This window comes from Ostrinia furnacalis, unplaced genomic scaffold, assembly GCF_004193835.3.
Source record: "Ostrinia furnacalis isolate ACB-3 unplaced genomic scaffold, ASM419383v2 OfSCF1306, whole genome shotgun sequence".
NCBI lineage: Eukaryota > Metazoa > Arthropoda > Insecta > Lepidoptera > Crambidae > Ostrinia > Ostrinia furnacalis.
The window spans coordinates 2,147-74,235 of NW_021131545.1; the positions used below are offsets into that span (position 1 = coordinate 2,147).

At 39.4% G+C, this 72,089-nt stretch overlaps 1 protein-coding gene across 1 annotated transcript; it reads left to right on the top strand.

Moving 5' to 3' along the window:
• The first annotated feature begins 19,350 nt into the window (after positions 1-19,350).
• On the top strand, positions 19,351-50,527 carry LOC114352296 (neuroligin-1). Its single transcript, XM_028303837.1, has 14 exons — positions 19,351-19,450; positions 23,066-23,258; positions 24,988-25,106; positions 26,796-26,948; positions 27,677-27,874; positions 29,476-29,611; positions 30,002-30,250; positions 30,573-30,834; positions 33,849-34,083; positions 35,410-35,547; positions 42,563-42,761; positions 47,548-47,678; positions 48,215-48,297; positions 49,106-50,527. The coding sequence occupies exons 1-14, from the start codon at positions 19,351-19,353 to the stop codon at positions 49,193-49,195; spliced, it is 2,286 nt and encodes a 761-aa protein (XP_028159638.1). The 3' UTR covers positions 49,196-50,527.
• The last annotated feature ends 21,562 nt before the right edge of the window (positions 50,528-72,089 follow it).

The following is a 72,089-nucleotide window of genomic DNA, read 5'->3' on the forward strand; positions in this document are numbered from 1 at the left end:
AACTTATGAAATTTCTATGCTTGTTTGGCAAAATCCCTAAAAAGGGCGCCTCTTGGAAGATTTAGTATCTCGTTCTCTTATTGCACGTCGTGACTGTCCGTATTTCACAATTGTGCTCAAATATGACCATAAATAATGAAGGAAGATTTATTCTTTAGACCCAAAGCTAAGTTATGAGACTAAAAAATCGTATCACACAATAAATTATAATACATGAACATTCACAAAAATGGAGAGACTTTATCCAGTTGTGTGATTGACACATTTATAGCTTTGCGTTTAATTTAAATTCCCAAAGTGATGTGGAAATAAGTGTTTGAACAACTTGGTAGTCTTTCAGAAAGTTGGTTAAATTCAAGTAAGCCTTGGCGCAGACCACCAACTTTTAGTTGGCCGATAGTTGGGCCCGATTTTAATCTGTATAAAGAATCGGCCGATACCAAATCTGTGTAATGTGCGCATTTTCATAATTCTCCATACGGAATAACAGCTAGACCAACTATTGGCCAACTAAAAGTTGGGGGTCTGCGCCCCCAGGCTAACTAATTTGTGTTATTAAATACTGTCAACAAACTTATTTATGAATAGAAAGGTAGTATCAGTTAAAAATGACGTACCTACAAATAACACAAAAAAGAAGTTCATGCTCGTTGTTTAGTGCTTATATGGACTGTGTATAAATTCCCGCGGATAAAATCGTAAGCACTAAGCCACAAACTCGTATGTAAAAGTAATTTATATCTGTAATAAATATATTCTAAATTATTCAACTTTCAAAATAGAATTTCATGAAACAATTTATTGTAGCTTTGTTTCGGAAACAGGTAAATAACCTGTAACGTTTCGATATTTATGTGTTTTGTGTGGCACATTCAATTAGCAGCTTTGTTCTGAAATAGTATTATTGTGTCACAAAGGTCCTGATTACCCCCGCGGCGCTCTGGTCCCTTTCTCTTCACAAATTAACTCCAGTCAGTGAACCCACTGTGTTATAATGTATTAAATCACGCCAATACAGACCACCTTTTACAGATTAATGCAGATGTAAATGTAACTGGGTCCGGACAATGACATTTCATTTAGTAACTCAGAGCGTACAGAAATTCTCATTGTGTGCATTGAAATCTTTGCAACGCTTGTAATTCAACCTTCTTTAGTTTGTTTACGGGAAAAACTCCTTATAATACGGGTAATTTTAACCCGGCGTCGGCACAGTGAAAATATGTAACAACGGGTGTAGGGTTGGGTCAGTATGACCCGTGTTGAATTCGCCATAGTAATAAATATTGTAATATTTGAGTAGAAAGACTATCTTTTAAGAGATTTTAGGTAAATTAAAGCAACCTGATAGGTAAGTATGAAAACTTTTTAAGGTGCGTTAAAATGTAAGCGCATAATGACATAAACACCGAGATTGCACTACAATTTAACGCACCCATTGATCCACGCCTAATTGGCGGCCATGCTGACCGCGGGCGAAGCACCCGGTGAACGAGCCCTTATTAAGCGGACAAAATGTCCTCTAGCATATTTCCGGTGACAGTAATTCTGTTTAATTCCATTTATCGTCATTTAATATTTTTAAAAGCCGCCGGCGGTATCAAGTTTCGAAGAAATTACCTGTTTCTTAACCATTTTTGATAATGCAATAATCTCAAGCCTTAAAGTGTAATTCATTACTTAATGCACAACGGATTTATGATTTTGCAAGAGACAATAAATAGCATGACTAATAATTTCTAACGTGAATATTTTTTCATACTTTTTTATAATAGCGATCGCTTTTTTATAAAAAGTAATACCTAAGTTAGGCAGGATATCTTGTGAAAAAAAAAGCTTTCTATTTGGGTATACAAACATTCCAAATGCTTAATTCGTTTCTATTGTGTGGTCTGCTTCTTTTAAGAAGTACTTAATTCAAATAGGTATAAGAATATTACATTTCAACAACCTCACGCTTTAGAAATATTTCTTTTGAATATAATCTCTCTTGAACGTCTTGGCTTTCGCTAGCATTCGCATAATGTAGAAAACGTCGGGCAGAGTGCGTGCGTACTAATAACAGAGTTTATGCCCAAATAAATATCAAAGGGACCGGGATCAAATTCCCGAGAGGGAAAAATGTCTTTCATGCTAAAATGGTGTCATATTAAGATTTATTTATAACACAGTATTTTATTATCCAAAGGGAGAATATTCGGTTTTTGATGTTTGACATTTTTTTGAGATTTTGTGGTGAGTGGTGTCTTATACGATCCTTAAAGTAAATTACATAATGTGGACAGAAAAAAATGTTCTACATGTCATCATCCACTAATAATTATTTTAAAAAATTAACGTAAAATTTAAAAGGATTCTTCTTGTGGGTTGACAGGTGTTATTGAAGAGTCAGAACTGCTGAAAACTTGGCTGAAAGGTTAAACCCATCGTGTTGTAGGTACCGAGGGTATCTTTCGAGAACATTCCGAAGCATCCGAAAACTTCGTCCAAGTACAATTTATCAAAATCCTCTCAAGTGTTTTTCAACTGAAGCCTTGTCGCGAGCATCTGTCCCTGAAATTTAATAACGCCGCGTATCCATTTTGAAGCTTATGTGTAAAATAAATTTGCCTAATTTCGTTAGAAAAGTTAGCAGGGAAGTTTCGCATAAATTACCACCGCGGCGCCGGGTAAAATATGCGGGTAATGGGAGAATGTCTCGCGGATGCTTGTGGCGACGGGACGGGGTGACGCTTTTGACTTAGTTTTAAAAAAAAGTAAAAAAAAAGATGAAGACATTATCCTAAAAGTAAGCCTAATTACAAAAAATAAATATGAATATGATGCCACTATGAGTGAGGCGCAATAAAAAGTGTATGCGTACAGATAGATGCATGTCATCTTTAATGTATGGACTTTACCTACATACGAGTAGATGTTTAAATAGATTATTTTGCGACTTGTTACTTTATGAGGATACTTAATGATGTTATAGAGGTAGCTTTTATTCAATATCTTATTTATTTACAGTTATGTTATTTACAATGTATGTTATAGAGTAAAATACAATATAAGTAAGTAGGTAGGTAGGTAGGTATTATAAACCAGATTTCAGTCCAGAGCGGGGTTTGGTTTTCACAGATACCGTGACATGCTTTTTGCTATATTTGCGATTACGAAAGCCAATTAATATTTAATTGAGTGTTTTGTTTGATATCAATAATTTATGGTAATCGGAAATAACTGTTGATTATGCAGAATTTATTGCGTTTTGCGTGCGCCAGCATCCGGCACCAATAAATGAGGATTATGTTGTTTTATTCATAAAATTATTACTGAAGTAGTTAAGCACTATTTAAATATTATTATACTTTAATGTATTTCATTGTAAAATAACATTGAATTGAGTGGTCACTTAAAGATATTTTGTTGGCAGACCTAACGTATTAAGCTCTCTTAGAGTCACTTTCTTTAATACTAAAATTCTCAATTTGTCCTATCCAAAGTGCAATTATTTAAAAACAATGTAAGTATATTTTCTGTTTTGTCTCTTGGGGTTCTGATTTAGCTTAAAACTCCCAACTCAGTTTGTAATCGCCAACAATATTTATATAAAAAACCCGTTCAAAGTGTTGTAAAGGTTTAAAAAGGCATTTCTTGTGAACCCTCGAACGGAGCCCCGAGGGACCCCACTGCTCGCAATTAATAAACACGGGTCGGGAAGTAACTGAGCATCTTAACGGGTTATCGTTGGAAACTTGAAACTTACGAAAAATACACAATGTTTAAGATTTTTAGCTAGCTTGTAGATTGAAAAGTAAACTAAATTAAAAAAAAAGAAGTTAGTCTGAAAATATAGCAAGCTAGTGACAGTGGACAGGGCATATCTGTCATAGGACCGTTGAAAGGTCAGTTAACCGGTTCTCGAGGGTAGAAATCCTCAGCTTTATGCAGCAGCAGTTTTCTGCTGCAGGAAATCGTATTATTTGAGGCTCTTTTTAGTACTAGCGGCCGCCCGCGACTTACGGGACTATTCCCACCTCTCGTTCCCACCACTGCAACTCCTGTGTAGCCAGGATCTACAGCTTGACCGCCACAAAAACCCAACCAATGAAGGCCAAGTTTGTCCCGGGGGAAAGTTAAACTGTCATTGGACCCGCAACGAAATTAATCAGAAGAACATAGGAGGAGTTTAAAATTAAGGTTCGACTTCCCTCCATTGCAAAGCGGATGACAGGTGACAAACAAAGGTTTAAAACCTTTAAGAAAAGATTATGCACCACGGACAATAAATTAAATTAAGGGGGCCTATCTTATGAGCAATTAGCAACTACCTGCCAATAATATTTTTCACAAAATCGCTTAAAAGCACGGAAATGTTTCCTTGTCGCGACAAGACTCGCGCCGCCCGCGACTTAGTGCGCATGGACCCCGTTATACCCCCTTAGGGGTTGAATTTTACAAACAAAACCCCGTCTTAGTGAGCACCTACGTCCTAAAAGAAACCCCCATTCAAAAGGATGATGGGCACAAATGTATGGAGAGTGGTACCCGCTCCAATAGCCATAACCAATATATATTTTAAAAGGCCTTTAGATGTAGGAAAATGTCTGCTATGGGGCCAGTTCTAATTCACGTTTTGAAAGCAGTAATTCCACTAAGTATTATAATGAAAGTATAACACAATCATCCATGTATACGAGTATGTATTATGACTACAATCTATTAATATATCTAAAAGAAGCATTGAAAAGGAAAGGATTATACCTACGATGAACTACCCAAGCTATTAGCCCTTTATTCGCTTTCATCATCATCATCATGATCATTTTAGCCATAGGACGTCCAGTTGAACATAGGCCTCCCCCAATGATTTCCACAAAATGGCCGGTTGGTGGCGGCCTGCATCCAGCGCCTTCCCGCTACCTTTATGAGGTCGTCGGTCCATCTTGTGGGTGAACTTATTGGGTCTTGTGGGTTTATTCNAACCTAAGTACCTACCATACGATGGACACGTATGATACTTCTTCTTCTTCTTCCTCGGTCCCTCACTGATGAGGATCGCGACCACAGATAGTGTTCCTCCACAGACTGCGGTCATAAGCTGTGTGGACCGCACGATGCAAACTCCCGCCCACCGTCTTCCTCACCGCGTCCGACCATCTAGTCGGTGCCCTGCCCCGAGCGCGTCCCCCTTCATACTGTATGATACTTAGGTTACACAAAAAGTATCTTTATCTTCGAACGCAACCAGATCTGAGGCTGGTGGCCATAGTAAATGTTGTTTGTCTTGGTAAGACCTTTCAAATGACACTACAAACATAACTATTGGAGCCGGGTACCATTCTGCAAAAAAGTATGTATATCTTCGTACACAACCAGATCTGGGGCTGGTGGTCATAGTAAAAGTTATTTATCTTGGTAAGACCTTTCAAACAATACTAGACACATATCTATTGGAGCCGGGTACCATTTTGCCCATTGTCCTTTGAAACTCCTAGCACTTATAGTTTTTGAGATTTCGTGATGAGTGAGTCAGTCGATGAGTGACCTTTCGCTTTTATAGATTTAAGATAGGTGTAGGTACTATTTATACCTAGTGGTCTGCATGAATTTTCAAGAAATTCATTTCCCGGAAAGCATTTTTCATTAAAATACTGACTTGGAAGAAAGAATGTCACAATTATTTAGAATCCAGTCAAGTTTTGGGTCAACTCTAATTGCATTTTACAATCTGTAACTATCGGTGTTGGAATGTTCAAAATCCTTTTGTGACCTTTAAAGGTCTTTATTGGAGGCCTCTAAAGGAATATCCGCATTTTCCTGTGAAATCCTGAATTTGATTCCTTTCGTTTTTAATGAACACCAAACCCGTGAACTAAGTGAGCATCTTTAAACGGGTTATCGTTTTTGAAACTTCAGGAAGGATTCTGTTGCTGGAGATTAAAAGTGCAATTTGTAGATCATTGGATTTATTAAACGACTGAATAATATGAGGTTGTGGTAGCGCTTTAAATTGTATGTAAACTAAAACTTTTTTTAGATTTAAATAAATAAATATCACAGCCAATTAAGTAATAGTGTATTTAAAGGCATAACGTTAATATTATGTTAAATTATTATCATAAAAACAATTTTAACCTTGATATGCCATCGTCCGTACTTTATCTTGCGTACTCTTATTTTTCATTTGTCGCTACATAGGTGTCAGTTATTATTTATCTGTCAATAACAATGTATACAATATTTTTATCAACTTTTAGTCACATAACTCCGCTTAACGATGATGCGAACAATGTGCGACCTAATTATAGAGTCCATTAATATGGATCGAACGGAATAGCTCGCCGTTATCCGACTACTTGCCCCTCATTATAATCTCCATTCCCGATACAGCCAAGCGGAGCGCAAAAAGATGCAAATTCATAGCAGCAGTTTTTCCGAATAGGTTGTACCCGCTCTAATATAGGTAGATGGATTTTCATAGACATCACAAGTAACCTATATTGCAAAAACCGCAATTATAGCCTGACCAGGAACATAAAAACCCTGGCATAGAGGCGCTTCAATTGCATTTGATAGTGCAACACTGAGTACAGTCGTACATGTGTTGAATTAATAGGCTAAATTTATGTATCAGGATTCAGGATTACGGGCTAATTTGATATTTTCATAAATTAACGAAAAATATTATTAAAGGTAACCTGGTTTAAATAAATTAAATGAAACCATCAATCGAGCTAGTAGGATTTATTTTATTATTCATCAATAATCAAATTCAGAACTTGAATATTCAACTGCAATGTCTGCTCATGAACGCTTCAAACTCGGTACTTCTTTCCCAATTCCATAAAATTCAAAACTTAGAAAGTGACAAAAAACTTTAAAATAGGTAGTTGAAACAGACTACAGCTAATTTTCATAGTGGACTGTACTATACGATAAACATGTCAGTCAATTTGACAACCTTTGTCGGAAACATTATTCAATGAAAATATTGTCCGAACCCTTAGTATTTCTCTTCGACAAATACATTAACACATCGTGAACCACTTTTCTTTCACGACTATAAAAATATTTTAGCAATTTAATTCACAAAATCAATTGCAAACATTTAAAATAAAGTTTGTTTACACTTTGACAACAATAGACTGACATGCAAGGTGACATGTCAATGAAGTTTTCAGTTACTGTTGCCATTAAAAGAAATTAGTACCATTAGTTTTCCGCAACATGGCGAGGGTTTTTATGTTCCTGGTCAGGCTATAGTTGAAATATCATTCAAGCTAATTTTATGTCATTCTTGTTGAATTTCAAATCAGATTTGTAGTAAAAAGGAAGCTGTAATTAAATGTAATCACGAATCGTCGTAAATTCAAGTCTCACAAAAGTTATCTGATTTTTCATGTGAAAAATCACACTCTTTCCAGTTTGGACTCAAAATTTAGCTTTTGTAATTTCCATTCATCGTGGACCAGTGCAAACGGAATGTAGGGCAGCGCCGCAAAAGCCGCAAGTTGATAATGGCAGTTTTCGAGCTCGCAGCTTATCTAGCTAATTGCTGGAACTATGAGTCCAAGACGGTTTTAGGAGCCGTGGAAAAACTGCACTTTGTGTATTTTACCGGGAGTTTGTAAGTAAGATTAATTATTGCAAGCTTTCCGAGTAAACTTTATTACATGACTTTACACTTGAAAAAATCGACTGCCTCACGAGACCTTTCTTGGAAGCGCACAAATATGCAGCGGCACTGCAAATTTCTGAATTTATTTTGAAAACAAAACATCCAACATCTTACCGAAATGTATTTAGGTACCTGTAGAGACATACCGAAGAAATTTACGCATCGTAAAATTATATACCTAGCTTAAAATATGACGCATAAACTGTTCTCGTCGTAAACTTTCCAAGGCGCTTATTTTTTGTATTTTTACCTTGATGTTTATACAGCAAGTAATTTCATTAAATTTACCTCCCACGTTCTGTAAAACGAGCTTTTCATTCTACCCACAAAACGTTCGTTAAACCCGTGATGGCTAACAAACATAAACAAACGAATAACCGAGAGCATATTCATTCGGAACTCGCCCGCTCGTACATCATTCACTCATTCAAAGTACGAATGGTGGCGATGAATCATTCGCTCTTATCAATCAACGCAGTGATAACATCGATCATCGCCGTCGAAATGAAAGTACAACCGGGTTGAAATGTACTTCATGAGATTATGATGGACAAACGGTTACCGAAAATGTTTAGCTTCTGCTCGTGGCTTTGTCCGCATATAACAATAGGTACTAGCTTTCGGCCGGCGGCTTCGCCCGCGTGGAATTTTGTCTGTCACAGAAAATTTTTATCGCGCGCGTCCCTGTTTCAAAAACCGGGATAAAAACTATCCTATGTCCTTTCCCGGGACTCAAACTATATCTGTGCCAAATTTCATCAAAATCGGTTCTGTGGCTTAGGCGCGAAAGCGAGACAGACAGACAGAGTTACTTTCGCATCTACAATATTAACATAGACTAGTATAGTAATATCCCTGGCAAGAAATTCAATATTACACCATACAAATACTAAAAAATATTATTACATTATCAGAATGTAAGTTTAGACTACGAGTAGGCTACAAATGAAAAATGCCATTTTTCTTATCTTTTACTCCACTAAAATATTCCTAGGTAACTTTGGGATTCGAACCACGAACCGATAGCTTTCAGTCACGAGCGCTGACAACTTATAGTCAATTCATAACTACATAAGTATCACTTACAACTGGAACTAAGTAGAATACGGAAGTTCGTTCTGGTTGAACTATTTTAATAATGTCCTCCATTTAAATATCTTTGTGAAATTGGAATAGTATCTGTGATAGTTTAGTAATAACTACGAGTATGTAATGACTGCCAACTATGATTACTAAAATATTTATTTTTATTGTGTTTATGTAAAGCATCCTTTTCGACCAAAAGTCCTAAAAACCTGATGAATAAATAAACTTTGGACTCATTTGAGAATAAAATTTAACTTACAATAGAAACCTTATCTTTGAAAAGTGAGCAAAAAATGCGAAAGACTATAAAAAGGTTAAAAAATCTTAATTGTTTAATTTAATTAAAAGAGTTTTAACGATACCCTTTTCAGCGAACTGGCAACTTAGACGAAAAAATAAAGAAATAATGTAAAACAATAGACGATCATGACCCTGCTAAGTTTGAGATGAGGTCATTAACTTGTAAAACGTCAAGTGGAAATTTTTACTAGAAAATAAGATGGTACCTAAGTCATTATTTTTTGCATGATAGTGCATGTAATTTTCTTTGTTTTTAGAAAATGTACATTATTTTACTTGAGAACTAGATATTTTTGGGTTTAACAAATTGAAAGACAAGACCAGACGAAATACTCTTAATTAGTTTCGAATTAATTAACCTTTGCTCGCTAGTGCATAACACGTTTTTCATTAAAATTTAAAATTGAATTGCTTGTATGTAGGTAGGCCTTGTACTTATTTCGTATATAATTGAGTATAAAAATAACTATAGGTCTACCAGAATCTCATGGCAAACAAAAATATTGGAAAAGTGTGTTTTTCATATGGCAATTGTCTATGGTTTAATTGTCACCTGTCAAAGAAAATTATGAAATCTGTCAGCCGCTGCAAAAATTTTGTAATCTCTTCTTGACTATTTGTTATTTTTGTGAAAAAGTCGAAAAAGCTCAAGCAAGTCATATTGTTTTCAATGTGAATTGTAAAATAAGGCATAATTCAAAGTCAATATTTGATTCTAAAGCTCGTCGTCGAGTTGACAGTAAGTTGGACTGAAATGTTTTGATACTTAGTTTATTACCCAACTACGTCACAAGGAGGGTTATGTTTTTTATATTATTCTTGATAGCTGCTTTATCGGGGTTTTCAGGTATATCTCACAAATAGGGTGCAGAGGAATGGTCAAAATGTTATGACCATGTAAAGAAAATTGAAAAAGATTTTATCTCTTTATCTTGATCATCTATTGAAGAACAAGAAATTGCAAGTGGAGTTCTTAGAATCGTTTTCTAGTTCTGAATGAAGTGATAAGTTAAAAGTATGATGCATAATAAAATTAGTTACTTAAAGTAATAATACGATTTATTTATTTTTCAAGACATTTTCCTATGTTAAAAACCCGATGTATAACAACATTCTTCATACACATACCTACCTAAAATGTATATTCGTACTTCATGTTCATTAATACTAAAGTCATAAAAGTAAAAAATTAAACAGTATCAAGATCGTTTATTCCAATTTCCCCAGTATTGCTCTCAACAAAGTTTATTTTCCCTATTTGCCATGAGATTCTGGTACACCTATAGTTAGTCGATTGTTTTTCAGTAATTACGAGAATTTTTGCTAATTATAAATTGATAGACACAGTTTCGACAGTTAACATTATAAATTGTAGGCTAAATGCTATTGTGATGTATTAAAAAATAATACCGTAGAGTTTCATTAAATTCTGTCCAATAGTTTTCGCGTGAACGAGTAAAAAACAAACTATAAAAAATTATAAACGAAAATGTAATGTTTACAATAAAATTAGTTATTCCGTGCTTACGTGTGACATGACGGTAAATCGCGCTAATCCGTCGCGCGTGTGTGTTCAGGCGCACACGTTACAGCCGACTTTTGTGATGTATCATCGGAGCGCTTTGTAATGTCCCGGTGACATTACGGGATCAGCGATTTGATAACTAGAGTTTTAACATTTGGTTAATCTTCCTCTAATTTCAAATCAGGTGAATCATAAAATAATAATACAATTATGGATTAGAGTTTCTAACTAACATTAAGAATTTATGGAATTGATTACATTGCTTACGTAAAACTCTTTTGATATGATATGAAATCTGTTACTGTTGAACGGTATTGAATTTCATATTATGTACCACCATCATCAGCAACATGTAGTACTTAGTCACTTTTGGACATAGGCTTCTAATTGACGCTATTTTCTCCTATTTTCGAAAAATCAAATTCATCTTGCGTCAGCGATCTATCACAAGTCGTCACTCCAGCTTGATGAAGAACGTTCTATGCCACCATTTAAAAAGTCTTCCGAAAATAGAACTGTATTGAACACTACAAGTGATTTCTTATTCCTAATTCCGTACATAATTGAGAATAACAAACACAATCACAACGCAAACACAAACCTTGTAAACAATGTATTCGTTCCGAAGGCGCAAGTTTCTAATTAAGCCCCCATCCGAGTCCGCGATAACTCCGGGCGACGTGTCACAGCGATGGTGCAGGGATAAGCTTATTCTTACGAAAATAAAAATGTTAGTGAACCCTAAAAACAAACCTGTTAGTGAGAAAAACATACACAATCAGAACGCAAACACAACACTAGGTACCTTGTAAACAATGTCTTCGTTCCGAAGGCACAAGTTTCTAATTAAGCCCCCATCCGAGTCCGCGATAACTCCGGGCGACGTGTCGCAGCGATGCCGGGATTGGCTTCGGTTCTCCGCAAAACGATTCCCGTATTTTCGAGGTCCGTTCGCAATCGTCGCCGTGGTATAGTGGCAGGAGAAGTTGCCTATCTAAGTACGCCGAGCTCCTGATTTAAATTCCAAAGAGCAAGACACAAACTGTTAGTATAGAAGTGCTAAGTTTATTAGGGATAGTATTATTACAGAAGAACCGATTGTAAAGTATATTATTATCCCTTGAATGTGAACTTACGTGATAATATTTAACTTAGATCTATGTTCGTAATAATTCTGCTAGTGTATTCAAAAGGTTGATCGATAAGTAGCATAATATAATAATAAAAATTAATAGTTACCATTTTCAAAATAACATAGATTATCATCAAATTTTTCTATCAATAAAAAGTGTTCAGGAGATTACTAAAAAATTTCAAATACCATCAGGTAGTAGATATACCATTCCTTCTTGAATGCATACCTTTTACCAAAAACGTGTTAAATCCAAATTCGGCACTTGACACCGTACCCTATACCCTACTGTTACACAAGTCGACATCGGGTCCCGCCCGTGTTGGTCCTTCGGGCCCGCTTCGTCGCCTGCGCGTGACATAAGCACGCGATTTGTCTTACGCCCACCGAGGCTCACCGCCTTCGCTTAGGATGCGGACACAACACTTACAGCTTCTGGAATACAAAGTATTTTATTCATAAGATAGTTATGTCTGCACGTGATATATACACGTCCTGTGATATGTGTTGTTGTGATATTTTGTACGCCATTTAAATTGTCGACTAAGGCCCGATTCGACCAAACTTTTATTCGAAAATAACTCCTGATATAACAGGCACATTTACAGTTTCAGTATGGGAAATATGTCAAAAACACAAAAACTGATAATTTATTCTTGTTTGGTCGAATCCACTCTTAATAGTCTAAACTAAACATGCTCATTTAAAGTTGATCATCTTTTTACAAAAAAAAAATACATTACTGGTGTGCCTACCCAATTTATAGAAATAAATGAATAAAAAATATTGTAGAAAATAAAAGCCCATACATTCTTATTGAATTAGGTATAAGTACATTACCTATATTAATTAACAAAATGTGTTCAATGTGATAACAGAAATCATAATATAACCGCACAATGGCTTATACAGCCCGAAGGATAGAAAGGGAATGAAAATCAAATAAAGGCATTCCTGGTAGACGCACTATTCATATTAATAGTCACAATGTTTGCCCGCAAACGACTTATTAATATTGAGCGCGCAGCCTAAGGGCGGCGGAAATGGCCTGTATTTCCGAAATATGACGGGCGTTGGTAAATATTTTGAATACCTCTATAATACATTAGTGCGGTAAGGTTGGTTCGTGGTCCTTCATAAATCAATAGCATGACCGAACTGTCACAACCTAAACAGAATATCATAGTAGTTAGGTGTTGTTTTCAAAATAGTTCAGTTTAAGTTTCCAAAAAGAAAATTACTCCAAAGGAAACCAGGTTTACCCAAGAACTGTTCTGTACGGTTCACCGTAAAGGTAGGTAAATATTATGTAGTCTCTTGGTTGTTAAAGTTTTAAACAAAAGAAATGAGTATTCCAAGTACTACTCCACATAATGAGTCGTGCAGCGTTGAAAGGACAAGTTTCCACACCGTCCCACAAAACATAACTTGCACATATCGCCGCCGCCCTCTTTGTGAAACTTGTGGGCAAATGCATGGCGCCCAGATACCGTACTCGGACATAAATTAAACTATAATAATGGAATATGGAGGCAGTTACAAATTCTTGGAATAAAGCTTCGAAGGATGTATTAAAGTGGTTAACAACTTTGAAGCGGAACGGTTAAGGCTATACTTAACAGACGTGGGTAGTTTGTAAAATTGTAGCTTACGGCTCCAAGTGTATCGTGTTACAAGAGTTCGGAACAAAGTGTTCCGTTGTTTTAAATTTAATTTGTAAGCACGAAACCGTTTTAACGTCGGCGATAAAGACAAACAGTTTTCACGTTGTTTTGTACGAGTAATTGAAAATGAACACGGGTGTTTTCATAATTAGGTACCTATTATGTTTTCAAAGGTTTTTGTGTTACAGAAGATTTATTACCGTGTAAAAGAGTTTTCTAAAAAAATAAATGACTTCGAATGCCGACACTTAACTGCCAGACAAAAATAGCATTTAAAGTATGTTTATATCCTTTGTCTAGTACCCATTGTACAAGCTTTGCTTAGTTTGGGACTAGAGGTACAGTGTAAAATGTCCAAGGATATTAATTTATTTAGTTATTAAAACATTTCAGTTTGTTACACGAACGTTAATCTACTACCGATTGATTTATCGATGCCAGTTCTGCTGATACCCGAAGGCCGATCAAACGGCGATCAGCTCGCATGCAGATGAAGGCCCTCGGCCTGACGGGGGTCGCCTGCTCGTGACGTCACTGAGTGGCTCCATCTATTACTTGACGCTTCAGCATTGAGCGTGCAATTTGCTGATCTCAACCTGTTTTGATTAAATGTCGAGAATTGCCAATTTACCTAACCTGTGTGTACACTGTGCGCATACTTGTGTGAGACTTTATAGAGTAAGTAATTTACTAGTGTAGTATTTGACTCTCACACCTATGTCGTAGCAAATATAACCAAACGAAACGTCTTATGCAGCGATTCCTTTCAAGTGCACTCTGCGGAGTGTATCGGGCTTCTTATACATTTGCTGTATATAGCCGGCAAAAGCGGCGTATGTTTACGAAAACAACTTCACCGCAACCAACTTTGCCTCTGTGAAAACGCAGCTTTGATCACGTCACAATCTTAGTTTCTTCTTATTTCTAGGAATTAATTTATTCCCCTCCAGAAACTGTTTCAAAGTAATCTCCTCGGCAAACACGATCCACCTTAACTGAAAAAGAAAAAACAATCGTCAGAAACATCTCGATCGCAAAGCTCCGCGGGCAAAATGAATATTTAAAAAAACTTCAGGATTGGCTCGATACGAACTTTGTGATCCATTTCGAAATCAAGGCTAAGGCCGAGAGGCTTTCATGAAATCGCCATTTGCGAAATTTCGTTATTTTAACATCGTTATACTCGTATTTGTTTAGTGGGCGCTCCGCGACTTTGAGCACGATTTTAATTAATCTGATTATCTGTCATTTACCAGTGAAATTTACATTTTATTGATTTTGAATTTACGCTGAGTGGCTGAGTATTAAATAAACAAGATAACTTCTCATGATGTGAATATCAGACACATTGAATCAGGTGCTGTTTAACGGTTGATGAAACAATGATTTTGAAAGCCATATTCCAGGAAAAATATTGCTAAGCGCTTACAAAATGTTGGCAGCATTGTTAAATTGTATTGTATCAGGAAATATGAGGCACAATGCGATCGTTGGAAGCAAAAAATGTAAATGTTCGCGTTAAGCCGCTCATTGTGGCGGAGCTTCCTGACGCCACCGAATTTAGGAGCCACGAGCCTTTGACTGCTGATCGCAGAAGAATATTCAAATTCTTTATAATGCAAATGCTTTTTTATATCAGAACGAGCTAACAGGTTTGTAGATCTGACCTCACTTTTGACTTGGAGTCACTTTATTATTTTGACTTATCAACATTATTTGTTAAAATATTGTGTAGACCCATTATTTATTATGCTTAAGTATAAACTATCTATAAATTATGTATTAAAGGCTTGCATTTGACTGCAATTACACCTGATGTTAAGTGAGATACAGTCTAGGATGTTACAACTGCCCTATAAGTGCCTATTCCCTCTCGCTTTGATAATTTATAGTATTATAATCAAACAACATAACTCGTAACTCCTTTAAATTAATGCCACTTTTCAACGAAGCTTATGATCTGTGACAGAAAATTCCCTATTCCGATGACAAAGCCTCATTCCCAAGGACTCCTTAACCTCCGCTCGTGTTACGTCACACGTACGGAACCGCCTTTGTCGGGAGGAGGCGGAGGCATCGGGTTCCAGGCGGATGCGAGCGCGTCCTAATTGAGCCAAATTGTAATGGATCCGCGGCTTCAAATTGATACTTTAGGGCACGGCGAAATTATTTTGCGTTATTTAGCGCAAATATTGAAGGTGAATGGGTTTGCTTTTCACGAGTGTTACATGTCAATGTTTATTTAATAAGTGACGCCTACATTGTATTGTTAAATGTGTCACAATTTATTTTGTACATTGATGATTTAATTGAATGATTTGAGTTGGACTCTCTACTATTAAAATTCTAAGTACATAGTCATTTAGTGCGTTAGTTCAAGCTAGTTAGGTATAGCCATTTAAATCTTATTGAGTTTTTAAACAACAATATTATTTCAATTTTTGGAGAGCGTTCTAAGGACTAAACGAAAATATGTCACTCATAATCTCTGACAACTTACAATTTCTAATTTATAAGAATTCCATAGAACTGCCTGGGGCAAGAACTAATCTTATTTGAAGATATGACTTCAAGGCTGAGTTGCACCACCTTATTTTAACCGTGACTATAACGGTAACCGCTGCTTTTTTATGGCATTTGACAGACTTTTGACGTTTGTCAAAGTTAAAGTAAGATGGTGCAACCCAGCCTAACTCTCAGTGTATAACTTTGACAAAGATTAAAAAATCACTATTTACTTTTAACTTTGTGTTGGTAACAACCTACAAATTAATGAAGTAATTAGCCATATTCCACTTACTAGCACATAATGTAATCAGAGCTCGTTTATGAAATTCATGAAAACTGTTCGCAACGTAGGTCAGGCAAGGGCGCGAGGGTGGAAAGTTACGAGTCCGTACATATTTAAACAGCCGTGTAATTTGGGGAACGGAGCAAACGCATGACTATTGTCAGCGATATTAAGAAGGTTGACTTTTATTTTAAGAAGCCATGCGAAAGCAAGGATAGAAGAAATTCGTTTTAGTTTGTCATACCTGCCTTTTATACTTTAATAGCTATCCGCCCGCGGCTTCGCCCGCGTGGAATTTTGTGTTTCATAGAAAAACTTTATCGCGCGCGTCCCTGTTTCAAAAACTGGGAAAACTATCCTATGTCTTTTCCCGAGACTCAAACTATCTCTATGCATAATTTCATCGAAATCGGTTCAGTGGTTTAGGCGTCAAAGCAAGACAGACAGACAGAGTTACTTTCGCATGTATAGATGGAAACAATGAAGCTTTTATCGACGATTAAAAACATTTCTTGACATTGTATTGTTATCTTGTAGCTCTTCAAGAACTAGCTTGTATTGTATTTTTATGCGATGTTTTTTCTATTTATGTACAAAATATTTATTAGTACTCCCTATTCGTAGCGTTGCGTCGTCGTCGTTCGTAGTCCGTAATCACTCCCTATTCGTAGCAGCTACGGCAAATGGCTACGAATTACATGTCGTAGCACTTAGATGAACTACGACGCTACGGCGAACTGTCGTAGACACTAGACGCCGCACGCTAATGACACTACGGCGTGAATATTATGACAATGACATACAATATGTCTGCGGCACTAATAACAATGTCATTACGAAGAGTAACGACCGCCACTATGATTTTAGTACTCGGGTCTTATCGCAGATGTAAAAGCGTGATTAAAATTTATATTGAGAACAAGATACTTGGCACAAAATGTTTAAATGTTTTACCTGACCCAAGAAAAGCTGTAGTATTTTTAACACTTATTACGCCATGTGACGTAGCAAGATAATTTCACATACCTATACCAATATGCTTACTTCATGAGCCGCCCGAATAAGAAACGAGCACAGACAATATTTTTGATTAGTGCAATCTGCAATACGGATTTTTTAAAATTAATATTTGATGAATAAAATCTTTAAAAGATTTTATCAATTACAATAGCCGAACTAAAAATTTAAGCCTCGCACTCAACGTGTGTTTGTGTCGTTATTAGGTTCCAAAGCAGTTCCCTAAATGGTTTCATTTAAGGCCGCCACCATTAGGGCCTCTCGAAATAGGTTCGCAGAACTGTACTGTTGGCTTCAGAAATTAATTTGATTACTAATTAGGACGCAAACATTGGCTAACGAGCGTGTTTGGAAAGTAAACTAATACAAAGTTTAGGTTGTGATATTTAAACACCTTTTATAATAAACATTTTTCAAATAGGTACTCATAAATGTACGTTACAGTTGTGAACACAAATTAATTTGAAATGACCTCTATCACATATTTTCTTTTAAAAATTCATCACGTTAAAAAATATTGAATCAACAAAGTTCAATTTACGCGTGGAAAACGTGGTGCCATTTGGTTGGACGAGATTGCGTTCCAAATATAATGAAGAATGTTCACTAATTTTGTTTTTTAGCTTTCTGTATTCTCTGTTAAAAATAAAAAATACACGTGAAAGAATTATTTCGATACGTCAATTAGTTTCCAAGATATTGAATTTTAAAAGTGCGGGCGGCGGCCGGCCCGCCATTTTATGCGCGTGACGTCATATTACAACGACTGGCTCATATTTGTATGGGTGGAATCTTGCAAACTGAATTAAGACCCACTTCCAGGCAACCGATTAAGCTGAAATTTCGCAAACACATGTGATTTGGATGACCATGCAATATTATGATGACATGGAGCTGATCTGATGATGGAGCTGGAAGGTGGCCATAGGAACTCTATAATAAAACGACTTAAATGCATCGAGTTTGGGCTCGTTCGTTTTGTATTGATGAGTATTTTAATTCTATATAGTAATCGGGGTCTAATGATGGAGCTGGAAGGTAATTCGCAATAAAACGACACAATCGCATCAAGTTTGGATTTGGTTCAATTTTAATTTCTGTGATGGGTCTGGGTGTTAATATGTATAATAAGTTTGTATTTACAAAAAAAAAATTATTGAAGTATGTTTATATCCGTTTTCTAGTGAGCGGACGCTGTGAATGTACGTCACACGGGGTCACGTGACCGTCGGCGGGACTCAATATTTAAGCGAACTTTGAATGCCTATAAAATCATAACTACTGGGTATTTTTGAATGAAATAAAAACTAATGTATTTGTAAATGTAAAAGCTTAACTGTAACATAGGTTTCAAGTGATTTTGCATACCTAGTAACATTCTCAATTATTTCACTTCTTAGAAATTTTTATTGTTATATTTCATACGAATATGTATGTATACCTACATGAAAATGGAATTCATCAGTACATAGGTACATGGATAAAAAAAAATATCCTGCGCTCTCTGAATTACTGTGAACTAATCAAATTGGTTCGTGAATTTCATGAGCATTAACAGCAGCAGCTAATCAGGCATAATAACATCCATCACGAATTCACGACTACATAAAAACAAATATTTGTAATTTTTCGACTTGAAAAAGCTCGAGCGAAAGCGGGGCGACGCGACGGCGAAAAGGAGTAGTAGTATTGCGATCGCCCCGGTCCGCCGCCCGTTTTGTGCTCGCCACCTTATACTGTCCATGTTGTTGTGTATCGCCGTCACTCCGCCGTCGCGTCACTCGGCCGTCACCAGTTTTGTGCCCGCAGACTTAGGGTGGGTTGCACCATCTTACTTTAACTGTGACAAACGTCAAAAATCTGTCAAACTCCATACAAAATACACTGGTAATCGTTATGATGACTGAGTTTGTTGCGGCGCTTCTTCTCAGCACTTGCCAAAAATATGTTGGTCTCGAAGCGCTGGTAGGGTAAAAAGATTATGAGACATGTAGAGGCTCCTTAAGAGCAAAATGACGATTTGTAAGAACTATTTATTAGTCTAAACAAATAAAGAAATTTTGACTTTTTTTTTTGAATAGTTACCGTTAAAGTTAGGTGGTGCAACTCAGCCTTAGTGTTTTCTTTACGAATTACCTCTTTTGTCGGCAGGCAAGCACCGCGTGATGGCGCATGGAGATCGCGCGGACGGCGTGGTGCGCGGCGCTGGTGCTCGCGGCGCTGGCGGCCGCCGGCCCGCGCTACAGCTCACGCATCGTGCACACACACGCCGGTGAGTCCCGCGCTACAGCTCACGCATCGTGCACACACACGCCGGTGAGTCCCGCGCTACAGCTCACGCATCGTGCACACACACGCCGGTGAGTCCCGCGCTACAGCTCACGCATCGTGCACACACACGCCGGTGAGTCCCGCGCTACAGCTCACGCATCGTGCACACACACGCCGGTGAGTCCCGCGCTACAGCTCACGCATCGTGCACACACACGCCGGTGAGTCCCGCGCTACAGCTCACGCATCGTGCACACACACGCCGGTGAGTCCCGCGCTATAGGTCCGACAGGCGAGCACACACACGCCGGTGAGTCCCGCGCTACAGCTCACGCATCGTGCACACACACACACACGCCGGTGAGTCCCGCGCTACAGCTCACGCATCGTGCACACACACGCCGGTGAGTCGATGGCTCATGGAACGCGCGTGATGGCGTATGGAATGCGTGTGATGGCGCATGGAGCGCGCGTGATATCGCATGGAGCGCGCGTGATATCGCATGGAGCGCGGATGATAGCGCATCGAGCGCGCGTGATATCGCATGGAGCGAGCGTGATAGCGCATGGAGCGCGCGTGATAGCGCATGGAGCGCGCGTGATAGCGCATGGAACGCGCGTAATATCGCATGGAGCACGCGTGATATCGCATGGAGCGCGGATGATAGCGCATCGAGCGCGCGTGATAGCGCATGAAGCGCGCGGATGGCGTGGTGCGCGGCGCTACTCACATATCATTACTGTCACACACGTGGTTGTAGTATTACTGTTACGTGTTTCTTCATGCCTCATAATGCGTAGGAAGTATTTATCGGGTTGGGCTACAGTTAACAAAACACTCTGGTGAGTAAGGAATGTCATTTCCACACAGAGTACAGACACAAGTTTGAAGCATCATTACAGTTACGAGTTAGTCACTTGCCTACTGCTTCGTGCGACAAGTTACGGGTACTCTGAACTCATAATATTATAAGTTCACTGAGCTAGTGAATGGAGTGTTTCCCATACATGACTATTGACTATGTATGCATTGCAAGAGCTTGCAGTTGAAGCATCATTACCAATGCCAGCGGTAATTAAAACAAATACTATCTGCATTTATTCCCAAGTCTCTGATCTCCGACATAGGCACCATCGTACCCGTATACGATTTAGAGTTGGTACGTGCCCTGGAATACAGACGAATACAAGAATCGAAAGCTTCTTCCAATTAAGTGAAACAACCCCCGAAGGAATGATATTGAGTTAAAAACTAATCAGCTGAACTCTTAAACTTAATTACACCTTGTTGTTACAATTGCATTCCTTCTCGTAATTACTAACTGAACCAGCAGTAACACTATAAAATTTCTACTTTATCTGACGAAAATGACTTTTATGTTGAAAAGAAAATGACTTTTATGTTTTTATTGTAACACTAGCTTTTGCCTGCGGCTTCGCCCGCGTGGAATTGTGTCTGTCACAGAAAAACTTTATCGCGCGCGTCCCTGTTTCAAAAATCGGGATAAAAACTATCCTATGTCCTTTTCCGGGACTCAAACTATATCTATGCCAAATTTCATCAAATCAGTTCAGTGGTTTAGGGATGAAAACAAGACAGACAGACAGAGTTACTTTCGCATTTATAATATTAAGTATATGTAGTATAGATATAGATTGGTCTCTAGCTCTGGCATAGAAACAACAATACTCCTCGCGATCTGTACCTGCCTTTATTGTGGTATTGGTCCCAACTAAATCTTTTCCAATTACTTCTGTCTGTATTGGCTCCGACGGACCCCAGACAGGGGTCTGACAAAACGATGATATGTTACAAAAGGCATGTCGAAGTCGGGAACTTGAACAATGAGTATTTTCTTTTAACATTATAAATGGCTCTAACGTTTATTTGAAATGTTTACCTCCAAATACAAGAGTAGTTTTTATCCTAATTGGACTTAATCTTAACTTAAACAATCATTTATTAAGTCATGAGTAGACCAAATAAGTAGGTACAAAATTTTTTGGTTAAGAAAGATTTAGATATTTTTGGTGATTAGAAAAATACGCACATAAAACCTCTTTTGTAGGTAACTGTATATTTCACTTTTTCCATGAAGAGAGCCATATAATAGGTGCTAGGTATCATCCATCTTAAAGGTGTAATATCGAGAAACGAAACGATATATCGTACTCAAAACTAGAACAGCCTATCTCAAGAACCACGGTGATTTGAAATTGTCCCACGTTATAATCTGAGGATATAATATCTCACCAACAATTCAAACTAAGACCCAGTTTTAATTGTACGCAACACCCACAAATACTAGCGGGCATAATCCGGACAGAGCCGGGCATGTTTTGGGTCGAGTTTAATTCCCGGGCCCAATCAGCGGCCGTCCGGGCCTGTCCGGGTTGTCCTGGGGCAGTTTGTAAACCAAATGTCGATCGGGCGGGCCAAATTAATTGTTGGGCCCGAATAGCGCCGGAGTGACCTCGGTGAAACGGATTTGGGTTGGACGCTTACGCGGGCCGATGGGCCAGCTGGGAAAAATGCCACTCATTCGTCAATTCTCGACTTGTGCCTACAGGATTATGTTAAATCCTTATGAAAATACTGAAAAAATAGAACTGTCCGATTTATTTTTAACTAAAGAAATGTAAGTACGTCTGGAAAATTACTTATTTGTAAGATAAACTAAGATGTGTTTTTAATCTTAATCAGCACTGGAACGCTAAACTTTACTGGTTACTAATCCTTGTAATTTCTTGTAAGTCCTAACGTGGAATGCCAGTTTGTCAAGTCGTTAGTAGTAGGTACATCAATAACTTAGTTGACGCATAATAACAGTTTGATTAATGGCGACAATAATGAGGCAGATGCAGAATGATAGCTAATTATTGACATGATGGCATTTGTGATTCTGGTTTATTCATAGATTTTAATTAAAATAACGGACGCAAAAGAGTTCGCTATGGTACTATTATAGTATACAATATCGAATAACCTATCTATCAAATTAACGTTTTCTGAATAATTTTGTTATGGTCTCAACACTCTCAACTACCCTGGAAGATGCCTAAGGCAAAACAGTTATCGATAGCCACCTACGGTTTAAAGGCCTGTTCAGACCTAAGCGGTATTCGCTACCGTCTGCGGCAGAGAAAACCCAGTGGGTATGCGGTAATAATACTGTTCAGACCTAAGCGGTATTGCCGCGGTACTTGATACTAAATACCTGAACGAAACCCGCGTGGTATGTTTGTACATCTACCCACAGCGGCAGCGAATATCGCTCAGGTGGCTCTAGCCGCGATACTTGATACTAAATACCTGAGCGAAACCCGCGCGGTATGTAGCTCTACCCACAGCGGCAGCGAATATCGCTCAGGTTTGAATAGGCCTTAACACAGCCGGTAGTGACCGGTAAAGTGTGTTTTATAAGGTCAAGTCTCCTTTCTCCCGAGGTCTACTTGTTCCTTAAAGGAACTATTGGAATGGAACCGCAACAAAATCAATCCAAAGATAGGTAATAGGAAAAGTTCGGAGCTGAGGATTGATTGCGACGTGAAGACGGCATCAGAAGAGTATTTTCAACGCACAAGCCTCAAGACTAACCTATCTTCTCCTCCCCAGGAGCAATCCGCGGGATCATAGTGGAGCCGGCGTCGCGGCGGCTGGAGCCGGTGGAGGCGTTCTGGGGGGTGCCGTACGCGGGGCGCCCCCCGCGGCTTGGGGCCCCCCCGCCCCCGCCCGCCTGGTCCGGCACGCGGCTGGCAGATGCGTACGCGCCGGTCTGCCCGCAGCGCTACCCGGACATATCCAACAAGTAAGTGGAAGATCGAATCAGAATTGAGAAGATCCGTAAATGAACTAAAGTCGCTGACATAGCCAGACGGATTAGCAAGCTAAAGTGGCAATGGATGGGTTCTGGAGTGGAGGTCACGTACCGGAAAACGCAGCGTGGGACGTCCACCCACAAGGTGGACCGACGACCTGATAGAGGTAGCAGGAAGGCGCGGATGCAGGATGCAGGAGAATGGAAGTCATTGGGGGGGCCTATGTTCAGCAGTGTGGACGTCCTGTGGCTGAAATTATGATGAAGTAGAACTACAAAACTCTTGGGCAAAATTAATGTAAGGTACAAGTTGTATGACTGGTATTTTAGCAACTGCTTAAACAGCAAATGTCGCCTAGCAAGTGAAAGGTTACAGACTCGCACTTGAAGGCAAGAGTTCGTGGCCTACTGCAGGCACCAACAACCAGTGGCCGCGACTCACTGGTTTCTATTCTATGAAATATCTTCAGAAATTAAAATGGAGTTCGCCGGAAGTACCTGGGTACGGGTATCGCAGGACTGGTCGTTATAGAAATCCTTGGAAAAGGCCTTTTTATAGGAGTTGACGTCGTTTGGCGGAAACAGAACCTTCAGACAATTCAAAGAAATACATAGAAACCAGTAGTGTCGCAACGATACGCCATCTGCTGCATGACTCACATAATATGAAATCGCATCTATAAAGTATCACCTGAGTTAGTCAATTTTTTCCTGTAAAAAGACCTCAGTTTGCTACCAATTATAAACTTAAATCTGTTACGCAAAAACCTAATTTTTAAACTGAAACAGCCACAGCCCAAGTTGGATATTGTTGCGATCCCAATTTAGCAAAGCAGAGCCCCCTAAACAGAAGCATTTCAAACTAAACTCTAACTACGTCCCCAATTATAAAGTTATCTCACACGAGATTGACATTTGTTTTGGAATTGCGTCTTAAGTGTACCCAGATGTGGTGTAACCCTTTGAAGTGTAACTCCATTACAGGCTTGATTCATCCGAAACCGTCCAGATGTTTGCCCGCTCCGGCCGGGCTGGTAATCTATTGATGATTCTGTAATTCAATTACATAACCCTTAACTATGAGATACGGACAACAATCTGGAGTCACGTATTGGGTACGATCCGAAAAGATTAATTTGATCTGCTTGAAATTAGCCTAAGCTGAAATTGAGAATCTATGTATTTACATAAACTCTTGATTTAAATATCTATAGATTGAACGATCCTTTACGCGTAATATTAGCGATAAAAAGTCTGGAATATCTTAGTACAGTCAGCGTCAAATAGACTGTCACACCTAAGTAGTCAAAAATTCGGAACGCAATATTGTGCAGATTGATCTATCAACTTTTTGGTCACATTAATAAATAATAATAAATAATAAATATCCCTGAACATTTTACACTGCGCTTCTAGTCCCAAACTAATCTAAGCTTGTACTATGGGTACTATACAACGGATATAAACAAACTTAAATATTTTTTTTTGTAAATACATACTTATTATACATAGAAAACATCCAGTCCAATACAAACAAATATGTTCATGCACACAAATGTTTGTACTGTGCGGGAATCGAACCCGCTACCTCCGGAATAGTAGTCCGTTTCGAACCACTACACCAAACGGCCGACCAAGGCGTTCGGTGTTACGAACTATTTGATACTGACTGTACCTTACTATGATATTTTATGATGTTAATAGCATGAGCGTTTTCCAGGAGTGCAGCGCTATCGAAGATGCCCCTAGGACTGTACAACGAGCTCAAAGCCACTGTCCCCTTCCTGGCCAACCAGAGCGAAGACTGCCTGTACCTCAACATCTATGTGCCCGGTAGCGGTAAGTACACAATAACAGCACTTATTACAAACTACATAAAGAAAGAAAGAAAAAGAAAAGAAAGGAAAATTATATATTTGACAACTAATAAAAAAAAAGTACAAAAACAATGAAGAGAAAAGAGAAAAAAAATGTTGCCAAAGAGACCACCCACTCAGTATCATCTTGACAGTTGACATTTTACTGCCAAGTGCCAAGACACTGGTTTTCAGAGGACATAAGATACCAGAGTAACTTGTGTGCCGTTGTGCGTACATTTTTGTTTTGAGCGTCCCTCTCTCGAAATGGAAGCTTCTCCTGCTTTACAATAATTGACGGGCATGAGTCTCCTTGCTAATTTTATTTGAATAACATTTGAATTATGAGACATTGAAGCTTAATTTCCCATCTTTTGTTTATGCTTTGCTTTGAAAGAAAATAAATATTGTATTTCGTTTTCTAAGGCACTTATGGTAATTTAAGAGATGAACATCATTCACAAATTCTGAGAAAACCTTATAAGTAGAGAGGAGCATTAAATATTACCGGGAAGTTATCAATTATTGGAAAAGTACTTTCTTATTTGCTGTCGGAAAGGTGAAATAATGGTTTTCATAATAATTTATTACCATTGGCAAAAATAAAATAACATTATTTACGTCTCTATTCAATGTTTTTTAACGAAAATTAATTATACCAAACATTTTATAAATAATTTCCTATTTAGAAAGTAATTTCGAACAACTTCGTAAATAATATAATGGCTGGTGTTAACTTTCAGTAAATTAAATTTTCCTATTTAAGAATTTTTCCTCACGTTGAGTTTTCCTCATTATAATTATTCCGACTGTTGTGCGCGTCGTATGTTAGAAATATAATTACTGCCAAATTACGAAAAACAAAAGATTAAATTGTTTACATAAGTTAATTCATGTCCATTCAAAATTTTACGTCAAATTAATGACAACATTATTTTCCATTAGTAGGTATTGTTCTACTCGTTCAGATGTTTCTACTTCCTTATTTATTAGAAAACTAGCTTTCCGCCCGCGGCTTCGCCCGCGTGGAATTTTGTCTGTCACAGAAAAACTTTATCGCGCGCGTCCCTGTTTCAAAAACCGGGATAAAAACTATCCTATGTTCTTTCCCGGGACTCAAACTATCTCTATGCCAAATTTCATCAAAATCGGTTGCGAGGTTTAAGCGGGAAAGCGTAACAGACAGACAGACAGACAGACAGACAGACAGACAGACAGACAGGCAGACAGAGTTACTTTCGCATTTATAATATTAGTTGGGATAATGCTCAAAGCTCGATTTGATCTCTGTCTTAGCATAAGTGACGGTACTACCAAAGTTCAGTCCTGTAGAGTGGCTGCCACGAGTGGTAGTGGCCATCTCTAGTGGTCGGTGGCTTGTGCAATGTGTAATAGATTTTTATCGAGTGCCATTCACGAAGACGCGCCTTACCAATTTTTAGTCGTGGGAAACGCGGGAATTTGATCCGAGCAATCCGAGCGTCATCATTGTAGTCTGCGTGTGCCATCATGGATAATTTAGCGTGTACCGATAACACTCAAACATTAGCGGAAGAATGGTGGGCGCGTCTTTGTGGATGGCACTATCTATAAGCTTGAAATTTAATGGAGTTGTGAGCTTCGTTTTCTAATACGCACCTAAAAGCCTTATTTAAAAAAAATGTATACTTAGGCGCGCGCGGCGTGGAGGCGCCCTACGCGGTGGTGGTGTGGGCGGGCGGCGCGTCGCACGAGTGGGGCTCCGGCAACGCGCTGGACGGCGCCGTGCTGGCCGCGCGCGCGCACCTGCTCGTCGTCACCCTCAACCATAGGCTAGGACTGTTAGGTACGCCCTACTGCACGACCAGGCGGCTGGGGGCGCCCTACGCGTGGTGCGAGCACGAGTGGGGCTCCGGCAACGCGCTGGACGGCGCCGTGCTGGCCGCGCGCGCGCACCTGCTCGTCGTCACCCTCAACCATAGGCTAGGATTATTAGGTATGGATTAGTATTGTGTACCCTTTTAACACCAGCAGATGTTGACAAGGTAAGCGCATGCTTTACTCAGGTTTGTCATTTATTCTGTTGTGTAGGTTGCAAGAACTGAGGTCATAACTCAGATTTATTTCAGAAAATTTTATGATCCAGGCATATTTCTGTTTTATTTTATTGACTTAGCATCCTTCTGAAGCACGAAATCGCAATTTTCTTCAACAATTCAAACTTGTGATATCTTCATCAGCTGAAAAAGTAGGAATTGAACCCAAAAGGGATAGATTGGCTGACAATAGTGACTGAGTTTCTTGCGCTGCTTCTTCTCAGCACTGGCCCATTTATTGTCCTGAAGCAGTGGTAGGGTTAATACTGGGACGTGTAAAAGTGCTTTTTTAAGCCTATTTACAGAAATAAATGAGTTTTAATGAGTTTTTTAATTACAACACGCTATTTCAAGGAAAATCACTGTGTAGTTTTTCGGAGAGTTAGAAAAAGGTAGCAAATAGGAAAATTCTGAAGCCTCTTAATTTCCCCTTGCGGTGCAATGACTTTATGAATGTTCAACCAATTGTTTCTCTCAGGTTACTTAACGCCCGGCTCCCGCTCGGACCCGGCGCATCGCGCGGGGGGAGCCGCGGCTCTGGACGCCATCGCCGCGCTGGCGTGGGTTCAACGCAACGTGGCCGCCTTCGGGGGCGACCCGCGCCGCGTCACGCTGGCGGGGCACGCCGCCGGCGCCGCGCTGGCCAACGCGCTGCTCATGATGCCAGAGACCAAAGGTAGCCTTTTTTTTACGGGGAAAAAATGCGTTGAATCCTACACATAACCTACCCTGTCCCCGCAGGGTAGGTTATGTGGGGCTCACCAAGTCAGAAGGACGAGGCATACCCACTAAAAAGACCCCGGTGCTCCGTCAGTCGCCATAAGTGGAGGAGACTGTGGGTTTCCGGACAAAGCCTTCTCTACCACAGCCCCTCCCGGCGATTGCCCGCCTACGCGGCGGGCCCTACAAGCCCCCCAGGACGGGGGGCGACAGGAACAACTGGAAGCACACAGCTGTTCCCCTCCGACGGTGACCAAAGGTAGCCTGCACCAACTGTATGCCTTAGGTTACATTAGACGCCGCGTCACGCTGGCGGGGCACGCCGCCGGCACCGCGCTTGCCAACGCGCTGCTCATGATGCCCGAGACCAAAGGTGCCTGCACCATATACCTTAGGTTACATTAGACGCCATCGCCGCGCTGGCGTGGTTGCAACGGCTGCCTTCGGGGCGACCCGCGCCGCGTCACGCTGGAGGGGCACGCCGCCGGCGCCGCGCTGGCCAACGCGCTGCTCACGATGCCCGAGACCAAAGATAGCCTGCACCAACTGTATCTTAGGTTACATTAGACGCCGTCGCCGCGCTGGCGTGGGTTCAACGCAACGTGGCCGCCTTCGGGGGAGACCCGCGCCGCGTCACGCTGGCGGGGCACGCCGCCGGCGCCGCGCTGGCCAACGCGCTGCTCATGATGCCGGAGACCAAAGGTAGCCTTTTTTTTACGGGGAAAAAATGCGTTGAATTGCATACCTTCTTATGTTCTTTCGTTATGTGGGGCTCACCAAGTCAGAAGGACGAGGCATACCCACTAAAAAGACCCCGGTGCTCCGTCACTCGCCATAAGTGGGAGGAGACTGTGGGTTTCCGGACAAAGCCTTCTCTACCACAGCCCCTACCACAGGCGATTGCCCGCCTACGCGGCGGGCCCTACAAGCCCCCCAGGACGGGGGGCGACAGGAACAGCTGGAAGCACACAGCTGTTCCCGTCCGACGGTGACCAAAGGTAGCCTGCACCAACTGTATACCTTAGGTTACATTAGACGCCGCGTCACGCAGCCGGGGCACGCCGCCGGCACCGCGCTTGCCAACGCGCTGCTCATGATGCCCGAGACCAAAGTTAGACTGCCATCTGTATAAACAAGTAATTGCTTGGGTAATATTATGAGGATCATTATTAACTATTGTACCTAGTCCTCATCTGAACGTGGGCCTCCTCTAAGAAACGCCAATGTGCATGTGGCGCACATTAACAATTGAGGTCGTCAGCCTCTGTCTCTGCACAATCTTCCTACTCCCTCTTTCTTCAAGCTGTAGACCCTGGCTACACAGGAGTTGCAGTGGTGGCAACGAGAAGTGGGAATAGTCCCGTACTCCACCTTTCTTCGATTCTGTAGAAAATATTATGATAGGAACAATAATTGCGTCAATATTTACTGATCCCTATTTTAAAAGACGCCACTGGACGTGTTGAATGCTCTTATTCGACGGTACCCTGACTACCTATTTACAAAATGATGATAGAACCGAGTTATACGAGTTTTGATACCCCGGTATTGTACCAGGTCTGGTGTCACGAGTGCTCCTGCTGAGTGGCTCCGCGCTAAGTCCGACGGCACTGGCGCCCGACGCAGCCCTGGCGCGAGACCACGCGGCGCAGGCACTGCGGTGCACGCCAGACGGAGCCACTACCGACGACTGGTAAGTTTGTGTACCATAGCATTCTTACTTTTCAGTCCATTTGATTGTTAATTTATCATTAGATGAAGGTACGAGTACACAGAACTTTGTATTTATTGTTTTGTGTCCCATTGGTCCCAGTGGTTCCATTATAGACAGTAATGCTTAATCACACCAACGCGTGCAGATCGCCAGCGCCGGCGCGATCATAGGGAAATGACAGGTCGCGTGAACTGTCATGGGTCGCACGACCTGGCATTGGCCTTTGATCGTGCGTTGGAGTGGTTGAAGCTTAAGCCTTCCATCGGGGAGCTGGTTCCAATTCATGACGCCTCATGTGACTCTTTAACACTATAAGACTTTCCTAGTTTTATCATAAGAGTCCTGCTAAAACAATATTTCCCCAACCAGGTTACTAGAATGCATCCGCGCTAGGCCGCTCGCTGCATTACTAGCAGTCGAAGCGCCTCGAGCCCGCTTCCTAGCGGGCTGGGCACCGTCGGTGCCTCTACGGGACGCGCAGGCGCAGCCGCCGACGCGCGCGCTGCACGCCAGCGACGCCTTCCTCGACTGCGCGCTGGCGGTGGTGGTAGCTACTACCGAGAGCTACCAGTTCTTTAGTGAAGACGATATTAGACACGGATTTGAGGAGGAACACAGGTGAGCCTGTTTTCCTGTTTGTATGTCTAACTTTTAAAGTTAACGCCTTATAAATAACTGGGCAATGTTTTTTTTTTCAGCAATACCGCTAAATACTCATCATTAACTAGTTTTAAAAAATCAGATGTTTCTTTTTTTCTTGGCTCTCGCGGTTTTGCGTTTAGCCACAAAGGAAAATGTTTCTTTACATTTTTATAGGGGCGCTTACTATACTTATACAGCTTTAAATTAACCTTTTCACTGCCACAGAATTTCATAACTATTTTAGCATTAGGTATGACCCTCCAAATTCACAAAAAATTCAAATTTTTACTCCACCCAGGAATCGAATCCTCCGTACATACGTCCGCAACGTGTACCGGTACCACCGCAACGAGATTTTCGCGGCCATCCGCAACGAGTACACGGACTGGGAGAAGCCCATCCAGCACCCCATCAACATCCGTGACGCCACACTGGAGTCACTGAGTGACGCCGCTGTGGCCGCGCCCGCGTTGAGGGTAGCCCAGCTGCACGCCAGGAGAGGGGCCAAGACATACTTCGCACACTTTGCGCATCAAAGCAGAGACGCTGACTATCCTCAGGTAAGAACACTGCACGATAGATCTTCTTAGGAGGAAAGTACAATATACGCCATCAACATTCCTGACGCCACGCTGGAGTCACTTAGTGACGCAGCTGTGGTCGGGCCCGCTTTGAGGGTACATGCAAGCAGAGGGGCTAAGACGTACTTCGCCCACTTCGCGCATCAGAGCAGAGATGCTGACTATCCCCAGGTAAGAACATCACGATGGATCTTAGTAAGGAACTGTACTTCATCAATATCCGCGACGCTACGCTGGAGTCACTCAGCGACGCAGCTGTGGCCGCTTCCGCTTTGAGGGTAGCCCAGCTACATGCGAGAAGAGGGGCCAAGACGTATTTTGCACACTTCGCGCATCAGAGCAGGGATGCTGACTATCCTCAGGTAAGAACACTGCACGATGGATCTTCTTAGGAGGAAAGTACAATATACGCCATCAACATTCGTGACGCCACGCTAGAGTCACTTAGTGACGCAGCTGTGGTCGGGCCCGCTTTGAGGGTGGCCCAGATACATGCAAAGAGAGGGGCTAAGACATACTTCGCACACTTCGCGCATCAGAGTAGAGATTCTGACTATCCTCAGGTAAAAACACTTCACGATGGATCTTCTAAGGAAGGAACATTATACCGCATCAATATCCGCGATGCCACGCTGGAGTCATTAAGTGATGCCGCTGTGGCCGCACCTACTTTGACAGTGGCCCAGCTGTACGCAAGAAGAGGAGCCAAAAGGTGTTAGAACATCACTATTGATCTTTTAGGAATGGAAAAATCCATCAATATCCAAAGGCACACGTTTTATTGCACAATAAATAAACCTATTGCAACTATTGCTTCTGATACCAACTGAATTACTTGAAAAAAGTCCTGCACTTCCGATCCAATAGTGGTGTAGACAAAAAGCTATCGGCATTTGTATTCCAAACAAAGTCAGGAACATGCAATATCCCGCTCGACCAATGGACCTCCTATTTTGGCGTTACACTAAAAATTGAACTCGTTTCCAAACTAGCGCCATTAATATCTCGGTATCGAATTGTCCATGGAGTTCGTGGCGTCCGGTGCCCATTCGCGGCGTCTGACTGCTATTACACCGTAAACATTTCGACGGTTTTCCAGTAGATAGAGACTGCGATGCTTGGAATTTGTCTGTCTGTCATCTTTTTAGTGACCTGTTAATGCATACCTACTACATTTTACAATTCTATTTTTACTGTATTTTCCTTCCCCATTCAATTGTTTTCATACAGAAAGTTTCTTATTGTCCTTCTCTGCCGAAGGTACAGACAGCGTCAAATAGTCACGTGACATCCAAAGTGGCTATAAAGTTGACAACACAATCTTGTTCCAATAGTAACTTCCTGGCTACTTTGGGTGTCACGAACTATTTGACTGTAATACTGACATACATCACTGAGGGCGTGAAATTGTAACTAACAAGTCCTTTATTAATAAGACCAATATAGATTTCCCCGAAGTAGTTCATATCAACTTGTCGTCATTCGAGAGGCATGAATAGCCCTCGGCTTGATCGAGAGATATCGAAGTCGGCTCATTGACTTCGCACCGAGTTGTTATTTCACACAATGGATTTTTGTATATTGTATAATAGCGTCCGAGTTCAAACATTTTCAGACTAATTAACAAAAGTGGCTAACAAGCGCGATACCTACTTCTTGGGCCCTTTTATCTCTCATTAGATGAACAAACGCCTCATTAAGTTAAATTAATAAAGCAGATATTACAAATTAATCTGCCCCTCTGTTTCCTCTACTTTATTTTATGATATAATAAAATTAGCACGAGATTTCAAAGTCTGAGTTTGTTATTTTACTTATTTTGTGCTATTGATTTTGAATGAGATTAGGCATCAACATAATCTAAATACAGTAAGGCTGAGCACCACCCAACTTTGACCGTGACTATAACGATAACCGGTATTTTTTGTATGGAGTATGACAGATTTTTGACGTTTGTCAAAGTTAAAGTAAGATGGTGCAACCCAGCCTAAGACTACTCGAATTAAATACAGGAAGGTAGGTTTGTTTAGTTCCTTTGTTTCTATTCTAGTCTCGATGATAGTCAGCCTCATTTCTTTCCAAGATTGCTTATTACTATTGGCACAGATCGTAAGATAACTTTTGCGCTGACAAAGTATTATCTAGATAGGGTTGAATAAATGAGCTTTTCATGCGAATTACGTAACTGGAAAGTTTGTCCACACTCCGCCCACATACGATTGGATATCTTTAACAGACCACGAAATCTTCTAAGAATTTATCTAAGTTTAGAGCTCGCAATGAAATTGTTTGTACAAATGCTGTGTGGGTCGTCCACCCACATAGGTGCGCACTTATTAAGCTTGCAGGCTGCTACAAACTGGTCAATCTGCAATTCATTGGGGGAGGGCCTACATTCAGTACAGTCGCCGTCAGATATATTGGAGCAGACAAAGTGGCCAAATACTATACCATACTATTTATAATTTTAATAAATTTAGAGATAAGCTTGTCTTTGTTATTGAAGAAATGTTATTATTGTATTGAGGATTATTGAAATGATAAAAGGTAGGTATATATAATTTTGTTAAATGCTCCCTTAAAGCTTTATACTGTGTTGTATAATTTGTGATTTTATATTGGTTGATGTTTTTAATTTTTATATTTTTTGTAATTTCCAATACGATAATGTTATTGTTTATGGAATAAATGACTATGACTATGGCTATGGCTATGGCTATGGCTATGGCTATGGCTATGGCTATGGCTATGGCTATGGCTATGGCTATGGCTATGGCTATGGCTATGGCTATGGCTATGGCTATGGCTATGGCTATGGCTATGACTATGACTATGACTATGACTGTACACTACAAGTTACCATTAATATCTGAACATTCAATACTTCATTAATATCTGAGCAGATGCTAGTCAATAACTTCTGTAAGTACACACAACTAACCAATAATTATTATTATCTGAACACTCATAACGTCAAGTGTATCTCCCAACAGCGCCTAGGCAGCGTGTCCAGCGAGACCCTGCCCTACTTCCTCGGCCTGCCCCTAGTGGGTGGCTCGGCGGCCGCTCCTCGCAACTACTCGCGCGGAGACGTGGCGGTGGCCGAGGCGGCGGTGGCGCTGCTGGCCGCCTTCGCCAAGACCGCTGACCCCACGCCGACGGCGGACGAGCGACATCACGACTCCTGGCCTAGATACGAGCTGAACACTCAGCAGTATCTTAGCATAAGTGAGTATTGGTCATGGTATTTAAAGCTTGGATGTTTTTTTAGCCAAATGTTATTATTAGGTGTGAGAGTAATTGTGTTGTGAAGACTTAAATTTTTTAACATAATGATAAACGACCACGCTGTGCTTGAGGGATAAGAGCTCAATCATCTGCATCACAGTACTGCATCGGGATAATAAGGGAGAAGCCACACGTAAACATTTTGCCGTATCACTGTACACATGGCATGGTATGCGGCGCCGCAACGGCACCGTCTCGCTCAATCGAAGTGCGGAATGTACCTGTGGTGTATGATATGCCGCCGGAACGCACCGTCTGGCATATCATTGATTTGCATATGCAGAACTCAGTAGCGGCACCGCTCCAGCGCCGCGCCGCGACCGCAACGCACCATGTGGCTTCTCCCTAAAGTAGACCAATGCTGAGATGAAGCAGCACAAGAAAGCAAAAATATCTGTAAAATCCAATCCCATCAAAAACAATACTTGTCAAAAAAACCAAGTCTCGCAACTCAGTTGTTCTACGGTAAAAAGTTGTGAGATCCATGTAATACCAAGTCCAGGCCAGGAAATCTTTAACGTTTTACATAAATATATTGACTTGGCCATCGCATGAAAACACGTGTAAATTAAATTATTTAGTGCGATGGCCAAGTCAATATATTTATGTAAAACGTTAAAGATTTCCTGGCCTGGACTTGGTATTACATGGATCTCACAACTTTTTACCGTAGAACAACTGAGTTGCGAGACTTGGTTTTTTTGACAAGTATTGTTTTTGATGGGATCTCATTTCTTTTTGTATTTTGTAGACAGCAGTTATGTATCTAGAAAACTGGACCGAAATTGAAAAATTTTACTCGACTTGGCGGTTGCACTACCGTGCCCCCAAATATTTTAGTTTTTCCTTGATTCATACACCAAACACTACTTATATTCCAAATTTGAAGCTTCTAGGTCTGCTAGAAGTGCCTTAGAATTTTGATGATCGGTGAGTCAGTCAGTGAGTCAGTGAGTCAGTGAGTGACAAAATTAAGTAAATTTGACCCGTTATAATTCTTAAACTACTGGTTCAAATTGAATGAAATTTTAAATATACCGTGTCTTTACAATGCCTGCATAGCTAATGAAAATTCAGCCTTCTAGTTTTATCCACAACGAAGTTACAGGCGGTCGAAAATGGCCTGAATTGCTTCGAGAAAAGGATGGTACGGCCGTGCCGCTTTTTTGCTCGACTTGGTGGGGGCACTACCGTGCCCCCAGATTTTCAAAACTGGGAAATATCTACCAAAATCCCAATTTTTTAAACCGAACTTCCCCAACACAGGTACAAAGCTGCGCGTGAAGAGCCACTACCGCGGGCACAAGATGGCGCTGTGGCTGCACCTGATCCCGCAGCTGCACCGGCCCGGCGCCGCGCCGCGCCACCACCAGTTCCGCTCCGTGCACCCCGACATGTTCGCAGGTCAGAATTGTCTTTTAGCTATAGCCTTAGCTTGTATTACCTTGTCTCGGTGAATAAATGATCTTTATCTTTATCTTTAGCCCCTTTATAATTTTAAACTTTCGCGTTCCAACTAAAATAGAAAGACACAGGCTCTTAACGCGACATTTATGACTTAGTTACACAAGCTTGACGTTTCGGCTGCTATGCTGCAGTCGTGGTCATAAGCAAACTGGCGGCTCGCGGCGTCGTCGTGTCTTTCAATTTTAGCCCCATTGCCATCATCAGGTCACTTATTATAGCTGGTACGAAGTAGCTAAAGTAGCACGTAACACGTTGCCTTTCCTCTGGTAGTTAACATCTTGAATAACTCGTCCCCACCATCTATCATCTCGCAGGACGGTCACCGGACTATAGTCTTCGCGATACAGGAACATGACCCTCTCCAATTGACTAGAGGCAAATGAAGGATTTGGACTACGCTCAATAATTCAAAGCCCAATTCCGCAAAACTGTTTACAAACACAGTTTATTCAGGATCTATAATACCTGTCAAATATCAGAAAATACCTGTTTGTATTATTATTATAAAGAGCTGTGGTTTTCTGAATAAAGAAAAATAAAAATAAAATCAAAGAAAGAAACTCTTTTTACCCCTACAACTTCTTTCAGAAGAATTAAGATTACGTTGAAATGTAATATCTATCTCCCTAAATGGTAATAAAACTTTTAATTTAATCTTCTTTTGAGCTATAACAACCCACTCTGAAGAAATAACTTCTCTCTCAATGCACCATGAAATTATATTTATTACAAAAGTCTCAACTACCTGATACAATAAACTGCGAAAGCCAGTGCAGTATCAGACAGGTAATAAACATCGGAACTTGAAGCAGTTATTGTTCCATAATTTTTCTACAACTAAGAAACATCAAACATTATTTCCCGAAGCTAACTTTTATTCGAAAACACCCACAAGCCTGTAATAAATTAACCCTAACTTAAAACAACATAAACTTAAGCGCAGGATTTTTTGTTCTCACAAGAAACTTTCCGACTGAGCGGAGTTTCGTGAACCCCTTTATTTTTGTTGCTGTTTGCTCCTGGCTGAATCACGTATCTTTTCGTAATTATTAAAATTCGATACAACAGGAGGGAAATGATGAGAAACCGCTTCGGAAAAACAAAGATTTTTCCGACGTTTTTATTTTTCCCAATGGAATAAAGAGCTTTGTTTTTGCGGCGTTCGTTTGTAATTTGATAAGTCGGAATCAGAATTATTGTTGTATGTTTCTTGGCATTTGAGACGTGTAAGACTTTTTCTGCTTTTTGAAGACATTGTCTTTGAGGGGCTCTGAAATCAAGCAAAGTGTAATGCTGACACAATTGTGGATTTATTGATACTTACAAGATATTCTCTTTTGTTTACTGCGTAATTTTATTTGATGGTCTTACGCTTTATCACAACAGAATTGTACGACACAGCTTTACAAGTTTAAAGGCAGGCGTGTAACCGCCTATTGGCGTAAACTGGCTTAAGGTCTAATTTATAAAAAGTTACGAAATGATCATGCCAACTTGTACTATTGGTACATATTATCGCAGGAGATTGATCGGATAGACGTTCAGTAGCAATCTAGCTAAATCGTGATTACTTTTCTAAAAAAAAACCTGGATTGCGAATTTTAAAATTTCGATTGCGATTCCTGATTCCCTTTTCAAAAAGTGTTTAACATTCATCGGCTCAGACCTCCTTAACACGTTTATGTAAACGAAATCTGAGAACTGTAGAGAGCTGGAATCGAGACGCTTAACGTCTACGCTCGAGTTTGAATTGAGCACGCTTGTTATCCGAGCCCATTAGGGCACCCCCTCTTCCCCTCGCATTCGTATACGGAACACTCTCATTAACCGCTTCCACTCCCCCTTCCTCCCCTAATAAATGTTCTGAAACACTATCTGAGGCGAAGGTCGGAGAGAAACGCCAGTCCATACGAATAAATCGTGCTCTTTGTATGCCGTTGTTGGTGGCATTAACCTGAATAACTCCATTTAGTTGTGACGCCTTGTTTTTAGTTTCAATATTTGATGCTGTCGCCAAACATAGGGTGTATTGTATCCAAGACTACAATTTGGAGATAAATACCTAATATGTATAGGTATGGTGCCAGTTAACTGAAGAAAAAAGAAGTAGGTAGGTTCAGATGCATATAAAAAATCATGATGTATCGTGAAGGACAAAATGGCCAGCTGAGTGGGATAATTCGGTTTCAACCCTCGAGTAAAAATGTTCAGACGGTAATGCTAAGTTTGCCTAACTTTTTTTTGCGGAAGAATTAACTTACTGTATTGTGATGGCTGTTCCTGCCGAGCTATCTCCGGGGTGAAACTTCGGGCCCATTGAATCACTTGAAATTATTACAATGCATACCAATTTAAATAAACTTTTGTCACGTGCCGAGGTTAATGGCTAGGAAGTAGGTATCCGCTTGCCAGTTTTAACGATGTGCTGAAAGCGTGAGCCGCATGCATTGGAGCAACTTTTTCACTGGGACGGGAAAGCAAATAAAAATAAATTGATGTGAATCGCGCAAACGCTCTAAAAAGTTTTGTGACGTGCTTACAGAAATTCGTACACGAATGGGAAAAAGGCCTAGTTTTCAGTCACTGGAAAAATAAGACTAAATAACGAGAAAAATTCTTGCTTCATTGTATCCTCAAAAGCTTGATTTTTCGTGTCCGCCCAAAGCAGCTGATTAAAAAACTGTTCCCTTGTTGGGTTATTATTACAACGGGTCGTCCTTTAGTCCGGTTAGCAAATTAATGAACGTGCCTTCAGAGACACGTAAACCCGGCTGATTAATGTATTGTTCCGCGGTTTAAAACGCTGAAGAAGGCGGCCATTACGAAACAGAATGAAGAGGATATGACAAATGTAATTGGCGAGACCCGTCCCGGTGTTACCGTCGGAAGGCGGCGTCGTTTGGCGGCCACATCAAAGATAATGAACAGCGCTTTGTGAGAGATCACAATTTTGGCTCAAACATCTCAAATTTGTCACTGTTTCAGTGACGGTTATTCACTGATGTATTATGAGGTTATTTTATCCATCATAAATGTTATAATTGCGACATTAATTTTACATTTTTGCTTGTTACATACCACGCAATTAAATCTTGTGAAATGCTAAAAAGATAGTCTGAGGCAGAGAGAAACCTAGTAAAATATTATGAAAAATATGAGTACAGTGACATATTCCTGTGTGTTACGTTGAATAGGATTTTGTCAAAGGTTTTGTAAACTATTCAACGAAAGACCGTAAGCTTCATAATCCTAAAATGATTTCTCGGAAACTGCTTGCTATAAAAACATTGTAGGATTACAAATCTTTTAAAGCTGTTTTATGTTTGTTTTTCCGACTAAACTGAATAGAACACTATTTTAGCGAAAGGTTTACAGTAACGAATCAAGAATTGCCCACTAGCGATTTCTGTACCTACCCATAAACATTAAGTGGTGACGCCTCTACTTAACACATACAAGATCGACAAACGCATTTGTATAGCTATTCATTAACAGGCTGTTGATCTGTCTACAGTCTACACTCTACACCAACCAAGTTGTCCCGATTACACGCAAACACGAAACACATTAGCAACAGCACTAACCGACCCATTTCCTTCGATTAATTCGATTGTTTGGTGTAAATTTTCAATTCGGGACGTATCCTGAAACTCTTCGATATGCAGGTGCGCGATTGTGTCCTGACAAAAGGGTCCCGGGTTTCGATTCCGGAGGGGGCATTGTGCGCGCGGCATTATCAGCGCCACAATACGCGCGCTACAAAGCTCTACTATTACAGGGCCAATTTCTGAGGCGTATTCCTGACACCTCGCTGTTATTGCCGGATGGTATACTACCAGATATCATAAACATCAGAGATCATTCAGTGAACTGCTCCTGAATCGAATTTACCTACTACTACTATTTCTATTTATTTATATTAACCGGCAGACAGTGGTGACTGAGTTTGTTGCGGCGCTTCTTCTCAGCACTTGCCAAATGTTGGTCTCGAAGCGCTGGTAGGGTAAAAAGATTATGAGACATGTAGAGGCTCCTTAAGAGCATATGACGATTTGTAAGAACTATTTATTAGTCTAAACAAATAAAGAAATTTTGACTTTGAAAACAAATTATGTTCAAGCACTCAGATTCTATATCTTGAGCCATGGTAAATCTTCTTGCTGAAGCTGAAACATAATGCGAGCATACCTACTGCAGATATTACATCCTAAAGATGCATCTGGACTATAAACAAGTTTTATAAGTTACACATGGACGAGTAACCAATAAGATGGTTTGTAACGTAATTTGGACCCCATTTGGACACACCCTAACATCAGAAAGAAAATGGGGTGATCGCGCCGAGATTACTACAATCAGAGATAGAATCTGCGCTCTCTGGCATTGTACTCTGGTACCAAACCGGCATAAAACATAATTAGGAACTTTTGTTTCTTACAACGGACATCGAGGCGTTCCCGCGATTACCGGCGGCTCCCTCAATCGGCTCCATTCTACCGCGGCCATTGTGCGCCGCTCCGCATACCTCATTATGGCGGAATCCAACCCGCGAACAATTAATAACGGCCCTAACCTACTACTGCGTTCCTTCAGGCCCATTATTGAAAATCATTAATCACTTTTTGCTATTTAGGTGCATCGTTTATAAGTTTTAACCTAATTTATCGATATAAAAAGTACGTACCTATTTACTTTTATGTATTAATATTATTATGTGGCACACTTCTACTTCAGGCTAATATGAAAAAAATGTTTGCTTACTGCTTACACAAAAAAGTGATCACCGAACGCTTTGATTAAGAGGAACAAATCGTTGTGTAAATTAAACAAACAATTTGCAGTGAGCTAAACTTATTTTGGTTATAGTTAATAGTAAGTTCGCTAGTCACTTTTTTGTGTAAGTAACCAAAAAAAATTATCAGACTGGATTTAAAAGTAATTTGGAAAATCATCTTTTACGAAGGGTTTAAACATCTGTCAAAACTGTCTGCTATCTGCAACACTGGCCAATAAGTTAGTTATAAACCAAATACTGCTACTACAAACCAGCCCTAACGCAATTATCAACTTCCCACTCGTCACAATCATTAAGAACCGCACCAAATGGGCTTCCCTGCAAACATGGCGGCGGCCGATAACAATCGTCCTCGGAGTTCTCAACTACGCTTCTTTCGGCACACATTGTTTCTGGAGTTTGAAGAGTTTCCGAGTTTGCCACAATGCCCAGGGTACACCGCACCGACCTTTGTGCCGAAGTTTGAGATAACGCCTTGCAAAATAAAACAGAAATATGCAGAAGGTCTGGTGATTCCACGTAATGAAAAGCAAATGATCATCTCAGCACCATAAAACTAGGTAGATATATTATCATAAAAAATGAACAGGAATCACAGAATAAGTAATAGTACCAAGGTACAGGAATATAAATATATTACAAGTTTTGTATCATTTCTGCACTAAGTAAGGTTTTTCATCTGGTTTTGCAGAATCTGCTTCATTCAGAGCTTGTCAATTTTCAAAAGTGTTCTGTCTGAGGTTGCCATTTTAGTCACTGGCAGGCTTCAATCAAACTGTATGTTGTGTAACACGGCAGTTGATGCAGTGCTCTGGAGCGCACGTCACATCACATAACTGTTTGTAGTGGTCACATACGTCAAAGTGAAGTCATCAATGCACCTGGGCTTTTGGATTTTAGTACACATTAGTAAGATATTATGTCCATGGTGTTTGGCGATGTGTAAAGTCACTAGGTATACCTCCACTGTGAACCCTTTCACTCTCTAAATCACAGTTCATTAACGACTTCGGAACTTTCAGGAATAAAATAAGCAAGCTATCCCTAAATCATTCCCCTATTCAGTTATCTTAACGGCTCCGCGGGTTTATGGCGCAGATCTCAAGATATCGGCAAGTTGGAGAATAAAATTTGCATTTTGGGTCATATCGAACGATTCTATACGCATTTACAGGGGAGGCGAAAATATGATCGCGGAAACAATGGCTTCGTCCCGAACATTTATACAAACAATTTAGATCTCTGTATCTGATTCCGCTACGTGAACGTATCCTGTATATTTTGTGGGTGCAAAAGCATACCTAGAGATAAAGTCTAACAAGTTTTAAATGAAATGAAATGAAATTGGGATGTAGGTACCTTCTTACAGATCCTTTTTAAGTCCAAAATAATAAAACTATGTTTTTTGGAATCAGTTGAGGAACAAGATTCAACCGTAATTAAAATTATAATGTATTAATTGAATCGACAATAATCGACCTATAATCAGTTTAGTATTTCCACGAATGCGTTCGCTAGGCACACCAAACATAGCTAAACAAATATTGTCAGTTTAATTACCGGACATAAACCAATTACGCGTTCACGGCGCCGTCCTAATAACGTAGTTAATTAAATTGATCGAACCTTATTGTTGCGTGTTTGATCTAATCAATTTGATATAATAAATGCCTCGAATTGTCACCTCCGATATGATTATCTTATAATCAATGATTTATTAAATTATGTTTGTACTAATGTCGATGTATCAATAAGTCATTTCGTAATAGGTATTGGTAATCTCTGTATGTTCGTTACGCTAAATTAGCCCATATTTTTCGCACAGACTACTAATAAAATAGTCCAACGCCACCCGGCTGTATGTATTCTGGCGACTAGATTACACTTTTATAAAGGCCCACGACTTCGGATATAAACGCTCGTGCTGATCCCATAAATTCTTCTCCAAATATTTATTATTGGCAATCAATCAACAAACAAAGCATTGTCCCAACGAAGGCTGGTCAGTCCAAAACCAGTAAACGAAGGCTGGTCAGTCCAGAACTTGCCTTGCCTATTTAAAGACCTAACCTTATTTCACATTGACAAAGTGATACTTATATTATGTAGTACTATGGATTTTGCCTTATTTTGCTTAACCTATCTGTCCTTTCCCAGGCGACATATTCCCGGAGCTGTACACGACTGCAGCGTCCCTGGACGAGGACGAGGATGGCTCGGAGCCTGAGGAGGAGGCGTCGGAGGCCGAGGAGTGCGAGCCCTCGCCCTCCCCGCGCCCCGCGCTGTCCGCGCTGCCCTCCCCGCAGCCCTCGCCCAAGGAGGACTCGCTCACCAACCTGGACTCGCAGTATTACAGGTACTGTGTCAGAACGTGAACAGGAGTAGTGCGTATTACAGGTACCGTGTCAGAATGAGGCGGAGGAGAGCAAGCTCTCTCGCTCTCCACACTGCCTTCTTAGCAGCCCTCTCCCAAGAAGGACTCGCTCACCAACCTGGACTCGCAGTATTACAAGTACCGTAGCAAAATGTGACCCGGAGTAGTGCGTATTACAGGTACCGTGTCAGAATGAGGCGGAGGAGAGCAAGCTCTCTCGCTCTCCACACTGCCTTCTTAGCAGCCCTCTCCCAAGAAGGACTCGCTCACCAACCTGGACTCGCAGTATTACAAGTACCGTAGCAAAATGTGACCCGGAGTAGTGCGTATTACAGGTACCGTGTCAGAATGAGGCGGAGGAGAGCAAGCTCTTTCGCTCTCCACACTGCCTTCTTAGCAGCCCTCTCCCAAGGAGGACTCGCTCACCAACCTGGACTCGCAGTATTACAAGTACCGTAGCAAAATGTGACCCGGAGTAGTGCGTATTACAGGTACCGTGTCACAATGTGAGTTGGAGGCGGAGTGCAAGCCCTCGCGCTCTCTACGCTGCCCTCGCCGCAGCCCTCGCCCAAGGAGGACTCGCTTACCAACTGGACTCGCAGTATTACAGGTTAGTTAGTTACCGTGTGTTACGTGTTACCAGTGATGACTTATGGCTCGGAAACGTGGCCTCTCACTATAGGCCTTATACAGAAGCTCAAAGTTACACAGCGTGCTATGGAGAGGTCTATGCTCGGTGTTTCTTTACGAGATCGAATCAGAAATGAGGAGATCCGTAAACGAACTAAAGTCGCTGACATAGCCCGACGGATTTGCAAGCTGAAGTAGCAATGGGCAGGGTACATAGTACGCAGAACTGACGACCGATGGGGCAGCAAGGTTCTGGAATGGAGACCGCGTACCGGAAAACCGCAGCGTGGGACGTCCACCCACAAGGTGGACCGATGACATCATAAAAGTAGCAGGGAAGCGCTGGACGCAGGCCGCTACCAATCGATCAACATGAAAAGCATTGGGGGAGGCCTATGTTTAGCAGTGGACGTCCTATGGCTGAAATGATGATGATGATGATGATGAAGGGCCGGAAGACATAGTATGGGCGGGCCCCAGGCCTGGATGCGGGCGGCGCAGGACCGGGCGTTTTGGAAATCCTTAGGGGAAACCTTTGACCAGACGTCCAGTCCAGTAATTTTCGCCCCCGCGCTCTCCGCGCTGCCCTCCCTGCAGCCTTCGCCCCAGGAGGACTCGCTCACCAAGCTGGACTCGCAGTACTACAGGTACCCTACCAGAACGTGAACAGGAGGAGTGCGAATTACAGATACCGTGTCAGAATGAGGCGGAGGAGTGGGAGCCCTCGCGCTCTTCACGCTGCCCTCGCCCAAGAAGGCCTCGCTCACCAACCTGGACTCGCAGTATTACAGGTACCGTACCAGAATGTGGCACATAGCTCGCAGAACTGATGGCCGCTGGGGCAAAAAAGTATTCGAATGGTGACCACGGGCCGGAAGACATAGTACCTATGGACAATGGACATTCAACATTTTGATAATACACAGATGCCACCGCAAAGTTATTTTGGTTGTGCTTGCCGTTACTTGTTTTGATACTGCCCAATGCCCAAGTCATATCAAAGTACATTATTAGGTTGGTTTATTTCACTGTCTATTTCACGCTTTCATGTCAGTCCATTGGCGTCCGTTTTCCTTGAAAAAAATCTCATATGTGAATAAATATGTTTGTGTAATGTAACTTTCACGATCGTTTCCGGCCCAAGCAAGCTTATTTCCAGGTAGCATTAAGGAAATACCCACCACATCTTAATTAGAGGCTTTTGCGCCCTCAACGAGGGTAAGTTCTTATATTGCGGGAAACCCAGCTTATAAAGGCGCCAAATGGATTCCAAGCGTACACCGCAAGTTTATAGAAAATACGCATTGCATCTCGTTAGCGGTAATACCTGACGGTAACGGTACGGTAAATAGTGTAACGTCGACGTTAAACGGTTATAACGTTGGCGTAGTTTACAAACAATTGAGCTAGAAAGAACAAGCTCATAATGCCTTTAAGCACTAAAATTATGAGAAGGTTAACTTCATAATTTTACTTGTTCTTATTTTCAAGCTAAACGACTATGTAATTTACCCTGCACACAAAGTACAAAGTTGTTCATTTTTGAAAATATTTGTATCGAGTTTTTGGAAATTAAGGATTGTATAGTCCAACTGGCTGTATCAATTGACGCAGCGATGCGACGTAGAGCTCCACTAAAAAGTATAAACTACAGCATGTAGTTCGGTAAATGAATGTGACCGATGCAGTTACCAATATGACTCCCAAATGTATGCCAATCGCATTGCAATACTATGTCACTAACGCGCGCGGTGTAATTAAAAACATTGTACAGTCACCCGCCAGCACAGACTATACATGCATGCATCATATAGCAAAATAGCATTTAACTATCACAGTTTTTAGTTTGATGTATCGTCGTCCCTAAGCCGTATATAAATGAGGCGATTTTTCAGTAAATATCAAATCAATCTTTTGTACGAGTATTATGTCATCGTGTTTTGTCTGAAAATGGCAACTAAGACCTAATTATGAGGGTTCACACGTCTCGTTTTAAATGGGCTCGTCTAGCTTTCAATGAAATACTCTGGCCCATTGACGCCAAGAATAACTAACTGCGTTTTTCTAACCTAAATCAAGATGCTAGATGCAAATAGCTTCAAATCCGCTAACAAATTACCAAGAAGATTTAACAATATTTGCTCTCATTCTATCGTATAGAGTCTATCTTTTTTGCCATATAAACGATTTAATTGTGAAGCCTCATGTAAAGTCCCGCTCTACGTTGAAGCGAGTCCCCGCGGTGTGCACTGAAACATTTTCGGTCGACATGTTTGTTTTTATTAGCCCGCCCGCTGACCAAATGATTGTTATTGGCAATCGTTTATTTAAGCTAGAATGAAGCGGTTTTGACAATAAATAAAACAGATACGTGCAAGTTCCACACATAATAGATATTTAGCTTTTGGAATTAAGTAGGTATGTTTCAAATCTATTGATTTAGGAAACTTTTCTTATTTTCCTTATATTTATCACTGAGCACTAATACAATGCCTTTTATGTGACAAATCACCAACCATCGCTCACCCACGTACAAGTATAGCGTACAATCAGATAAGTAGCGTTCAGATGTGACTTTTTCCGCTTCCCTAAATCGACTGGCGGGGGTGATCCGATTATCGCGCGCGACTGGTCGGCCGACTAGTCGCAGTCGGGCTGGTGTTGTCACTGGACCTTTGATTAACATAATAAACAGTCGGCCAGACGGTAACCATTTTTCTACCTAGCGGAAGATGTTTTCCTCTACAGTTGACTGTACATTTTTATTGCAAACCCACACCTATAGCAACATTTGCAACTACGTACTTGAGAGATGCTAAAATTTAAAACAGATTCGCTGTCTTTGGTAAAATGAACGTGAATGTAAACGCTTTTGCAATCATGGTGGTTCGTTGATACAGTTTTTTACAGAAAAATAATGCACCCAGTTGCGTGGGGTAATATTTCTATTTTGTGTAGGAATAACAATATGATTTATACGCAGCTATACTAGTAATATGTCACGTGTCATTCATTCACTTCAATTCTGCAAAGTGGCCCATCTGTCGTGACAGCTCAACAACAGCCGAATTCTTACACTACGCAAGTTAGTGACATATTTCAGTTTAACCTGCGACAAACCCGCGGATGTAATCCCACTAATGTGTTTACTACCTGCGTCGCTTTGTCTCGGAGTAATGCTGCCATTTCTCAGCGTTTTTTGGGAGTGTTCCTGGATGATAATAATAAGAGATGGCGCCAATTTTCCTACCGAATTAGCTGGACGCGATAAAACGAGTTATTTAGTGCTTGCGTTATGTTTGGGGATGTGCGCGGAATCCAGTCGGGGGCTTTGTTTGTTGATATGGCGCTTTTATACGACGATGTGTTTGGGAACACTATCGCGAAGTTATCAAGGATAGGGTGGCGCAATATTGTCTAACTAAAGTTTTAGTGCGGTATTGTCTACCAGAGAACACTGTCTTAGCTCTTACTAATCTCAAATTCAAATTACAACTCTTGGAAACGAAGATTTATCTATGCAAAAATTTAAATTTTTCCTGAACTTATTTTACCGATCCCCAAGATTTTCTTGTATATCTTATATTATCTTAATGGAGCAACACCGTCATTATTTAGGGGTACATTACAGCGTTCGCTCTGTTGTTTTGTTCCCGCTAATGGTGCACTTCCCGAATGTAGAAGCGTTTAAGAGAATTTCACCTTCCCGAAAGTTCTGTAAGCGATGCCGGAACTGGATCTAGCTCCCTTTCAAGTCCGCCAACTAAGTATTCTGGGCAATTCCTTTCTTGATCTACACACAATTCTACGGTTCACTTTGGAAGTTTAAATTGAAGTAAGATTTATTTTATCAAGTTCCGAAAGTTTAGCTAAAATTAAATCCAAGAGTCTTCAAGAGTTTAAAAATTAAGAGACATTTGACAAAAACCCGTATGACTTTTAGTTACAAACTTATGAAATGATTAGGCTACCTAAGTAAATTCCGACATACGTTACTTCGACATTACGTTACTCCGACACTACGTTTGTCGGAGTTCAGTTTTCGAGCCCTATGATTACTACTGGAAAAAGGCCTATGCCACTTGACTAGTTTCATACTTTTTCAGATCAGCTTGGTTCTATTTCTGCCTTGTTACAGTTACACCGTGGCGCTGGGAGTGACGGTGGGCGCGGGGTGCTTCCTCCTGGCTCTGAACGTGCTCGTGTTCGCCGGGATCTACCTCCAGAGGGGGCGGCGGAGGACTACTCATCGAAGGCCGAGGAGGGAAGGTAAGGTTGACCAAACAGATACTGCATAATATGAGCCCATGTAATTTGCGAGTGAACTTTAATAAAGTGTAAATGTACTAAAAGCCATTAACTTAGATTGTAGATTTAAGCCCAAAATCGAAGTGATTGGAAACCAGTTATAGGTTGAAGATTTGTTAAAGGAACAGGTTAGGTCGCACATTGAAAGTTGAGGCTAACACGTACTCGCACTTTGGGTACAGAACAAAAATAACACTTTACCTAGCTCCTGTTAAATGTGTATAAGCGAGATAGAAAATAAAAAATAACTTTTCAGTCCAACGTCCGGGCACAAGACGTCAGCAGCGCGGACAGCGTATACAGATACAAATCTTAGCCTATGTTGTTGGACCTTCAACTCTCGTTGCGCGATCTATAGCGCACATATTTTGTCAAAACAAAAGACGGTTAGACTTTTTAGAGGCACAGTCGCAGTTTTTAAATAGTCATTCGACTGTTAAACACTTTTGAAAAAGGAATTCGACATTCCAAAATAGCATCGTTCTTTTGTTTCGTAGGTAGCTGCAGCAGCAGGACCGGCACCGGGTCGCTGACCAGCGACCCGACCGCCGCGCTGTCGCCGCGGAAGAGCACCCTCAAGGTAACAATATCTTTCAAACGCACAGACAAGCCACGTCAAGGTAACCACTGTGGGTTCTTGTGCTGTTGTAATAGGGGCGAGTTTGCAAAAAAATTGGGTAGCCTGATGTGCTATCGTGTGTACAACTTGGCTTTCATTAGCAGCTTTCAGCCATTCATTACTCGACGTGCTGGGGACACAACTTTATAATTTAACTTCAACTTCTGCAACAACTATTTAACTTTATTTTGAATTTAAAGAGACAAAGTAAATTATCTTGCTATTATAATGTTTCTAAAGTTGTTTTGTATGCCAGTAAGCGGGATTCGGAATACTTTAGGTTAAAGTTCCACTTTATATCTTTGAACATAACAAATTAACGTCATTAAATAATAATACAATGCAAATGTATTCAGCTGAATCAGCAGTCGGTAGTCGGCGAGCTCGATGATATTAATATTAAATCCGATTCACTCATGATTCTGCGGGATATTTGATTATTACAGATACAGGTGCGCCGGCTGTTAAGTGGATGTAAATAATAAACTTATTTTAACGGCCAATTTATTCTGCGAACGGCTTATTTTATTATTATCTTTGATTACAGTTATTGTTGTGGCAAAATGGGCTTATTTATTGTGTTTTAAACAAATAATTTATTGATGTGCCTGGAGAATTAAATTATGAATATTATGTCTCCATTATTTTTAACAAACTTCATCAAAAATAAATCTCAAGAGAGCAGTAAAATTCCAATAAGATAAAGACAAAACATGTTTGTTTGTTTGTCAAAAATATCCAGTACCTAACATATAATCGGTTTCCACAGCGCAGCAGCGAGTCGGAATTAAAAGAGAGGCCGAGCAACGCACCACCTCCCGCAAAAAAGCGCGTCCAAATCCAAGAGATATCTGTCTAGATGACTTCTGAAGCTAGTTTTTAGAAAACACAAATATGGGGAGCCTTCTGGATATGGGATATTCATCGATGAAACAGATAATGTCCCGGTCCGACCCTTCGGGAAGTAGGCCAGTCGGCATCCGAGCAAGAATTTCAATAATTCATATGTAACTCGAAGTGACCCCTAAAACTAAACCACCCTAAGCGCTTTGATTCTGACATCAATCGTCTTCGAGTGTGATCCAGCTGGAATCTAACAGTGATTTGAAACTTTTAGAGTGAGAACTCAAACTTTCGTGTGAAAAACTGAAAGAGTGAAAAGTTTCCGTGTGGAAATTCATTCGACATTACCAATGTTTGAAAAACCTTTTTGATACTGAATTGAAAATTATGTCAAGTGCTCTAAACTCCTAAGTTTTGGATGCCATAAAATAACTTAATCCCAATCCGTTAAGTCGGACACAGCTGGCTTTGAATTTCTTCATTGGTGATGTCATGTGAATGAGAAAATTGTACTTAATTTTAACCGATATGCTATACCTATGTCTGTATAGGGAACAAGGGTTCGTATGTATCTACCTCCTGACCAATTAAAGGGCTTAATGTCTCATGTTGTTCTAGTTGTGTTTGTTAGTTTATCTGTTTTATATAATTATCTCTGTTTATATTTCAAGTTCGATCCACGCAGCTGCGACCATTCATGTCCGTATTATTTAATGATGGGCTCTATCAGGGGTCTACTTTGGGTCTCGTTTGTATAACAACGATTTCAATATTATATTTTCATTCCCATGCCAATGGAACAAACTTCAGGTAATTCCCCTATTCACAATATCAGCTATTGGCGAAACTTAGATTATGGGTATTAGAAACTTTGGGCAAAGTTTGATAAATGTTCCGTTGTCGGTTCGGTATTATCATGCTAAGCTTCCGTGGTTTTGAGGTGAGCGTTCCGTTAACTATAGCTTTTAGAAACTACGCCGTAATTCCTGAATTTTCTGAAACATCTCCAAAATCAATTAACGGTTAGAATGTTTTCAACTGCGAGGCCAAAACTTACTTGTTAGAAAAAATATACTTCTGTTTATATGGTATACATAGACTTAGTAAAATGTTAGCGAGTCCCTATTGTGTTTATGAAATCTTTATCTAATTTGTAAAATATCGTTATTTTAGTCCCTATGTAATATCAAATTCTATGTTATACAGATTCTCGATTTAATGTATGATATCGTATGACTTTGTATATACAGTTGGGTCTAGTTCTATTATTGTACATATTAGGTCGTCGTCAAATATCTGTCTAAACCGAGAGTTATCTCGTAAAAACGAGGTTTTTAATAAAAACCATTTTTTCCTGGTATGAAGAGGTTTTATTTCACATTGGGTCCCGTTTTATTTGTCTCATAAATTATGTTTATTATCTGCGTTTTGTGTGAATTTTAATAAATCCTTTCAAGTGAGATCAATAATTTAATGGCTTCTGCCATGATGCCATATAAAGATTAAAAAGAATTTAACTACAGAATTAAATTAGATGTCACTTTACAAGTTTAGTTACCTCCTCTTATTGGACAATCTAGGGAGTACAGACGTGCAGCAAATACGAAACGTGCTGCGAATATCTTCGCTCAAGTTGCAACTCGGCGTGCATGTACCGACCGTAGCACTCGCGCTGCAACGGATAACGCACATGCTGCACAAATATTTGAATCCAGTGGCCAAATAGAAAGCTTTTCAAACGGCTACGTGACTTAGACTTATTCCAGGAGCATAGCGTTAAAGACAAAAACACCAAAGATGAAAGAAATCATTAAAATGACTGAAGACAGCACAAATTAAACAACCTTGACTTTAACTTTCCCATAATTCCTAAAAATAATATGAATCCTTACAATATTTGAGGGTCGTGCAACAGACACCCGAAGCCTCCCCGTGCCTACCACTCAATTTTCAAATTTCCCCGAAACTTTTTAACGCGTGGAACTGAATTAACTATACCGCGGAGTTCGCAACGAAATTATGCTCATCTTTATTGTTCCATATTTCCCAAACATTCTCGGGGCGTCGCTTGTTCCAGTTATCTTTAATTCTTCAACTTCTTTCTTCGAAGTTTCGCGAGATAAAGTATCCTGGATTTTGATAAATAAGTACGCGAGCTTGATAAATTCCTCGTGAAGGGCAGATGGTGTGAAAGTTGATAAGGTTGTGCTTTGACCTAGTTTTTATGGATCTACGTGTTATAGTAACTTTGTTCAAGTGCAACTAATTCTGACTTAGAATTTATGTGACAGGGCTTTAATGCCAATGGAAAAAAAGAAGATCTAAAACTGTCATAACTTGAATAATTTGGAAAAATACCGAGTGTACCTACTTTGGTAATTAAGATGCGATTTGTAATATACTTCAGTGTCCTAATGATTGAGTAAAACACAGTGATAATATTATGTTTTCTAATTCCCATTATGTAATATCACAATAATCATTTAAAACATAAAAATCTGCGAGAACGGCGTGAAGAGGGTGGCACAGGGTTAATAAAACAAAAGGAATCATAATAGAAGTAAAAACAGGCGGACAGCCGATCCGCCAGCGGGCCAGAACAAAGGCGTTGAATATTCCGCGTTTAAAGTGAGCGCCGGTAATTTGCGAACGGACTATGAATAGTAGGGCGGGGCGAGACCATCAATCAGCCGCAGGGATGCGCGCGCTATCGATCTCTTATCGATGCAAATTAATTATTCAAATCTTTGCATAAATCTTGGGAAATGAATTCATGAGTTAACTATCAGAGATAATCATAAACGTTTTGCATCCTGCTCTTGATGGCATTCTTACAAAAACCATCATAACAAAGTATACTTTCCAATACAAAACGGTGTATTAACTCTTGATATTTTGTCCGTTTGTGGGTTAAAAAAATAATGATTGTGTCCGATTGGACGCTACTATGTACGTAAAATAAAGTAGAAAATAATGTTTAAATTGTTTTTGCAACAATAAGAGATAAGTAGTTAAAGTGCACATCGACTATCGATAAATTATCAAACAGTACCTACATCACTATAGCACCATTGACATCTAGCAGTGTCACGGGACTCGCGAGCGGCTGCTCCCAACGGCTTTCCCCATGAAAATGAGATATTGGTCGCCTCATCCGCGACGCGGCGCCTCGAGCTTGAAGAGGTAAGCGGTAATGTGATTTCACTTCCAATTTGCTTGAGGAAATTGATTATGTGGTTAAATAATAATCATAATTTCATAAAGAAGCTATTTTTTGTTTGTTTTTATTGCTACTCAGTAGAATGATAAATTTTTAGGTTCGAATTCATTTATGGTCAGTTTATGTCCATTTCGAAACACATTGTGCGAAGAATACAGGCAAATAATACCTACTCCACATTTTATGACGATGCTGCATGTTACAAGGCTTAATAAAATTGCTGGTATCTTTCCTTTTGTGGCTAAAAGCTCATGATTCAACAATACAGTGCATTGAGATGACTTGCACGTTAGCAAGTTCTGCTTGAATCATCTGAACCAATAAGAGCCGAGCATAAAACTTTAAAATCGAAACGCCAGGTGCTACCAGAATAAAATACAAAGCTTCTGCACCATTGTCAATAGGGTTTTGTTGAACCAAATATCTATAACGTATCGACGTGCGGCCAGCAGTGCTGCCGCTATTTACATACCCTTAACCTACATCTCCGCGACAAATGACCGCTTTGAAGCCCCGGCTCTGGCGGGGACTTCGCCCGGGTCATTTCCATGAGAAAGGCGCTGTGGGATTCCGGGATATTGTCGAGACGCAGTAACTTGGGAAACTTAGTTTAAAAAACTCATAATTTAATGGCATGAAGTATTAATATTACTAATGCCAAACATGTGAAACATTGTTTAGAACATATCGTAATGTATTTAATGTTTTTGGAACAGCCTTTATTGTAGGTACGCTGTACGCTGTGGAAGAGGCAATTTGCCTGATGAAAAAGAGTTCATTTTGCTTGTCACATCAAAAACTTGACAAGTTTTCAGAATTTTTTGCACAAAAATAACTCGTAAAAGCGTCACCTGAAAAATTTCCAATAAACCACAATGCCTGTTCTGATGAACCCATCAATCACGGCGTACAAAGTCGCGCATTTGCCAGCGAAATCACGGCAAATTCTTGACTACAGCGGCGAATGCTGACACAAACCGAGCAAACATTGTAGAAATACACAATCAAACGTCTGAAGGAGGGGAGTCCCCCACATGGAGGGGGTAACGGAATGCCCTTACTATAACTTTTTATTTTACAGACTCCCAGCTCTAAAACGTTTGGAGAGTTCATGTTTTTATTAGGAATATGCCGATTTCCCAGTTGCGTCATGAATGTTTCAATGCCTAATAATGTCCTTGTGTAGTAGCCGGTTGTCTTCAGATTTAAGTATACAATTTTATTTTAAGACCGAGGTTCTTTTACAGACTACAAAAAGAGGAGGTTTTCAATTCGACTATTCTTTTTTCCTATGTTTAAAACACAAATTAAATAGTAGTAATTTGACAATTGTTCCAGGCTAGTGTCAGGTATTCCAACCATCCAAATCTATTGTATCTATCGCCAGGTTATGTAAAGCAGATATTAGGGTAATCCCGGTATTAATGTGCGCCAGCTTACCGTAATCTACGTCTGCATAACTTAGCTGGATTCCTAGATCGGTGCCAATCTTCCTGATAAACGTTATTGCCGACCTGGCAGATATTTTGAGATATCGTAACCTCGTAGGCTTATAAAATGGTTCAAACAGGGATTTGATGTAACGTTTAGAATACTAAGTGGACTAAATTTTCTGTAATTATAGCTTACTAGCGGCCGCCCGCGACTTTGTACGCGTGGATCCCGTTTTACCCCTTTAGGGGTGGAGTTTCGTAAATCCTTTCTTAGCGGATGCCTACGTCATAACATCTACCTGCATGCCAAATTTCAGCCCGATTCGTTCAGTGGTTTGGACTTTGCGTTGATAGATCACTATGTCAGTCAGTCACCTTTGAGTTACATAATATTTAGACTTGGAAGAGGCCTTTGTCCAGCAGTGGACGTCTAAGTTACGTTATGATAGATAGTAAATTATATTTTACATTGAATAAAATTAAATTCCTTTTATATTTAAAATAATCTAATATCACTTTGATTCAAGCTTTCTTACAATAATTAAAGTGTTTGCCGACACTTTCTATGTCCCGTAATGAATGGAAACAGAACCCATATCATCTTCACTGAAACTCAACTGTCTTTCACTCACCCTGTAAATATGGCGTCATAATTTAGAGAAACAGAGCTGATATATCAAATTGGAGTTACGCAGTAGCCCCCTGAGCCTCGTTCCGACGCCCCTCCTAGTGATGTGCTCGTACCTGGACGACTCCTTTGGGTATTCAAGTATTTAAACACTCACTTTTTATGAAAAGAATCGCAAAAAGCACTCTATCATTTTATTCTAATAAATATTAAAATATTTATTTTGGCAATCTTGTTATCATAATGTATCTACATCAAAAATTTACGGTAATGAAAATGGATTGTTTTAGTTGTGTCTAGACAATATTATTAAATCCATTTCACAATATCCAAGGTTGGTTTCAACCTGTTCATTTCTTTAGATTATGAGTGTTGAAAGATAAGTCATTGTTCGGTTCTTTAGTAGGTAGGTAAAGTAATACGTTTTCATTTCTGACAATGGTTTCAATTAAGTACTTTACGTGAATTTGTATATAAGAACACTGCAAGTACACGGACACATAGTAAGTATAATAATCGAGTCACCAGTCGTTACATCACTACTGTGACTGTCACTCGAACTTTTCACTCGCTTTATTTGCTTTTAATTCATATTAAATTTGCGCCCGAGGCAGGGGCGCCTAATCCTGCCTGTCATTATAAAAGCGGCAGATCGAGTGGACAGAAGTGGGGGGTGGGGAAGGGGGGAGGGGCTCGGTAATCACCTGCGAAGACACTCGGTTTTTCAATTGCCTTTTTAATTTGTCATAAGTTGACACGAATTGATTTGGAAATCAGAAACGATTGGATATCGAATGCTAGAAATATTAATGTCCTTTCTTACATAATATTTTGAAGAGACTCATACTTAAAACACTCGGGGTGTTACTATGCAAGCTTCTATCGAACTTTAGTAGCCATCAGATATTTAAATTAAATAAAATGGAAAATAATATATTACACCAACGTAGGTAGAGAAGTGCCACAGAGTTGCACTCTTTCGATTTTCAATCGAAATATAACTACGAGCTTCAAAGGGCTTTTGAAGTCGAAATTGATAAACCTACCACGCGTTCCAATACAATACAATTTTTGCAAATTTAAGTGCGTTCGTTATGCCCGCGGCATCTAAACTAAAATAGACATTGTCTTAAGGTTTGTACTCCCCAAATTGCTATTAGCACAAACTACTCGTATTCTATTAGCTCTAACAGTGTATGTTAGATTACATTATTAGCCAGTTCCGTTTTTCTTTTGCACACATTAGCTCATTTCGCGCTGTCTATTTTTCAAGCAACAAGGCAAGCTTGTTTGCTATATCTCGAGACTTTGATGTTGTCACAGAGAACACGTTCTCAGAATTACAATATCTACGTTGAACAAGTTCAACACGCTCCAGCGGAGGCTGCGCCGCGGTTAGGGAGGCGGAAAATTGAACAGTCTCGTTGCATTGCTACTCTACAAATGTCTGAAGATGCAAGACTGTTCGTTCGTTCGTTTCAGCCGAATAACGTCCACAGCTGGACAAAGGTCCCCCCCCAAGAATTTCCACAATGACCGATCCTGCGTCGTCAGCATCCAGGCACCTCCCGCGGCCCTCACCAGATCGTCAGTCCACCTAATGGAAGGCCTACGTGTACGTCTTCCAGCGTGAATTACTGTGGACATCAGCTCTGCGAGCTATGTGCCCCGCCCACTGCCACTTTATTTTAGCAATTCTGCGAGCTATGTCGGTCATTTTGGAACCTCCTGCAGATCTCCTCAAGGTTGTGAGAAGAAATATTGCCAGTGAGATTCCCGAGGGAGGATCAAGTCCAGTGTGAGTCCGTTCTGGGAGCTATTGATGATGACTGGGACTCATGGAACTCGCTGGTGGTTTGCAGGTCAGGTTTCTAGCAGTAGCCTTGTTTTTAGTTCCTAGTTTTATAATTTATCTTAATGTAGCTTTTGCAAAGCTGTTTATTCCAATTTTTGTATAAATAAAATTGTTGCTTAGAAAAAAGTAATTACCTACCTAGTAAATAATTCAAAGTAATTAGTTACACAAGGAAAAAAGCCGTACCTAATTGAAAATTTACTCGCTAAAACAAAATCACTATCAATCAACAAAGCTGCCTCTCATAATGTTGATAATTTTTATCTTTTAGATTAGGTTTTTCAGGTAATCTCTAAATTTTTCACCTCGGGTTTCCACGAGGCATGCTCCTATTCCCAGGGCCTTTTAAATTTCGTTCCTAATTAATAACGGTGTACAACAGAGTTATTTGTCTTGTTCATGCGGAATACCTAACATTAATTATGAATATTTTTACTTTGAGCTTCGGTGAAACGAAAACTGAATAACAATTTTGAGAAAGATTCTTAGCGACTCTTTTATTTCTATTTCTTGAGACACTCTTGTTATTCTATTCACGACTTTTATTTCATTTTTTTCTAGCAAGTAAAGCTGTGTTGTGAATTCGAGTCCCGGTGGGGCCAAAAGTGACCCATTTGTATGTCATAATTACATTGTGTTGCATTTCATTAATTCATAATACGTATTCTAGTCGCTATATTTCTGAATCTATGAAATAAATAATAAATACATTTTATTTAGAACATATTTTATATCCAACACGGTGTAGTATTATTTACAGCACGTGTGAAATCGCCGCGCGCCGCGTTTTAAGACTGGCATCCTGTAACCTTCAGGGAGGAGTTGTAAACTTGTCTAGCAATAGCAATGCTGCGTCTACACTATCCCGTGAGGGAAAGACAGGTGAGAACTGAGAACGGTAGGTATGTTTGACAAATGGCATAACATAGTAGACAGCTGCTTAACATTGTAACCATTGTAGATAAAACGCAAGTGAGAATAATAGGAATTTATTTAAAACTTTAGGATTGCTTTTTTGAACTCTCGTTAAACTATTATTATTTAATAGTTGTCAATACTCGCCACGCTTGGCAGGCGGGTTGGCGAGCGCAGTTTTTTATAAGGTTTCGCACGCAGACGCTGCTGCCCATCTCGTGCTACAGGAATTAGTCGCCTCTTACGACATGCCTCCCTGTTGGCGGTGGGGAATTATATTCTTTACGGCCGTCCCCACACGGCACGTTGCAAACTTATTTTATTTACTTAATAATATATTGTTAGGAATGTCCTTTTTAGTGTTCATAGCGTGAAAAAACTTTACGTTAATCCACCATACAGAAGAGAGCTTAACTATTATGTGTGATGCCCTTAGAGGTGCGGGAAGAGTGCCTCTACATAAACTTGTAATAATAAAAATGGCAGGTTCCATTGAATTTATGGCTTTAGCGATGTGTAACTACTATTATCATTTTTGTTTCTTGGGTAAGTATAAGAAATTTTATCGCAGACATTGTTAAGACTTCAATGAAATTGTAAATCCATATCCAAATTACTTCATTTAGATAGAATGATAAGACCAAACATATTTTTGTTAAATCTCAAAGAATCGTTTTGAAATACTTAGTAACTAACTTGTCTAACTTGGAAAATAACCGAAAAACAAAGCAAGTAACGTAATAACTTAATCAAGTCAATTTATATTAACTTAGATGTCAAGTGTCAAATAATAATAGACGAGGTTGGACTTTTAAATCTTCTCATATTTCACCAAAATATTTTCTCAACTCTACTGTGCACTTTGCGCCTTAACTTCAAATATGATTAAATTATCTGCCCGCTGCTATTTCGGCGTTCTTCGGAATTAATCAGCATTTAGTATTTACGAAGCGTCCTCAACAAGTGGGTCTTAAACCGGAGTTTTGGAACTTTGACGTCTAATTAAAAATTAATAGAGGCGGGAGTTGCGCGCCTGTCAGTCAATAGCATCTATCAAGTTCGCTAGTGCTGTCACGGACCGGTCTAAAGTTTCAAAATCTATTAAAATAATTTTAAAGTAAGTATAACATAGATGTGGGAAACGGAACGTTGATGAGTGAGTGAAAGGTTTGAATGAATGAAAGAACGGAATGAATGGATATAAATTCAAATAATCTAAGATGGCGGGACTCTGATTTTTGCTGCAAAGACGAGCATGTGGTTTTCAAATAAAAGACGATATTTTCCAAAATCAAGTGGTCATATTTCGTCAACAAGATCCCACATTAGATAACTCTTTTTAAACCTTTCTTGACCACTTGCTTTATCTACTAACTTAAAAACAAAAGAATCGAAGAGCAAGGCTAAATTGACTGTAGCCTAGTATTTGTACGGATACGGTGTGCATGTAGCTAGGCTAACTTTCAAAGTGACAGTATCACGTTTCTGAAATGTATTATTTACTTATAACATTCATCAATAACAAGGACTTAACCGGTTTATTCCTTCATATTTCAATGGTAATTACGAAAGATTTATTGACTTTGCAAGTGATTTATCGACAGCGGATACAATCTACCTGATTTATGTGTCCATCTTATCTCTAGTCGTCGACATCGGCAGTGTGCGGCGCAGCGCTAATCGTTATGATTGCTGCGCCGCCGACGCATCTATCAAGTTATCGACTCACCGCAGCGGGGCTTCGGCTATCAAATATCGACACTCATATTTGCTACGATTGCAATGCATTTCTTAAGTTATTTCACGCTTAAGTTGGTGTGAGTTTAAGTTTATCTTAAAATGTTTTAGTAGGGACACAAACAGTCAGGTAGGTTTTTCTGACTATCAGTCAAGAGAGTGTGGACTTAAATCTACTCGTTTAAGATAAGCAGGACACACTGGGGCACAAAATTATGCGATTATGCTAGTCCTTTTTCTGAATGAAAACCTTTATGAAATTGGCAGGTTTTATTAAACCAATTCAAAGCATGCATCGTAGTCATTGTCAAGCACCTAGTTATTTGTACGCCACGAGTTGATCTCGACTACTATCGATATTATTGTCGATAGAGACATCCCTACTCGCCACATCTATCAAGTTGCCAGGAATCAGGCCGACTAATCGCATTCAGTTCGGCCTGAAATTATGAAGTTGTCCGTTTTCAGGTTGATTTTCAAGAGAATATGGAAGAGCCTTGGATTTGGTCGAATATTAGTGCTTTCACAACGTTACGAATCACAATCAGGAGTTAAAATATCATAAAATGCAAATCATACATGTCAGATTTATTAATTTTGATAAATCTCAATGTCATTGAAATGAGCATTGAAATTAATCTATAATAATACTCGTATTATAAATGCGAAAGTACTAACTCTGTCTGTCTCGCTTTTACGCCTAAACCACTAAACCGATTTTGATGAAATTTGGCAGTGAGATAGTTTGACCCCCGGAAAAGGACATAGGATAGTTTTATCCCGGTTTTTGAAACAGAGACGCGCGCGATAAAGTTTTTCTGAGACAGACAAAATTCCACACGATCGAAGCCGCGGCCGGAAAGCTAGTTCTTTAGTAAGGACTTCTAGAAATATAACAAAAGCATTTTATGTAAGTTTGTAAGTTTTTCATTTCGTAACATCGAAGCATTCGTACCATTAAAGAAAAATAGACTTCGGAAGCAGGTTGGCCGTAGTAAGGACAAACTGGCCAGGTGGGGATTCTTGGATGGCTAGAGCATGGAGTGCAGGTGCGGTTTTGTTCCCCAGTCGATGAAGCACCTGATGTCGTGCCCTGAGTGCCCAAGCAACTGCACTCAGGAGGATTTGATGAGTGCTGCTGACAACGGCACTCTTGTGGCGGAGTTTTGGGCTGACACTGTGTAGGTTTGTTGTCGACACGAAAAGAAGAAGAAGGAAAAATAATGTACATTTAAATAAAGTTGCTTACAAACAAGATTAAAAGGCAGCGTCATAACTTCCAATCCCATTGCACAATCTGTCATCATAAGTGTCAAATTAACTATATCATCCCCGAAATTCCATCTCAAAAAACAAAAGATCATCACAATAAAACGTAAAAGTAAGTGAAAATGAAATTAAGTGATCCCCATCGCACTTTAGCTGATAAGGAAGACTCGGGAATAAATTGTATGCGGAAACCTCGGCCGTAACTGCCGGACATATTTCCCTCCTGGCATTACCATGATATCTGGGCCAAACAATCCGCCGGCAAATGGGCCGGAGGTAAAACGTAGCGAAAGAGAGTTCGCCAACTAGATAAATTGCCGAAAGTACATACAGATACTACGAATAACATTTTTTTTTATTTCATCACTAGTGCTATTAATAATTCCACGGCAGACATAATAGCTAGTGGCTCTGGATGTATCGGAATCCTATTTTTATGTCATAACTACTTTTTCAGCTGCGCAACGTTTCCTTATTGACGTGTTGCGTACTTATTAGCTACTTTGGGAGTCAGGAAATATTTGACACTGACTGTACTACAAAAGATGACGTAGTGTCACTGAATACGGTGCTAAGACAAAAGAAAAAGACAGCTGACACGAGGAAGAAACTATTAAATTGGTGTAAATTAATATTTTATTATCACTTACTTTACAATAGGAGAAATACCCGTTACTGTGCTTATTAAAACATTAGGTTTATTTACTTTACTAAGCATAAATTATGACTGATTAAGCTTACAAATCCAAACAGAAAGTGCTTAACAGATAATTCGTGTGCAAACGACGGTATAATAATCTGACAATTTAAGCTTGTAAGGCGACTCTACATAAAGGTAAAAAGACAAACAAATACATTTTAGGATTTCAAAAAAGTTACCTCTAAGAATGTGGTTTACCACCGACAAGCTATATTTGGGTCGTGTATAAGAGCCCTAGAAAGGACCTACTGAATAAACTATTTGAATGAAAAATTACTGAGGTGTACATAAGTGAGACAACTGCATAATTCCAATGATTAGGTTCCAGTGTCGATACCAGATTTGAACACGAGCAGCGTCAAAGCGGTTACATTCGCTGTGAATTTGCGGATTCAATTAGCCCGCGCAGTAATCTATGCAACGTTTGTGGAGCCAGGGACAGAATTAATCTACGCTACATTTAGGTTATTGGGATTTAGCTCTAGATCAAATTCGTTTGTTCATTCGTTTCAGCCGAATGACGTCCACTGCTAGACAAAGGCCTCCCCCAAGGATTTCCACGAAGACCGGTCCAGCTGTGCCGCCCGCATCCAGGCACCTCCCGCGACCTTCAAATTCATTGCATGAAAACCACTGCTCCAGGTGTGGTTCAAATCGAAAAAGCAGTTGAGAAAATATGGGGGCACTGCAAGAAATTTTGAGGTGCAACCGTTTTAACCGTTATAAATATTAACTGGTGTTTTTTGTATGGGGTTTGACCGATTTTGACGTTTGTTAAAGTAAGATGGTGCAGCAACTCAGGCAAAGCTGTTCTTGGTTAACATATCGGATGTTTATACAGCTTTTTTCAAAGTAGGTAAGCAAATCTTGTAGGTACATGAAGCGAATTTATGGGACCTACTTGAATGATCAAACGAACTTACCAAGTGAAGTTCGATCTAAATTATCCTGTTTTCGCCGAAGAGATTTATTTTACCATGTAGTACCCCTGTACGACAACCCAATCCGCACACAATATTCAGCGTAGTAGTAGTAAAAAACAAAAGAGCGGGCAACCCCACCCCTACCACGCTGTGGGCTCGGTGTCCGAGCGGTCTCATTATATTTAGAGAAGAGATGACATTGACGTTTACCTCCAGGGAAGAAGATATAGAAATCTTCGGGTTGGGAGGGACCTTAAATCTCTTCGGCGAAAACAGGATAATTTAGATCGAACTTCACTTGGTAAGTTCGTTTGATCATTGCGGAGCGATTGTGTAAGGTTGTTCATGGATGGTTCATGTTTACCTAAATTCGAAATTTTGACCATTCCATGAAGACCGAAAAATGACCGGTCGTATAAAACCGTTTCATGGATTTGCGTTTTATTATCAAAAAAACATTTGCTAAAACTCATTGTCTTTAACAAATAATAAATCAAATTCATGTTTAAATGCAGTTTATGACATAATTTTTAAATTGTCACTATTAATATTTTTACTGAATAACCTGTAAAAGTTAATTTCTGAAAAATCACCTAAAAGTAACCTTTTCATTAGTGTAAGCTAAAAGTAACCAATGCAGTTCAAAAGTAACCTAAAAGGTTACAAAAGTAACCTTCTGGCAACACTGAATTTATGTCAAGGGTGTACAACCTAAGTCGTAGTCATCATCATCAGTGTTCTTCAGTGGTTTTTCCTTCTCGCTAGAGGGCGGTGGGCATCTCTTCTAGAGCAACGGTGCTTGATTATTTATGAATGAAATGTTTTTTGGTTTTTAATAGTGAACATTTAGAAAAACGTATCGTTCGTTCCTTCGTTTCAGCCGGAAGACGTCCACTGCTGGACAAAGACCTCCCCCAAGGATTTCCACAAAGACCGTTCCTGTGCCGCTCAGAAAAAAAAACGTCAGAAAAACGTATAACTTGACTTAAATATGTTAAAAAATTAGTTAGAAAAAAAAATAGTTAAATATGTTAAAAAATTAGTTTTAATTTTAATATGACATTTGTCGATATGTCCCATCACTAACATTTTTGTAACTCGAGATAACCTTGTAGAGACGTCGTTAATAATCTAGCTTGATTTTTATGATTTCGAATTACTACTTATTGGTGTAATTTAACGCTGCATTTACACGAAATTAACATTTTTATTGGAAGCAAAGTCGTCGAAAATATTGTTTGTAGGTCAGACGTGAATTATTTCACGTCCGCCAATATTTAGCTCTCATTGATCGCTACTACAAAGTTATGTCGTTGCTTTTGATGGCAGCTGTCATTCTAATCAAGCTATATTGGATAGACTATAACAAGTTTACTCCTGTTTTATTAAGCCGTTATGACAAGGCTAACCTTGTCAAATTATTGACACGTCTCTCAAACATAATTAATCTTCACTGAATAGTAAACATGCAATTAAATCGATTGGAAAGGCGTTATGTTTTCAAAATATCATTAAAAGCTTTTGTACAAAAAACCTAAAAAACATGAAATTGAAAACGTACATTTGACTTTGACGTATGGTAGAAATCATGACATTGAAATAACCGATTCTAAAAAACCGACGGTGAAGATGCTTGCCTACTTGTCATCTTAGAGACCCAGTGTGTCTTGACCTCTAGTGTGGATTCACGCCAGTCACCTGCTTCAATCAGAATAAATTGGCGTCCTGTCTACTTTCCGAGATAGTGGATTTTTAGAGAAAAAAGTCTAATGAAGATTGACACAAAGCCTATGGACATAAGAATTATGTTATGTTTTACAAGGATTAACGATTAGTAAAACTTTCCATTCACATATCAGTCAGCTAAATGGTAGGTACAACATCTGCAACTTCCCCATAAAAGGTCGTACGGGCTCTTAAGAAATGAAAACTTAAATGGGGCGTAAAACAAACTTAGATCGTGTTGTGTACATTTAGATAATATTAAATTCGCTGTGGATTTTACGCTTTCAACATTTTGAGAGACCAATAAAACTGTGTCTCTTTAGATGGGCACTTAGTATGCAAATAATTTGAGACCATGCAAAATGTTCAAGTTTACAAACATTTTTGTAAAGCTTTTTAGTGCGTATGAATTTTTAAGTGCTGTGTCCATTGTTTGTTTTTGGGGCATCAAAATTAAATAAAAATTTACTTTTTACCGAGTAACGGTGAAAATAACTAGAAGTATTAAACTAAACAACAAAATATATTATTTTTTAGGTTCAAACATTATTAGCGAATTCTTAGTAGTATGGATACAAACCCTCAAAGGTCACCATATTATAGCACTTTCTTCCGCTTTTTTCATCCAGCCAGGCAGGTCGTCGGTCTATCGAGCAGGTCATACATTCGCCGAGACTTGGTCTACATTCCAGAATCATATAACACATAACTGTTACTTAGATAGGTTAATGAAAAGTAAAAGTATAGGCAAACATCATCTATAAAAATAACATAAAAAACATAGCCCACTTAAAGCCGAATTGAAATTCCGCACCAATTCAGGTCGTATTTCATTTCGCCGTCCTATTTCTTCTCGTTCTTATTGAGAATTTAAACGAAGACGACATTAATCTCGTTTCCGATATTATAACGCCCGACACAAACAGGCCTCTCCATTGTGATACAATATTATCATTAATCAAGAAATGTTTGAAAACAAAATACCTCTTAATTTTAAACGCTCCATAGGGACGACAATCTTCCCGTTGTATGTATTTGAGAAAGTAGGCCAGTTTACTCGAAGAAAGGTAGAACGATAAGTTAACCATTAACAAGGTAAGGTAGTTAATGGAGTAACGTCTCAGTATAGTTTTATCATCATTTTACAGTTTTAAACTGGACTGGACACTGCTCTTTTTTATCGATTAAAAATCAGGTGACTGTTTTAGTTCTATGGAATTAAGTGCTATGCGATGCAACGTGTTAGTAACTGGTAAGTTATACAACAACAAAATATAAAACAAATGTTAACATCTTTTTACTATTTCCTGTTGCCTAAAAACGTAAAAGGAACCGCATTATTCTCTTTTAGTAGTAAGTAGTTAAATAATACAAAAATGAACTGTTTACTGCTTGCCGTTCCTCGGCTTAAACCACTTAAACTGAACTTACTAAACGGGAATACTTCCGCAGAGCGGTGGTTAATTATTAAAATGCAAAACAAAACACGAGTAATATCAAGTTTAAAATAAAATTAATGCGAAAGCTTGGTAGTAGAACTTGGAAGTACTAACGACTCTCCGAAAGTACCAGGAGAGCATAACCGCGGAGCGTTTCATTAAATCAAAGATTTTGAAAGACGCAGCGAGCCGCTTCTCGTAGTGATGTATTCGTATACGAATATTTATTCGTTGAGGAAACTATAGCGCTTTTAGTCTATACAACTACTATACGTTCTGTTACCATTCGGGTCAACCTTTTGTGTCAATATAATGGAATATAGTTTTTTTTTGTCAGAAAAAGAGCTTTAACCTTTTCAAGTTATAGTAATCTGCGACACAGCTGAGTTAATCTTAATAAAAAATAATATCAGAATAAAAAATAATTCGTCCTTTGTATTTTTACTATTTATTCTAGTTTCCGGCATTCCAACCCGAAACAAGAAAATTAAATAAGTTCTCAGAAAGGTTGATTGTATTCAAAAGCCGACAGATTGTAGCTTAGTAGCAGCAAAAAGGAAAAGTTGTAGAAAAACTTTAAAAAGAATCAGTTATCTTGGTTTTTTTATGTTTGAATATTACAAACTAAAGAGATACTCGTACATACTTATTTCTCTACATTTATGTAATATTTTTCAAGAGAAAACAGATATTTGACTGCAATCAACCCTGATGCTAAGTGTAGATGCAGTTATCGTTCTTACAATCATTTATTCTTAAAGTTATTCGTATTCGTAAAAGTATTATTAGTTGCATCCCTACTAACTGGGTTAACAAGCGGCGGGTTCTCACTAATTAGTGACAGGGTTCCGTAGCTTCGTGTTACACTGTACGCGGGATTAAATTCTGAATGCTTTGAAAACGTTACAGCACATGAAGGTAAGCGCAGGGCGCCTTATCTCGTTGTAATACAGGCTATTTTGCTACAAAAAATGTATAGGTTGATGTGCTTTCGTTTAAGGTAACCCGCCCTATACTTATTAATGGCTTGGAAATGCTATCGAGAATCTAAATGCTCCAGTGGTTAAAACCTCAATGGATTAACGGGAAATCGATGAGGCACTTTTACTGCGGCGATTTAAGGACAGCTAGAGTTGTTGTGTTCCTAATTATGGTATATCGATAGATACGTTCATTGTATTGAGGATGGAGGAGAAAGGACAATATGTTATTCATATTTTTTCCTGGAAATCTAAGGTGCTAATCTTATTGTATTTTATTTTTTCTTTATGTTTCTTCCTGTACGAAAAGAAATACCAAATATTTCATTACTTTTACATAAAAAGAAAAATATTTGATGTTTGAAATAAATAATAACTGTACATTTTCCGAACTCCTTGATGGCGTTTGGTGAGTACGAAACTTGCGGATTTTCTCAAAATTTAAGTGGTTTAATTTGAAACCCAGGAACGGGCCGAGTTAACGATGGGCATTCTCAAATCATGAAGATTCCTTGCGCCTACCGGGATCCATTCCTAGATAGTGTTACAACCAAATTGTTCGAATATTTCGCAATTGGGATAACAACAATATCTTGGCATACTGTAGCTCTTTAAATTGCCTAAACTGTCTCCTACACGTTTTGTTAAGTGTGACAAGAACGTAACACGTTTTAAAAGTTAATTTAAAAGCAATCTGAATCTTCAAGGCTGAAAATAACCTGTAATTTAATTTCGCAAGTAACTCTTAAATAACGATCAAAATAAAGGGTTTCTTTGAACGTTATTTATAATTTGTAATATCAATTAACTTCAAAATTTATGTTTATTACGCTGAATATACGGAGGTTACCTGCCAATAACGAGGCAAAAGTAATATTAAACTCGGGCGGACCTTTCAGTGAAACAATATAGAATTTCTATGACGAATCTAATGAAAAAGCGAAGGTCGATCGGGGGCTTTAATAAAAGGCCTCACAGAGGAATTGACGAAAATATGAGCCCCGACAAGAAACCTACTTATTACCACTTTATTGGATTTCCTGACATTTCACCTCCCGCAGAAAAATCCAACGAAAAATCTTTCCCTTTCAGTAACGAGATTATTTGCGCTAAGGTGAGCTGTTTCTTGGAAACTAAACATGAAAACAATTTTGTTCCCGAAATATAAAAAGTGCGTGTCAGCCAAATGTGTTTGTAACATTCGGTGACTAAATTGACAAAAGTTACGGTGAGGGAGTGCTACAACAATAACTTTTATTTATCTTTACTTGATTTCACGTCACCAGTCACTACAACAATAATGTAGGTACAGAAAGTACAGATACGCGCAAAAGTAGATTCTAACTTCAAAAGTAAAAATAATAGTTAAAATGTAAAAACGATTTTTCTTGTGAATTGCTACCTAACTTCTTGAATAAATACACATCACTTATTTACGCAACCTACGGTTTCTGTGTAAGCAGCGATATAGAGAAAGTGGGACAGCAACTATACACTTTTAGGACTTACCCAAATCATCATCAACAGCCTTTTACAGTCCACTGCTGGACTATGAGCCTCCTCCACTATAGTGGAGGGTTTTGCCATAATCTCCACGCTTGGCAGGCGGGTTGGAGATCGCAGTTTAAAAGATTGATGTTTTTAAAAGAGCGCTGCTGCCCATTCTCTGTTTGATGTGTAGTCCCTAAGTCGCCTCTTACGACACCTGCGGGAAGAGTAGGGGTTAACTGATTACTGATTTTCCATTGTTCTTTAGTCATTTGCCAATGATCATGACATTCTATCTATACCTACAAGTCACCTTTTCAAAAAACAACGTTTCAGATTTCAATTATGCTGAAAGTCGAGATCGTTTGTAGTTCCTGAGATTGAGGTAAATTCTTTTGAAGAAATACAGTTTGACCTTTATAATCGATTCTGTTCCTTAAGGAAAGTTTAATCGGTCTTAACCCTTTTCTTGGCAGTGTGCATTTATAGATACGTTGACCAAAATAAAAATATGGGGGAGAAACCAAAAACTATTTTCAAATGTTTTTTTAATAAAACGTTAGCCCAAATACTACAGATTGTGTTACACAGTATAGAATCGCTACAGGCTGGACAGATTTAACAGTAATATGCAAAATGTCAGACCTTTGACAGGCGTTTACGCACCAGCTGATAATTTTTATTAATTTCAGTGTTTTTTGTAAAGAATATTGGTGATTATTTGTAGTAATATGGATAGTAAATAAATGTTTCTTGATGATAGTGCTGTTTTTTCATCCCAAAACTTGTATAATTATTCTTGTACGATGCGGATTGTCCGAATGTATCTCTAAATGCACATTGTCAGATACGTAATAATTTACTTTCAATTTAGAATGTATCTTTAAAGACACATTGCCAGGTTCTCGTTGAATTTATTTTATGATTTTTTCATAGATTTTATCGCATAAAAAAGGGATATGTTATTGGTTAGTAATATTTAAAGCTGTTAATTATAATAGACTGATATGAGTTTTAATTCATTTACTAAAGAATCGTTGTTTTTTGGACAACTTAGTGCTGCAGCACCATAAAATCAGGCGTGCAAAATGCTGGTTATGGTTCCAAAATCTCGAACCAGGTCGAAAGTCAGTAGCGGTGACACTTCAGCTGATGAATTAGAAGCCGCACTTAGCCTCCTGGTTCTCTTGGGTAGTTATCTTCCTACTCCAACCAACCCAAATCACCCCAAAGAGCGAGCAGCCTGTCCAGGCTGCTGCATGCTTCTGGTTATAAAGCTGGTGATTGAAGAATTTTAGGCAGTTCGACTGCTGCATAGTTTCCCTGAGAGTTCCCGAGATCCATTTCCGCTATCTTGCGTTTCCACTGCAAGTTGGATATCTAATTATCTTCAATCAAAGACGTGAACACAGTTCGGTACCAGTTGGCATCAATACCCCTCGTATTTCTTTAATGGTCTTGCAAGATTCCCATGTGTTCTATCTGCATTTGCTTCTCCTGGATGGTAAGAGGGATCTGAGGTTCGGGAGATACTCCAACGACGTTGATGGAGTGGTTCTCATACATCCAAATGCAGCTATACTTGCAAGGCGTTACAAACTTTGAAGTGTTTTTTTTTACTTTGTTTTCAGTTTTTTGTAAAAGATATTTATTTTTTATTTTTCAAATAAGAAATAGCTTAAGGTTTTGTAGTAATTTTCATTTAAATAACTAATTTCTACTAACAAATAAACCATGTTTTAATTTACTACAAAGCTGGCAATGTGCACTTAAAGATACATACTATATTTCCAAAACTACATACCTAAGATTTTTTTTCGTATTTTTTACATGTTTTTTACTCGTCATAAATCCAATATTTATAATGTAAATCACAAATATTAACAAAAACCGTCGTTGCCAAGTATAGGGTTAAAATAATTTCCTTTCGTTTAAGATACCGCTTTTCAATATCCCAGCGATCCGTTTTTGCGGCGGGAACCTTTCGGATGAATTTTTCATTGTATCAAAAGGATTCTTTTCATTATTTCTCCAATTATTTATAAAAGGGGCAACTCTTTAACGTAGATTGCTTTCAAACTCAACCCGTCAATTAAAACTGTGTCCCGTTTCACAACTTTTAGATATTTTTTTCAAAAGTTTGTTCGTTTTATTAATGGCTTTCGTACTGTTAGAAATTAAAACCTTACTTACACCTACGAGTAATGTAGAATATAGAGAGTAGGTATGTAGAATTATAAATACAATTAAAATTGTTTTTCATGCTTTATTACGGGAAGGTATGAAACACGAGGATATAAGAATCATTTGTCAATTAAGTACCTTTCTTATTATGTTGTTGTCAAGATAAAATATTGTGTTCTGATAATATTCGGAACAAACACGAGATTCATAACAAGGATTATCTAATAGATAGATTAGTTATTTGCTGGATAACAAGGAAGTTGTTATAATTCAGGAGAAAACATATCTTAGTAAGTAAACTGATGCCGATAATACTATCTGTCTCTTTCAGAGAGTTTTGGATGACGTCACGAATGAGAAAGTCGGCAGAACCATTACAAAGAAATCGTTTTGCAAGACGACCCCTAGTAGAAATAAAAGAGAAGCTGCTAACAACATTTCTGCTCTTTCTACATACATTAATTATTAGATAAGAATTATGTCTGATAGTTTAGTCGGGCAGTTGATCAGTATGGGCATGTATGGAAGTACGCACATTACACCGATTTGATTTGTCCGATTCTTCATAATTATGTACAATTTCAAATTGGGCACAACTATCGGCCATCTAAAAATCGGTGGTCTGCGCCTAGTCTAAGTTGTAGTACGCTCGAACACGACCCAATATTTGAGGAAAACAACACAGTCTTAGTGAAAAGCGTAACAATATTATTCTGATAATTAATTATTATAATTTAAGTGGCCGTAGTACGTCTGTGTTTTTTCTTTCTTTTATAAACTTTTCTATGGCCGTATTATGAATAGTGTAAAATATTATCTACGCCATTTCTACTAAAACGGCAGGGACAGTTTTATCCTTGTTCCCAAAACGGGACAATGGTGGAGATAAATGAATTGCCTCAAAAGGTGGTCATACACTAGAAGCATTTACTTAACTATTTAAAAACCCAAATTGCACCCAAAAAGCGAACTAAATGCCGTTTTCGCGTTTCTGTGAACAGTATTGAGAGAACTAAGTTTTCTTTTCTGTGCAATGTTTGTTATACAAAACTGATCAGAATTATCACAAAATGCATATAACTAACTGTGACGTTGCAAAATAAATGCTCTTGAAATCACATCAATTTCCGTTATTAGTTAAAACATTTAACTAACTAATAGATTAGCGTTATAGTTTTTAATTCAAGGCATACAGAATTTTACATTTCCTCCACCTGAGATGAATGATTTATTCTCTATATCAATGTCTGTATATTCGTATGCATAAACACGGCCTTTGTGCATCGAACCGGCGCAGCGTTGTAAATTAATCCTCAAAACCAATCTTGCAATGTTACACGCAACCGCTCTCAATGCATGGCCACCTCAATACGGGGAGTAATTCCTCCCGCCCACCTGGTCTGTGACACTTTAACATTGTTGTATAATTCATTGCAGGAACACTCCCAATTGTCTCTGGATCAAAAGACGGGAATATCTTTTCATAAGTACCTAGTCCCTTACAGTTTACCTTAATTACTGGAACAACAATCGGCAAGGGATCGGTGCCTAGTCCCATTTTGGTTTCGTCTCTTTTTAATCTCTTTCTACTAGTGCATGAATTGTTTTGTTACTACGATTTAAAATTGGGTCGACATTGGTTTGAGTTTAAATAAAGTTAGTCAAACTTAGTTGGTACTCTTAGATCCTGTTATTGTGAACGACGATAAAGACTTAACTTGTTTGAACTTATAAAATTAATGAAATTAATTGAAAAGTTTTAACACAATATTGTATTCCAACTAAGGGTGGATTCGATCAAACAAGAGTAAATATTTAATCTCAGAATAAATCGTCAGTTTTGACATATTTCCCGTACTGAAACTGTCAATGTGTCAGTTAGGTATACCAGCCCCCCTAGACAAAACGCACTTTTTGATCGAATCGAAAATCGAATCCGTCAAAACTCCATACAAAAAAGGGGCTTTTCGACCACTTATCGACTGGTTTGCGATTATAATTTGCACTTTGTCTAGACCCACAGGAGTTATTCTAGGACAAAAATTTGGTCGAATCGGGCCTAAGTATGAGTATACAATGAAAATAGTGTTGTATTGTTTTTCATGCTCCTACAATAAAATGAAAATACAGCTTAGGACTTTGGACGTACTCAGATTTACAAACGGATTTGCATCAGGAACTTTCTGGATTTCGCATCAGATTTTGTGGATGCAATGCATGTAAGAACAAGGCGGTATATGCGAACGACAGATCAGATTCAATATGTAGAATATTCCGCGGTATCTGCACGGATTCTGTGTTCGAGTGAAACGAGTTCGAGAATGTGCTTCGGTCGCTACAATATTAAGGACAACTTGGCTTGGCAGCAGAAGAGCAGATTCCTATTTTGTACAACTACGCTTTTTTTGCAGATT

What these genes read in the sequence shown, in the direction of transcription:
- LOC114352296 (XM_028303837.1), top strand. Translation starts at nt 19,351, where the DNA reads ATGGAGATCGCGCGGACGGCGTGGTGCGCGGCGCTGGTGCTCGCGGCG. An exon ending in CATCTATGTGCCCGGTAGCG is followed by an intron (nt 25,107 to 26,795) that starts GTAAGTACACAA and finishes ATGTATACTTAG; the next exon opens with GCGCGCGCGGCGTGGAGGCG. An exon ending in CCATAGGCTAGGACTGTTAG is followed by an intron (nt 26,949 to 27,676) that starts GTACGCCCTACT and finishes TGTTTCTCTCAG; the next exon opens with GTTACTTAACGCCCGGCTCC.